This window comes from Carettochelys insculpta, chromosome 9 (genome assembly GCF_033958435.1).
Source record: "Carettochelys insculpta isolate YL-2023 chromosome 9, ASM3395843v1, whole genome shotgun sequence".
In the NCBI taxonomy this organism is placed as follows: domain Eukaryota; kingdom Metazoa; phylum Chordata; order Testudines; family Carettochelyidae; genus Carettochelys; species Carettochelys insculpta.
In genome coordinates, this window is record NC_134145.1 from 10,727,149 (window position 1) to 10,787,112 (window position 59,964).

General features: G+C 44.2%; 3 protein-coding genes across 5 annotated transcripts; 1 reads left to right on the forward strand and 2 right to left on the reverse strand.

Moving 5' to 3' along the window:
• Positions 1 to 17,065: 17,065 nt before the first annotated feature.
• TXNDC12 (thioredoxin domain containing 12) lies at positions 17,066 to 36,165 on the reverse strand. The gene is made up of 7 exons (XM_075002762.1): positions 35,974 to 36,165; positions 33,348 to 33,408; positions 23,058 to 23,110; positions 22,291 to 22,364; positions 20,962 to 21,031; positions 20,789 to 20,872; positions 17,066 to 17,949 (listed from the first exon to the last, which is right to left on the reverse strand). The coding sequence occupies exons 1-7, from the start codon at positions 36,068 to 36,070 to the stop codon at positions 17,870 to 17,872; spliced, it is 519 nt and encodes a 172-aa protein (XP_074858863.1). The 5' UTR covers positions 36,071 to 36,165; the 3' UTR covers positions 17,066 to 17,869.
• KTI12 (KTI12 chromatin associated homolog) lies at positions 29,541 to 31,578 on the reverse strand. Its single transcript, XM_075002572.1, has one exon. The coding sequence runs from the start codon at positions 31,559 to 31,561 to the stop codon at positions 30,839 to 30,841; it is 723 nt and encodes a 240-aa protein (XP_074858673.1). The 5' UTR covers positions 31,562 to 31,578; the 3' UTR covers positions 29,541 to 30,838.
• Positions 36,166 to 37,387: 1,222 nt separating the features above from the next.
• Positions 37,388 to 51,654, forward strand: BTF3L4 (basic transcription factor 3 like 4). 3 transcript variants are annotated; one of them, XM_075002353.1, is made up of 6 exons: positions 37,388 to 37,478; positions 40,004 to 40,067; positions 41,018 to 41,131; positions 43,722 to 43,923; positions 45,579 to 45,638; positions 47,673 to 51,654. In XM_075002353.1, exons 2-6 carry the CDS (start codon positions 40,014 to 40,016, stop codon positions 47,717 to 47,719), a joined length of 477 nt encoding a protein of 158 aa, XP_074858454.1. In that variant the 5' UTR covers positions 37,388 to 37,478; positions 40,004 to 40,013; the 3' UTR covers positions 47,720 to 51,654. The 3 variants fall into 3 exon arrangements, with proteins under 3 accessions (XP_074858454.1, XP_074858455.1, XP_074858456.1); XM_075002354.1 differs by having other exon boundaries at positions 37,429 to 37,478; positions 39,982 to 40,067; XM_075002355.1 differs by lacking the exon at positions 37,388 to 37,478 and adding an exon at positions 39,044 to 39,108.
• The last annotated feature ends 8,310 nt before the right edge of the window (positions 51,655 to 59,964 follow it).

A 59,964-nucleotide genomic window follows, 5' to 3' on the forward strand; every position in this document is an offset into this window, starting at 1 on the left:
GCAGTTACACACCTGTTATACCTGTGCGTGCACGCACCTATGTGCTCGCTCACCCCAGTCACGCCTCTGCCAAACCTGTGTACACACCCACCACAAACACACACCTTTACACCTGAGCACCTACGCACACACCAGTTACATCCTAGCTACACCTGTGAACCTGTGCATCCTGGTTACACTTCCACCCCACACTTCCCATTACACACCCACACACACCAGCTATACCCCTGCTAGATCTTTATGTGCACACATGCCCTAGTTACACAGCACCTGCACTATATCTTTGTGAACACACATACCAAGTTATATCCCAGCTAAACTTGTGCATGAAAACACACCAGTTACCCTCCCTGGTCCTCTGTGCACATACACAAGCCCAGTTAATCCTGAATGCATACGCCTTCACTGGTTACACCCCAGCTATATCTGTGAGCAAACACACACCAGTTACACCCATACTCCCCATAATACCTGTGCACACACAGATTATGTGCTAACTCTCTCATTATACATGATACATACATGCTGGTTACACCTGTACACCACCATTACATTTGTGCACATTGATTACATACTTGCTGTACCAGTGCATACACACACTAGTTATAAACTTCTGTTATGCTGGTGTGCAAACACTCTGATTACACCCATATCCCCATTATACCTCTATGCACACCAGTTACACAAACACAAGCCCAATTATACACCCCATTATATCTGCAAGCACACCACATTACACCCCGTATACCTGTGTGTACCCATACACCCTAATTGTGCTTGTGCAGGCACATGCCTTCTGTACATACATGTGCATCAGTTACACCCATATGCCTCCATTATACTCATACACCCATTGTTTACACATCTGCTCTACTTGTGCATACACACGCAGGCTACACCCATGCACCCCCATTTTATCAGTACACAAACAGTCTTATGCCCATTACACCTGTAACCCAAGGAGCACTGAGACCACTGACAAGGGATGGTGAAGGCTCTGCTCTATAATCCTGGCTGAGAGCCAGCTGCCTTTTAGCTCAAGCGGTAGAGCACGTAGCTTTAGACCCTAAGGCTGCTAGTTAATTCCCTCCTGCCAAGGACCTGAGCCTGTCAGCCTTACACACTCATAATCCTGGAACTTTTCCTTGCAACAAACTCCATTGCCAACTTTGTCCACGTATTTACTTTGCTGATACCATTACTGGACCTGACATGTTAATTACAAGATCAGGGGATCATTCTCTTGTTCCTTGATCAATATTACATATACCATCAAGTGCCAGCAATGCCCTTCTACAATGTATGTTGGACAAACTGGGTAAACACTTTGCCAAAGAATGAATGGACACAGAGAAGACATTCGGAATCTCAATACACATAAGCTTGTCAGTGAGCATTTCAGTGGAGTGGGTCATTCTGTTAAAGACTTGAGAATATGGGTCCTACAACAAAGAGACTTTAAAAATAGATTGCATAGGGAGATTTGTGAACTGGGCTTCATACTCAGATTTGACATATTAACACTTGGTATGAACAAAGATAGCAATTATCTCCTGTATTAGAGGAATACTTCCCTTCCTTTGATGTTTGCAATTATCTCAGGCAAGGTACTTAACTTCCCCACCTCTCACCCTCCTTTGTCAGCTCTATGTATATGATTTGTCAGTTTTTATTGCAAAATTTTTTGGACCTCTGTGCTATATAACTGCGTCCAGACTGGAAATTTTATAGATCTGATGAAGTGGGTCTGTCCCACGAAAGCTCATCACCTAATAAATCATTTTGTTAGTTTTTGTAGTGCTACATGACTGCTGTTTTATTTTGTTAGAATACAGACTAACATGTCTACCTCTCTGTTCCTATTACAACTGTGTGTCTTCCCCTTGTCAGCTGTATCTCTGTGTCCACAGCCACATTCATATTCTGCCCCTGTACATCAAAGTGATCTCTTGCTATGGCAGCTGAGGAAGAGGCGGGTATTGCTTATCCAAGCCAGGGAGAAGAGGAGAACCACGATTCCCTTGGTAACATCCAGACCAAAAGTGATTTTTGCCATCAATAGAGGGCTGTGGAGGTACAAAGAGGAGAGACCATTTACACTGATTCAGCTGAATGACAGATGGACAGTTTCCCCCTTCTCCGGACAGGGATCATTCTGATAGACTGCACAGCAGCTTTGCAAGCCAGTACCTATCTTAGGGTTTGTTTACAAGAAACTTAGACCACCACTCTAAAGTCAGATGTGATGTGAATTTAAACCTCTGTAGGCTTACCAGTACAACACACTGTATGGATTGCCCCATAAAGGCTGCCAATTTGTGCTGCATAATTTCAGTTTTCATTTACAAAATTAAGGACTGGATTGTTGGAGGCAAAGTGAATGTTCAGTTGCAGAGGTGGCCAATGGAGAATTCTGCTTGTGCAGGGGAACCAGCAGCCTGGGGAAGGGGGTTCTGCCACATCCAGCATGAGCCATCCCTCACCCTCCTCTGAAAGAAGTTGTGCTGGAAATATGCCCAAACTGGGGAGTGAAAGAGGGCATGGAAGAGCAGACTCCAGGTAGGATCTAAAGGATCTTACATCAGGGCCGTCCATTTGAGCTCTTGAGGGATTGCCAATGAGGATGATAACTTGCTGCAGGACCAGGTACCTCGGATTAAGGAGACACAACCAGCTCCCTGATGATCCTGTGTCCCCACTACACTTAAATTCTGCTAGCTTCTGCTGGCAATCTGCCTCAGTGACTCTAGCTCCAGGAAATGTTACTCGCTAGTGATAGATTCTGGTTGCAGGATTCTCCTGGAAAGCTACTCTATTCTCTATATATCCTTTTCATGCAAAGCTGGATACTTGTTAGGCCTGGTGGGACATGGTGAGTCTGTGTACTTTAAATATTTACACCTATCTGTATATCTTGAAGAACCAATTGCAGCAGACTGGAAAATTATGGTACTTCCAAATGGCTTGTAGTATGCACAAGGCCAGACTAGATGATCACAGAGCTTCCTTCTGGAATTTAGCTCTACAAATAAAAACTCCACATTAAAATCAGGACCATTTCAAATGTAGCCCATAAAAAGAGTGGAAAACATGGATACAGAGAACAACAAAAAGGATTAAAGGTCAAGAAAACGTGACCTGCAAGGAAAGATTGGGTTTGTTTAGTCCCAAGAAGAGAAAACTCGGAAAGCACATAACAGTTATCCTGTATAGAAAAGTTGTTACAAGGAGGAGGGAGGATTTTTTTTCTGTTAGCTGCTGAGGATTGACAACAAGCAATGAGCTTAAACTACAGCAAGGGCTAATTAGGCTGGACGTTAAGAAAAACATCCTGTTGGGGCTAATTAAGCATGGGAATGAATTGCTTAGGGAGGCTGTGAAATTTCTGTCACTGCAGATTTTTCAGAGTAAATTAGACAATCATCTGTCAGGGATGATCCACAGATAATGCTTAATCCCACCTGGCATGTGGGCGACTGGACTATAAGACCTCTAGAGGTTCCTTCCAGATCTATGATACCTTTCAAAGAAGGTGAATACAATAATACATACATTAATTAAGTGCTTTTTACAAAAAAAAAACCAAAACCTTCCAATTTGACTCATCAAAATGTGCTAAGCAATCTGCAAACACTACGGTCTCTTTATGAGCAAACTACACACTACAAAAGCAGAATTTCCCTTCCTACCATCTCCCTCCTCATCCCTGTTTCCTACCCATTACCACTGTGGATTTTGGTATTTTTATTGTGTTTTGCTTTAACTTAGATTGCAGGGATAGGATCTTTTTATCCACTTGTAAAACTTTTTGTGCTTCTACAGCATTATGTAAATAAAAAGGGCGAATAGCCTTACATGCCTAGCTTTGGACTGGATTGTAGTTCAATAAACTAGATCGTCAGCCTAGGAGGCCATTCCAAACAGACAGCCTTCTAAGCACATCCAGACTCTATCTCTAATTTCAGAGGGAGCACCTTATGACCCAGATTGCTTGTGGCACTGTCTCCTAGTCCAGCTCTGCCATACATCCCATGATATTCCTCTTTATAGTACACAAGCACTGTGCTCTGTACAGCCCAACATCCCAAGGGCATTGTGTGTATTCACAAAGTTGCTGGAATTGCAAAATTCACATTCAAGCACACTAGAGCTTGTTTCTTGTTAGATTTGTGCAAATCAGGGCTTACCTGGGAGGGGTGGCACTTATGGAACAAGAAGTTTATAGAGTCTAGTAGTGGACTCCTAAAATAAACAAATGGAACATGGGAATTTGTCTTGGCTGAGCTTTTACAGTCTTCTATAGGTCCTTGGAGTACCACAGTACTTCCTTCCAGAATCTCTAAACACTGTGCAATCTTATTAATTACTCTTCACAGTACCCCAGTGAGGTGGTTCTGCATTACACACTGCCAAAAAGATAAAGCAGGGAAGCAGCTTCCCCAAGCACACACAGGAAGTGTGCAACAAATCCAGAGGTTGCCTTTTATTTTATGATACAATGTAGGGTCTCTTTCAACACCTGCTCATAAATGCTGGGAGCATGTGTATCAACAAGAAGATACTGAATACTCAGAAGTATTTTTACTGGATTTTATTAAATTGGCTACTTAATTCACTGCATATTTGCAACTGACTTAAGACGTTAGTTTAATCTTTTTATTTTAATCTTTCTTTTCACTAACACCTTTTGCTAAATAGTATATTATAATTATTTTATTTATGTATTGCATTAAAGATAAGTGCTCATATGTTAAGTGCTCTGCTGAGAAGTCCTCAGAAGACAGTCCCTTTCCCCAAAAGGCTCATAGTTAAGGCTTGACAAGAAGAAACAGAACAAATGTGGCAGAGGGTAGAGGTGGGCAGGCAAGGCAACTGTAAAATAACCAGGTTTTGTGCACTAGTTAGTAGTGGCAGCTCATGACCTCAGCAGGCCCTAAGTATACTTGTCCCCAGTGCACATATAGAATATGATGGTCATTTAACCTTATCATTAGACACAATCATAATTATGTCTTAGACATACTCACAAACTAAAATGGCAGGTAGGGTGACCATCCGTCCGGTATTGGGTGGGATGGTCTTGTATTTGGGATGCCAAAAAGGCATCCCTACTTATTTTTAAAAGAGATGAATTGTCCTGTATTTGGGCCCTCCCCTGCTGACCTTTTCCATGCAGCTCCTGGAGGGTGTCATTTCCCTGAGCTTCAGGGAAGAAGGGGAGCGTGGGCAGCTGCTGCATCCCTGCTGCTTATCCGGGGCTCACGGGGAGGGTGCTCCCCCAGGGCTTGGGATGCACTGGCTGCTGCAGCTTCCTAGGGGGAGGGCCAGTGGCTGCTGCTTTCCCAGGCTCCTGGGGAGCACTGGGGGCTGCTGCTTACCTCATTCACAGGGAGCTCCAGCAGCTACGACCTCCTTCCTGGCTCCCTGGGGCTTGGTGGAGCCGGAGAAGCTGCCCCTCCCTCCATATCTCCCTGTCCCGTATTTGGGACAGGGAGATACAGTCACCCTAATGACAGGAGCATTAAGAACTGCAAACTAGATGAAATATAGCTGACACCAAAGTCACACTGGACAATATACAATGAAAATGTACCACTGCTGGGGGAGGTGGAGAGGAATCATTCAGGTGGGTCAAAATGCAGAAGGGCCAGCAAATAGCCCTATTTCAAGGAGGACTTAAGAGCCACATAGGCCTCATGCTGGCCCCCAAACCAGCTGTGGATTTCATCTCATTGAGTACATTACAAATTCATTATCAAAACAAAAAGCAGTCAAGTAGCACTTTAAAGACTAGCAAAATAATTTATTAGGTGAGCTTTCGTGGAACAGACCCACTTCTGAAGACCCACCTAATAAATCATTTTGCTAGTCTTTAAAGTGCTACTTGATTGTTTTTTGTTTTGGTAGTATATAGACTAGCATGGCTACCTCTCTGTTACAAATTCATTGTTTGCCGAGCACCTTTAATATCCTACCGTGACACAATAATAGCACTTTATTACACCTGACTATGTGTTTCTGGACTCACACTGAATTTGTTGTCCTTTGGGATGTACTCAAACTGAAGATAATCTCAGTAAGACAAAGTTAATTTTCAATAGCAAAATTTAAATCCAGGGTTAGGATCTTAAAGCAGGTGATTAGGATCCAGTGTTAAGAGAGTATGATCGGTTTTAGAGGTGATGGCTCATGCAGAAGTGTTGCTGTAGGTGGCTATGAACCACCATTGTAAATTGAATCTGATTTCCATAAAAACAGACAGTAGCACTTTCCCTAAGAGAAAATTCAGGCGTTTATTAATTACACAAAGACAAAGGATCAGATACAACCTATGCATGAGCAGATGTAGCCCACACTGAAATCACAAGTGTCTCTTAATTACAAGTCTCTCTACAAGACCCTGCTGTGATGCCTACAAGAAATTAGCCATCTAAGACGTTTGCTTATTCCATAGTTTTGCACTTCACCATGCTGTGCACTAACCTTTACTGAGTAGCCCTGTGATTATGTTGTTACTCCTGTTTTTCCCTCATCCATCTCCTCACTCTTACATTCTTACAGCTTCCTACCAACTTTTCCAATATTTGTTGAGAATCCCCTAAGAGCTGGGATCTTGTTTTTCGCTTTGCATTGAGCATCTATCACAGCTTTGGTCATTATAAAAATTGATTATAGACTTAGCCCACGGTATTACATTCCTGTATATTGCACATTTGTCTCAGCTACCTTGGCTAGTTCCTGCTGTTTAGTTACTCAGAAGAAAGAATTCCAGTGTTTCTAGCTGACACCAAATTAAGTCTGATCAGCCCCAGAAGCATAGAGCAACTTCTGTTCCAACTTGCCAGATGGGTAGCTGCAGTTGATTTACTGTTTAATTAACATTTGGATCTTCCTCAATGTGGTGGTTGTTTCTTGCAGGATGGCTGATTACCAGCAACATTTCTCTGGATCAATACTGAAGAGTTTGAAATGGTTTCAGTAGTTGTTCCACTCATACAGGAGATGAAACTGGGAACCCCAGAGGATCTCTGAGAAAATGCTAATTCAGTACTGTATTAAGATTTTTTTGAGCTTTCATAAAAAATATAATTACTTTGACAGCAACACCAACACTATAATTAACCAGAGACATGCACAAAGAAACAAACATGACAGACGAGCAATTCTGAGTCTTTAATTTTTGCAAACTGCTATGGTGACTATACAACTAATCACTTATCATGGCACATAATACAACTTTAGGCTCCAATCCTGCAAACAGTTAGATACCTGAATAGTCCCACTGAAATTCAATTGAACTGCTCATATGCAGAAAAGTTACTCATGTCAGAAGCCTTTGTGGGATCAGGTCTTATTCTGCAGATCATTTTTAAAATGTATCCTTCTCTTTATGGAACAAAATACCAAACATCCTCCATTGTTGGATATAAATAGCTGAGTGCCCTGACATAGAGAAGTTGTATGGAGAATTAATAAAATCACTGAGGTATTAGACCAACAAGAGAGAGGTAGGGAGTCATACATTTAAAGAGAAGAGAAATGAAGAAAGTTTAGAGTGTGTTTTACAACACATACTTCTTTTGCCCAAGAAAAATTATTTCATACTCAATACCTTTAGATGAAGCAAGCTGAGATAAATCCACAAGTTTATCTGCTCAATACAGAGTATGACTATGGACTGATAATTACATGTGTCAAAAGATATGTACAATTTTGTTTTAGCCTCATAAAGATGGTTGTTAAATCTAGAAGTAGTGATAAAATAACAGAGACTAAGTATATAGGAAAAAAGCAGAGGGCCCAGAATTCATTTCTGTGGTGCTCAAGATGATGATTCTTGGTACACCATCAGAGGCAATAAGTAGAGAGTCACATAGGGACAGAACTCTGTCCAGGAAGGAAGCAGAGATACCTGCACAGCCATGGGAAGTAGTAGGAGAGATGGACAGCATGATCCCCACTGCCAGAGGGCGAATTGAAGTAAAATAAATTGAACAAGCAGAAAGAATGTAGCGATTAACTTAGTGGCAGCAGAAAGTTCCCGTATTGTGGCCAGAGCAGGCCCGCTGACAGTGGGAAGGCAAAGAGAGTAACTCTGGCAGTGGCAGTGGCCACAGCTCTGGGACCTTTTGAAGTGCTGCAGCAGCACTTCTTTCGCTGGGAGTGAGGGTCCACAGTGCTGCAATCTGGGCAGTGCTGGGGACTGATGGTCCTTGGCACCACCCCTTTTACTCTTGGCCCCACACTTGCCAGGGTCTAGAGCCAGGCCCCCCTCCCACCTTGCCATGGGGCCTTCAGCAGCTGTGGGCACCACTGGGCCAGAATATTAGTCAGAAAGTGGTCAAGAGCCTTCTTGTATGAGAGGTATCAGAGAGGAAGCCGAGCTAGTCTGTATCTTACATTTATGCTAAATATCTATTAGTCTATAAGGTGCTACTGGACTTCTTGTTGTTCTTGTATGAGAGGTGACTGAACAGAAGGTTCCCCAGTGAGACAGCGATGAGGCAAGAAACAGAGGGAAAAGGTCAAGGCAGAGAATCTGAATGAGGGAGATATGAAAGGGGTTAAATAGGCACCAAAGAAAAGTGAGTTGTTGACTATTAATGTAAAGAGAAAGACCAACAAATAGTAGGAGGGAAAGCGGCATATCCAAGCACATTTTTTCCTTGAGTAATTGGACAATAGCTAGAAGGCTCAGGGTGACAAAGGAGAGCAAGCAAACAAAGGAGATATCAGAAGAGATGGAGGAGACCACATTGAACCCCAACTATCTCAGACTGAAGCAAGTTTCTAACAACCCGCCAGGGAAAGGAAAACTGAGTAGATGAAGAAGCCAGTTATGATGTCTTTTTGACCACATTACTTCTGACCTCAGTGCATCCTGAAAAGCAAGGCTTTGGAGTCTATTAGTCGCACATCACATAAGTTGCGACTTCAATGTCAAAATAAAATGAGAGGCTAGAGTTGCTGTGGATGATACTACAACAGCTGTGGGGGAAACTGTAACTAGCCACGTTTTGACAGACTAAAATGTATGATGGATGTTTGTGACGGTGGCAATACAAAGACGAGCATTAAAGTGCATGAGAGCAGAGGTGCAAAAGATTGTGCAATATTTTATATACTTACATTTTAACTCATGGAAACATCTCAGCCAAGCTACACATTTCAGCTAGAATGAATAGGCAGACAGCTCTGCCTGGTGGCAATTGGAAAAGCTGCATGCCACCTTTCTCTGCACAATAGTAACAGAGTGGTAGTGTGTTAGTCTGTAGCCTAACAAAACAAACCAGCCAGCATGTAGCACTTTAAAGACTAACAAAATAATTTATGGTGATGAGATTTTGTGGGGCAGACCCACTTCATTAGATCTGGAGATAGTGCTGTACTGGAAATGTTGCTGAAAGTGAATTCGATGATGGTTTTATAACTCAGAGATCCAAAAAACGTAGAAATAAAAACTGACAAACCAGATACATAGGACAGAAGTCGGGGCAAAGGGTAGGGAGGAGGGGAGAGAATTACCAGCTGTAAGTGTTCTGCCTGAGATCACTACAAATATCCAAGAAGGGGAAGCTGTCTTTGTAATGGAGGGTCTGATGGTGGTAGCAGCAGACCAGGCTGCAGTGGAGGGTTCACGTATGGTGGACCACAGTGGTGGAAACTCTCGTAAATCACCTTATTTTTTCTTTTTCTTTGGGGGGGGTGGGATTTAGGATTTTATGGGTCCCAAATGAGTGAACAATGAGGGGGCTGGTGCATGTCCATTGTTCCAAAAGTCCACTAAATCAGGGTCTGTAAAATCGGGGGGTTAATGTATATGCAATGTTAGGCTTTGGCTACACTAGAGGGTTTTGTCGACAGAACAAAACCTGCTGAGTGGCAACATTCCCAAGTTGTTCTGTCGACAGTAAATTGATGGAACTCGGCAGTTTTGTCTATAGCGTTCTGCTGTTCTCCACAAGGCAAAACACCTCTCTCGACAGTCTGGACATTCTGGGAAGTCTTCTGTCAACAGAAAAGGCCTCCAGGGCCCCCGGCAGGTGCCCTGTGGGATGCCCTGTCCGCAGCAAGCAGCACTCTGTGATCCCTGCCTCTGCCATTCTTAAAGGCACAGGGAGCCCTGGAAACCCTGTGGCACAAAGCTGAGCGTGTGGAAGCCACACTGTCAGAGCCACTCCATTCACCAGGCCTTGCAGAGATGGCAGAGAACCGGGCCCTTAGCAACCCCCCGGCCCTTGAAGGGAGCTAGCTGAGGAGTCAAGGACGCCTCTGAAGGTCTAAAAGGTGGGCCCCATCCTGGACCAGGGCCAAGGTCCAGGCCTTGTTGGACTTGTGGGGCAAGGAAGAAACTCTCCTCGACCTCAAGGCAAAGCAGCACAATGCCCCTGCCCACACCTGTCTGGCCTCTGGCCTGGCGGAATGGAGCCACCCTCCCCACACCATGCAGCAGGTGCAAGCAAAGGTGAAGAAACTATGCCAGGGCTACTCCCAGGCCTGTGATGCCAGCTGGAGATCTGGGGCAGGACCAGCAACCTGCCCCTACTACAGGGAGCTGCATGAGCTCCTGGGGGCAGATAACACTTCCCCTCTACCTGCCCACACAGAAGAGGAGCCCTCCCACCCACAGCTGGAGCCCCAGGAGGAGCAGGAGCAGCAACAGCACGCCAGGACCCAACCCCCACTAGAGCCAGAGGTGGACACCAGGTCCAAGGCAAGTGGCAGCACCCTTGTCGTCACCCTTATTCTGGACCCATCCAGCCAAGCCACCTCCAGTGCATCCCCACAGCTCGGTGAGGGTCCCTCCAGTAAGTATCCTACACATTGCACACCCCAGGATGTGGAAGGAGGGCACAGACAGGGTGTGCTCCAAGTGTTGCCAGGTCAGCTTGGGTGGGACCCTGAGCTGTGGTCCTGGCATGTGCAATCGTGCAAGTTAGCATGTCCCACCTGGACCTAGCAGGCAGCCCCTGGGCACACGTGCCAGCCCGCTGCCAGCCTCATGGGAGGCCAGACAAGCCCCAGGCCCTGGGAGGGAGGGGCTGCCAGGTCTTGCCATGGCTGGAAGCAGGCTAGCCTGACCCCAGACACACCTGCAGACAGCGTTGTGAGCTGCATGTGTGGGGAGGGGCCCAGGAAAGGGTCAGGCTGCTTCTGGCTCAACTACCACCCTGTGGGGACCCCTCCATGGCCAGACACCTGCTCTTGGCCGCTAGCTGCCATCGAGTTTGGCAGGGGGCCCTGGCGTAGGCAGCCTGGTCCCAGAGGTGCTGCAAAGTCACTGTGGATCAGGGCCCACTCTGCAGGCCACACATGCCTATGCTCCCAGGACATCCCCATCCTGTGATCTGGGAGGTGTTGGTTGCTGCTCTTGGTGAAGGACAGGGTCTTAGGGGCTGTGTTGCATGAATGATTCACTGCCCTTCCTCCTTGTCTCCCTTACGCCTGGACCCACACTGAACAAGGGCTGAGACAACCCCACCCTGTCACTGGAACAAGGCAGCTCCGAAGCAGCGCTGGGTGGCCCAGCCCTCCGCACCAAGAGGGTGGGCCCATGGCCGGAGGGGCCACCACAGGGCAAACAAGGACCTCCAGAGAGCCCATACCACCCCCATCTGGAGGGTCACAGGTGTCTTGGAGCTGTGGCTGCAGGATGACCAGGAGTGGTGGTCACCTGTTGGCCCAGCTGTCCACATCTGCCACTCTTGCCCCCACCACTCCCACTGTCGCCTCTCCCCACACAGGGCTTCCTCAAGTTTTGGCAGTGGCAGAGGGCTATGTCCTCCTCCCTGGCTCCCCTGACAATCCAGACACTGCTGCAGCCCCAACACCTCAGTACCTCCCTGTACTCCCTGCCCCCCTGGGGACCCCAAACCAGTGACAGGAGGGGATCCTGTGGCTGACACTGTTCAGGATCCTACTCCCCTGCAGCGTCGCAGCCACCCACCCCTGCATGTACTGAAGCTCCCCCCATCGGAGTCCTGATCCCCCCACACTGTACATAGTTCACCGATTTTGCATTTATTTTCAACATTTTTGTTTAAGTAAAGAAGGTGTTTGAATGCCACCCCTATGTTCCTTTTTACTGGGGAGGGGTCGAAAGGGTAAGGGGGCAAAGGGAGAGGGTAGGGCTGTGGGCCTGAGACCACTGAGGGTGCCCGGGCGAGGGCCTTTGGGGGCCATAGGACAAGCTCTCCCTTAAGACCTCATGAATCCTCAGCCCTTCCCTAAGGGTTTGCAAGACTGGAGCTCTGCCCAGCTGCCCATAGCCATGGCCGGCATCCACCCTCCACCCCAAGAGGAAGGCCTCTCCCTTCCACTCCACAATATTGTGGAGAACACAACACGCAGCCACATCTTGGGGGACTTTGTGCTCCCCCAGATCCAGGTGTGTGAGCAGGCACCTGAAGGTTGCCATTAGGTGACCGAATGCACACGCAGCCTGCATCCAAGCCTGGTTCCGGCAGGCATTAAATAGTTCTTGCCTCAGGTCCAGCTGCCTGGTGTAGGGCTTCATAAGCCATGGTATGAGAGGGTAGGCTGCATGCCCCACAACGTACAGTGGTATGTGCACATCCCCGACTGCCAGCTCACAGCAGGGGATGAAGGTGCCCACCTCCAACCTTCAGCACAGGCCAGGGTTGAGGAACACGCGTGCGTCATGTGCCCAGCCTGACCACCCGACATAAACATCAATGAACTGGCCACAGTGGTTGACCAGGGCCTGCAGCACAAGGGAGAAATACCCCCTGTGGTTGATGTACTTTGCTGGGCTGTGGTCTGGGGCACGAATGGGGAGATGGGTCTCATTGATAGCCCCGAAGCAGCTGGAGAACCCCGGTGTGGCACATCCGACCATGACCATGTCCATGTCTGCCAGACGAAAGACCCTCTGCAGCAGGAATGTGTTGATAGACATCATGACCTGCAGAGGGAGGGGACTCAACACACACATCAGGAACTGAGGGAGGGAGTCCCTGTCCCTCCTCCCATCTCCTCTCCCTGGGCTCTCTGGGAGCTCCTGCCCAGTGAAGTCCCCCCCAAGCAGCAGGGCTTTGCGAGGGTGGGATGGCATGGTCCCTGGGGACAGGGCTTCCCTGCTGCACAACTGACCCCACTCCCCAGGGTCCCCCTTGGGTGGGATACCATCCCCCTCGAGCAGGGCCTGCAGCCGAAGAGTGCCTTACATCCATGAGGAGGACCCCAGTGGTGGACTTCCCCACACCAACCTGGTTCCCCCCACAGTGGTTGCTGTCGGGGTGGTGAGCTTCCACAGGGTAACAGCAATCCACTTCTCCACAGGAATTGCGGGCCACAGCTGGGTGTCCTGTCTCTGGAGGGCAGGGGCAAACCAGACACAGAGCTCCAGGAAGGTGGCCTTCTGCATGCAGAGGTTCTGGTGCCACAGCTGATTGTCCCACTGCCCCATGACCAGTTGGTCTCACCAGTCAGAACTGGTGATGTGCCTCCAGATCCACCTATGCACCTGGTGGGGTGCGGGAGGGGGTGAGCACTGGTGGGCCCAGGCAGCATCAATGGCATACTCCTCAAAGGCGGTGCCAGGCTCACCCTCCCTGAAGAAGAGGAGGATGGCCCTGATGAGGTTCAACAGATGCCAAAGCACTTTAGGGTGGGGCCAGTGCAAACCCAGGGGCTGCTCTAGCACCATGGCTAACGGGCAAGCACTGTCTCTCTCTCTCAGCAAACATTGAAGCCCAACTATAGCAGCTGTGCTGTCCCTCATGGAGGTAGGCAAGCCTCAGCATCAGCAGGCGTCCAGGGTGAGCGTTTGGCCCTTTGAAGGTGCACCTTGTCGGGGCTCCCAGAAGGGACTACTGGCCACCTGACTCTGCCTGCCAGTGTTCCAGGTGCTGATCTGTCCAGAAAGCATCCAGGCAGTGTGGCCGCTCTCTGTTGACAGAGAGAATCACTTTTTCAGTCTGCTTTGCAGTCTGGCTGCAATCTGTCAATAGAGGTTTTGTGAGAACGCATCTTCCAACAGAAAGGTCTGTCGACAGATCACTCTGGTCTCAATGTAGCCTTACAGCAGACATACTGGACCGTAGCTACTGAAGCGACAAGGTGGGTGAGGTTATATCTTTGATTGGACCAACTTTTGGGCTTGGGCTTACACAAAGCCCTTCTTCATTTTTTTTTAAATATTGTTTTATTTACGTATTTATTTACAGAGATCCTACATTTTGGTGTCTTTTTAGGTAAACGGGCTCATTCTAAAGAGTAAACACCTTTTTTTTTTTAAATAAAAATCCATTCTTAAAAAGTAATTTGCATTGCCCACCCCCTCCCCAAAGCCCTTTCTAGTGCACATGGGGTAAGGAAACATTTTAGAGGTCACACCAGAACTTCAGCAATCATTTTTAGACCTTTATGAGAATTTGCATTACTCCTTGGGGCTTCAGTTGGGTTTTATTGCATTAATACCCAAAGAATGCTCTAGACCTAAAACATTGGACATAAATTCATAGATAGAAACCAGATGGTTCCTTTCAGAAAAGAGCACCGACTGTGGAATATATAGAGGTAACTGCAATAGGAAATAGGAAAAGCAAGTGCCGTTGCTCACTGCTGCAGATGAAATCCATGAAATCTACAGGCAGGAGGATAACGTGTGGAGTATGTGCAAGAGAAACTGGGCCTAGACACTCAGATACTGTAATGATGCATGCGGTTTTAATATCTAGGCAAATTAAATGGGGTGGTGTAGAGCTGACAGACTCCACAGACAACAGAACAGAGGGCATTGGGGAAACCATGGAAAGGCAATGTTAGGCTTGGTGCCAGCAATTGAGTCTGCTCCAGCTTACATTCACACTATAGAGAGGGACAGCTGACAAAGGCAGCTCACTCAAGATCTAGCCTCTACCCTGGTTTGTGCCTGACAACTGGTAATACTAGTACCACCCCACGAGAGAGGGGTTTGGGTGTGGCTGGGGGGTCGAGCTAATGGGAATACTCAAGCTATTACACATGGTAACTGTAGGAAACACACGCTCCATGCACATATAAGAGCAGTTTCCCTTCTGCACTAGGTAGGCAGCACACAGGAGCCATCAGCATGTGCAACATATACCAGCTACGCAGAGGGGACTTGCTGTTGATGGGTCTGGGCAATGCTGCTCCAAGTTCTTTCACTAACAGTGCTAAAAATCCTATACACTGTAATATGGACCGTGAGAAGCCAGGCCTTAGCGAAACATACCTCTACAACCAATCCCCTTCACATTCTGTCCTTCTGCCTTTTAAAAAAGCGACAGACCTAGCCATAGATTCTTCATCATCATCATCATCAAGAATGGCTTAGTGCCCGTTTGTGTCTGATGCCTCTCCCATTATTTCCTTCAATCTTTCCCTGTCCAATGCGGAATGGCTTAGTTTCTGTAGACCAGCTCCGCACCACTCTACTATATCATCTACCCATTCTCTGTGGGGTCTGCCTCTCCTATTCAAACCGTCCAATATGCCAAATACCAGGCTCTTGATTTTCGTTCATCGTTCATTCTGCAAATATGCCCAAAAGCTGTAACTCCCATCATATAACCTTCTGCAGTAAGTTCTCTTTTGGATGTATCTTCCTTCATAATTCCTCATTGGTGACCTTCTCCATCCATCCTATTGTCAGGATCTTTCTATAACAACTCCTCTCAAACGCCAGTATTCTTCCTTTGAATATTTTGTCATCATCCATGTCTTCCATCCGTGCAACATACTGTTGAATATACACATTTTCAAGACACTCAGCTTCATTCCTAAGCCAATCACCTTGTTTTTTCAGATCTTATCCATCGCCTTCAAACTTGCTCTTGCTTTCACTAGTCGCTATTTCCTTCTTGCAGTCTAGATCATATGTTATGTTGCTCCCCAGATATGTGAACTTCTCTATTTTCTCTAGTTCAATCCTACCTACATGGATCTTCCTTCCTATTTCCTTATCTCCAAATAGGGTTTTGTTTTATCAATGTTCATAATCAGGCCACACCACTTCCCCTCCTCTTTTAGAACCTGCACCGGTTTCACTAGCTTCTCCTCATCTTCCTCAATGATAACTACACCATCTGCAAACCCCAACTTGTTAATTCTTTTCCCGTGCACAGATATCCCTTCTACCTCTTCCTTGATCTTGTCCATCACTCTCTCTAGATGCGTGATGAAGACACTCAACAATATCAGAACTCTTTGTCTCGTACCTGTACTCATTCTAAACCAACTCCCCAACTCCCCACTACCTCCGCATTGTCACTGATATACTTCAACAACCATATCAGTCTGCTTCCACTCCATATGACTCCAACACCACTTAAGTCACTCTCTGATCTATACTGTCAAATGCCTTCTGAAAGTCGACAAAGCAAGCATAGATATTCTTGTTCTTTCATGGATCTTTCTCTGCTATCAATCTTAGTGCTAACATCTGCTGTACAGTGCTTCTATCTTTCCTGTACCCTGCTTGCTCATCTGCTAGATCTTCTATCTGTGATCTTAGTCTGTCTACCAGTATCGTCATCAGCACCTTGCCAAGATGAATCATTAGGGCAATTGTTTTGTAGTTCTTGCACTCCAATGTACTTACTTTCTCATGTATTGTCACTAGCACAGGTCCATTCCTTGGGTGTCTTCCCTTCTTTCCATGCTGTACTACACAGATTCACTAAAATAATTTCCCAGTCAGTAAACTCTCACAGTGTTTAGGTCAGGAACAATGGTGACTCATTCTACAAGTGTTTCTAAGTGATATTTTTAGGGTACATTAAAAACACTTTGCTCTTCAGTTCCAATAGGTAATTGCTTGGTACTCGTCTATTCCCCACCGATTTTAAATAGTGTAAGAGTGTCTGGGTAATAATTAAGTATTGAGCAAATACGTCTGTTTCAACCACTAAACAGCAGCCACTATTGTGATTTGTCATAAAAAGTGAAAGCCTTTTTTAATCTGTGACATTCTACATCAGGACTATAACAATTTAAACACAGTTAACTCCCCCCCCCCCCGGTTCCTAAAGAGAATGGAAAATTACTCCATTCCCCCCAAATAACCTCACCACACAAATTCTTCTTAAAAAGTTTTCATTTTTTCACCATAGTACAAAAATACAGTACAATGTAATGGCAAGACATTCTCCTGAAACATTCTGCAAAAAGGAGGTGGTCCTCCCCATCATGCTTCAATATAATCTATCTTCTATGCCTAAAACAATTCAAAGATGAAACATACGCTAGACAGGGAGAATTTCAACCTGACTGCAAGTCAAATCACAGAGAGCTCCTACAAGCAAAATATGTGCAAAGTGAATATGCCACATGCTACTCTTAGATAGTAATGAAAATAACTCTACTTGTTTTAGTGTTCATGGGAGAATTACTGGTTTGATATTTTTTGGCTTTTCAGAATAGAGCAATCAGTCATATCTGCTACTCAGGAGGATCCTTACTGAAACCAGAAGGATGACAATGTCACTCAGAGGTGGGGAAGCAAGCACTGAACAGAGACCAAGTGTTGGCTATTTGAAAACCTAAAAATCATTCCTATTAGGAAGAGGGTAAGAGGTTACAAGTGTTTTTTTTTTTGGTTTTGTTTTTTACATTGAAAGAGCTGACATATCCATTCAAGATGAGGTTGTGCATGCCTGTACTTCACCTGAAAATAAGCACGTAAGTGCAAACTAAAGGAGCAGGAGAAGATAACACTGCATTTGATGGAAAAAAAGCAGTGTTTACACTTACAAGTTAATGAGAGCATTATGTCCTTCCAGTGCAGCTACATGTCTTGGTATGTTTAACAGTTTAAAAGAAAAAAAATCATTTATCCTTTCAGAGCTTCAGAAGGATGGAAAAGCAATGTTCAATTTATTTATTATAATTCATCTCCAAGATGTTTTTGTTTGAAAGCATCTCCTGTCAGCTTCTCTTGGGCTTCCTTCATCCCTTGGACAACTGTCAAATGAAATACACAGAATATCAGCTGGGTCATTACTACACATCACATGGACCAAGTAAGAAAGTGATAAAGAAAACTGTTTTTATCAACGGTGCCATTTTATAGAAGAAAAATCTTGGAAGTTGCCTGCAAAAAAAAAATGTTACGGTTATGTCCTTTTTGGTTTCTATATGCTATATCAAGAAGGTCTCTCCCACTTCCATCCTCTTCCCTTTCTCACACCATTTATAAGTCCTCTTCCCTTTCTCATACCATTTATAAGTACATCTACCCTGTTGGCAGACTCTGTGGACAAAGAACTAGTAGAATTATGGCATCAGATAATAGGCAGATGAAACCTAATAAATTGGGAGAGAAGGGAGTTTTTGCTCACAATTTGAATGGTTGAGCCCACTTAGGTATTTGTATTTAAAGTTCAATGTTCCCTTAATGATCTGCATCTTTAACTCCTTAGGAGGGAAGGCAAATTTTGACATCCCCAATATTCCTAACATAAAATATAAAGTTAAAAATATCTTGTAGGATGGCTGAGAGTCAAAGCAGTAAAGCTCAACAGAAACTTATCTTTCTCTTTTATGGGTCTCCTTTAAAAACCGCAGAGTAACATTTTGCTTGCCTCTGTCCCCATCAGATGTCCTAAACCAGAGTTTCTCAACTGTTTTTTAAAAAAAGTACCCCTTTTAAAAAAAAAAAAAATTATAAGTACCCCCAGTACCTACAATTTTCAGACACAAAAATTTTTCTACCATTGCAACACATTTGTTTAAACAACTTAATTGTAGCTGGTTGGTTGGAAGAAATTGCCTACAGGTAATAAACTTGCCATTGTACTTATGATTGTGCAAAAAGAAAAAATAAATTTAGATACACATAAAATAAGTCTAATTTTTTTATTCATAAAAAGGTCGAGAAACATTGCGTTAATGTACCCTCTGGAAGAGCACATACATATACCCCAGTTGAGAACCACTGTCCTCAACCATTCTGCTCTGGCTTATTATTTCAATGGCAGTTTGGTGCATGCTTCCCTTGGGCACCTCAGAAAAACACTTTACCAGAACAACAAGGAGGAATTGAGGTTTCTGAATTCAAAGTATCACCACAATGAGACTATCTGTGCACTACCATGCTCAAAACATACTGTCACTGCCTGTTGGCTCTCTCAACAGCAAGGGTGAGCAGTGAACCTGAAGTCTTCTCTCACAGGCAGGTGGCCTCTGAAGGGCTGAGATAAACAAGTGGGCAGGGTTGAGGAAGCCTGCACTGCTTTAAGTGCTGTTTTGTGGATACCTGCGATTCAGTCGCCAAGACTACCAATACAGTTTGCACACGGCAATGTAAAACACACCAGTACAATGCACGATGAGATAAATGCATTCTGTGAGTGAGACTTATTTTTCCTCAAGATCAGGTACTTGCCTCTGCCACAATAATGAAGTGATGAATTATAGGGCTGCAAAGCCCTTAAGGACATAATTTTTTCCCTTGCTCTTCCTCTCCATTAGCTTTCAAAGATTCCTATTTTTCTCCCAACTGATTATTGTAGGGCCAACTTTACAATCTCCCACCAGATCATGTCCACTGGTAGTAGCAGTTTTGTGAGTCATGGGCCGTGTCTACACTTAGGAAAAACTTCAAAATGGCAATGCTAATGGCCAAAGCGGAGGATATTAATGAGGCACAAATGAATATTCAGTACCTCATTAGCATACTGCCAGCCGCGGCACTTCGAAAGTGCCACATTTCAAAAGTGTCGCATTTTGCTCACAAACATCAAAATCCCCTTATTCCTATCAGCTGTTGAGATGTTTGCAGGGTCCTTTCGAAAAGGACCCCTGTGTAGACGAGCCACACGCAAGCAAAACGTGGCATGTTTGAAGTGCCGCAGCTGGCAGCATGCTAATGAGGTGCTGACTATTCATTTCAGCACCTCATTAGTATTCTCTGATTTGGCCATTAGCATGACCATTTCCAAGTTTTTCCTAAAGTCTAGACGTAGCCATAATGTTGACTGGAACAGCTGGAATCACTATTGTTAACCAGACCTGTTCTTCACATGGTTAGATGACATGGTCCTTAAAAGACTAGCCTATACAAGGGCTCCAAAGCTTACTGATACTGGTGGAGTTGGGCCAGCAAGATACTTCTGTAAAAAAAAAAATCCCTTGCCTAGACAGGGCCCAATAGATTCACAATTAGTCATTTCTTGATTTGAAAACAGAAAATTGTTAATCAACAAGCTTTTATCACACACAACTGGGCTACACTGCTCACAGTTAGTACCTTGTCCTATGGGCTATTTAGATGCTTTTCTGAAGAGACCCAAAACATAAGGTAAATTAATTCTTAAATGAAGTTGTCCGCTTACTGTTGTATGAAAAGGGGAAGTACAAAACTGAAGTGGGACCATTTATAACAGAAGTCAGAGAGGCTGGTGTTTAAGTAATGAGAAATGCTTTTAGTTCACATCATCATTCTCTAATGAAGAAAGCAACAGCAGCAGCCGCACCAACACAGCCAGGCCATTTCCCTGGCCCCCCACTGTGAATGCTCATGTCATTCAAAGCTTGGACTCCTCAGCCACACGCGAGTCCCAACGGATGAGCCTATGCAAGCTCAAGACGTCATTGTCGGATACGACAGACTACCTACTATCCATCCACCCTCACGATACAAAAAAAGCCAATCATTTATTTTATTCCTAACAGCTCCTGGTTGTGCTGTGAATTAGATGTTACCTCCACTCAAAAAACAAGCTCGCACTAGCTGCCATTCCTATGACCTCCCTGCAATGCACTCCTACCCAACTCAAATGTAGAGCTCATTCTCGCGTACCTTGATCAGCGTTGATGTAGAAATACTTGTAGCTTGGGTTTCCTTTCTCATTTATAATCTCTGGATGAACCTTCCCACTGGGATCTATGAAATGAGAAAATGATTAAAACGTCTAATTAATGAGGAACAAAGTCATCTAGTAAGAAGCTATAGCAACTGTGAGCATGCCTTACCCATGAAAAGGATTCTGGGAATATAACCACCATCAGGGCTAAAGGCTTCATCCTTTGGCTCTTCTTCATCCTGTGGGTGCAAGGCAGACGTAAGACAACATTCTACTTTCTAAGCAAGGGAATCTAACAACTTAATCACATATACGTTAAAACTATTTTCTTCCAAGGGTTGTTATGAAATGGTAGTTTTAAAAAACAGCTTGTAAACAGCAGGGCCAACAGTCACTGAGGGTCCCAGGGCAAGGTGGGAGAGGCAGGCCCAGTTTCTCACCCCAGAAGGGGCTGGGCCAAGGGCAGAAGTGGCAAGGTAAGGGCAGTTAGCCCTTAGTGCTGCCTGGACCGCAAAGGGGTTCAGAGCTCAGGCTGCCACAGGCCAAAGTAGCAAGGGTGGCAGCTAGAGCTCTGGACCCCTTTGAAATTACAGGCCCCTATGCAACTGCCCCATTTCTCCCTGTCCCCACCCCCTCCAGCAATGGGCCTGCCTAGAAAGAAAAATAAATCACTTCAAAATCCTCTACTTTTGCCAACAAAGAAAAAAGGTCACCCAATAAGTAACAGTTGTAAAGATAACTATTAATCAAAAACTTTCACCAGTTGACATTAAATGGACTCACTGGTTTGGTGCTGGAATGTTTTACAGGTAGGGTGACCATATCTGCCCATCCCAAACATGGGACAGGGTGACATGGACATGGACGGCTCCTCCTGGCTTCCCCAAGCCTTGGGGAGCAGGGAAGGAGGCAGCAGCCATCAGTGTTCCTCCCAGCTTCCCAGAGCCTCAGGGAGCCAAGAAGCAGGCACCAGCCACCCCTCAGGCTGCAATCTACCCTTAATTTTGCAGGGGCCCCTGCTGGTTCCCAGGACCCTCTGGTGTGGCTGGAGAGCATGTGTGTGTGTACTCTCCAGCCAGCAGCTGTACCTGCACACCAGCAGGGGGCCAAATATGGGGCAATTAGTCCTTTTTTAAAAATATATCGGGGCGCCTGGGGCTGTCCTGCCCAAAACAGGACTGATGGTCACCCTATTTATATGTAATGCGTTTGTACAGAAAAGCAATTTCCTTTCTTATTACTAGGGAATAGTACAGTATACCGATTGTTAAAAATGTAATGTAAGAAAATCAGATGCATAAATAAAACCATAACAATACAGTAAAGGTTTTATTTTTAAACGATCCATTATATTAGTTAATTTTTTGTATCTATTCAATAATGCCAAGAATCTAGTTAGGAAGGGATAGCATCAGATGAAATAAATAATTAAAAGAAATAAGGGGAAAATGCTCAGTTACAAAACAGCAGCATGGGCATGAATTGTAGGCAAGCCTACCTCAAGGTTAACCATAATAAAATTATGGGCAAGCTCGGAGATCTCCTTGGATTCAGCAAACTTTGGCTTTAAAGCTAAGAAGAAAAACAAGGATGGGGAGAAAACTGTGTAAGAAAAAAACACCAACAGCAACATTTAGACATACACCAAAATCATCACTCCACCCCTTCTTCTACACATTAGGTGCTTGTCACTGCATAGTCACTAGCCCAGTTTTGTGTCAAATTAGTCAACCCATAACTTGGGAGTGACAACTAACCCATCCAACTCCTCAGTGAACAACCACATAATGAATACTGGCCAAAAACAGTCACAAAGGTAATTTTTGAATCAATGGTACAGCATGGTACAGAATCTCATTACAAGTCACCTAAACCACCCAATCCATCTTTAGATTTTTAGACCTATGTCATTATGCTTATCCGGTTCCATTATGTTACTTAAGACGACAGAAATCTAACCGTCCACTGAGAAAGACGAATTGGGAATATGCAGGTTGACTCGTATTTCAAATGTTTATAATTTTCCAAGGATTAGACCTTCAGTAGAAATGGAAAGTACCTATAATTTCATGGGATTTTCAATACATATAGCCTGGATATGAGCAATTATAAATGTATTGCAACAAAGATTTCTGTTTGTGCACTACTATGTTGATCTGAACAAAAGTAAAAATAACACATGCTATGTTGGAAAGGTAAATCATAACTGACTTGTTTAAAGAAACTTTCCATTGAGGATTTAAAAGTGCTCTAGAATTCACATACCTTTGCAAGCTCCACACCAGGACTTGTGGATGATAATCATTAGAGGCAAACCACTTTAGAAAAACAAAACAAAACAAAACAAAACTCATATGAACTCTCAAGATACTTAAAAAGACTACATTCCTGAACTAAACTGAAAAATGCACTTTCCAACAACCTAAAATTCTAAAGAAAGGCCCAGCTACTGGGAAAAGTCATAGATATAAGCTGATTTTATTGTGCTCCCAAAGCTTCATTTTCTTGCTAAGGTCTTCCCAAGTTATAAAAATCAGCAAAAAATAATTTAATAAAATGACATTGTAACACTATCTACCTCAACACAGCACCCTGCAACCCCCATATGCACCACTAGAATATAATTATATTTTATACAAACTATGCCTTGTACCAACTGAGAAGTTATGATTGGGCAAATGTTATTATTCTGTTGAATTGTATATTATCATTATACCTGAAGTTCTGCTATCCTGGTGTTAGTGAAATGTGTTGTCATTCTGGGAAACATCTGCAGCTAGCCTTTCATCGGCAGCAAAGGAGCAACACAAGTCAGATTTACATGAGGACCAGCCAGATGTGTTTGATGGCCCATTAAGAAGAATCCCTTTCCTGAGAGAGAGAGGACGTACAGAATGGGGGCTAACACCCATGTCCAAGCAAGGATCTTTCTAAATGAAGGTCAATGCATAGATGACACATGGTCGTACTAGGGAACTGCACTGGCCCCCCCGCACAAGCCCCTACCAAAATTTTAATTGCTAACTGGGGTGCCCCCCATAACCCTCTGTATACCCTCCTCCTCCTCATTGGCACCAGTCGCCCATGAGTCACTTACATAACCAAGAGGTGTTTCTCCTCTCCATTCAACACCTGACAAAAGACCTTGAAATGGGAAGATTGGTCCCAGTTTGAGAAGAGAATTCAGACTGTGTATGTAGAATTGTAGATGTTCCAGAAAGTTTAATGGGGAAGGAAAAACTGCTTGATTCAAATCTTGTTTAGTCTGATGCAGTGTAGAATTTAGCTCATGGTTTTCTTTTGTGATGTAGCCACCTTTGACCTTGACACCCAACACTTATAATCACTTAAAATTCATCTTCTGTAATTAATAAATTTATTTTAATGCTTTGTCCTTACAAGTGAATTTGTCTGAATTGCTTGGAGAATCTGCTCAACTTACAAAGGCTGGGACACACACCTTATCCTTTGCCAAAGTGGCAAATTAATTTGTGAGCTTGCATTATTCAAGAGGAGGTCTTGAGCAGTGTCCAACAGTAAATTTTTGGGATGAAAGGCTTAGGAACTGGGGGGGCAGGGTTGCTGATGTCTCTCTCTATGTATAGTTCATAAGTAGCTTTGAGAGCATCCATACAATTCAGCTAGGTATGGTTCTGCATGCTGTTGGCTCAGTGATCACAGTACCTGAAAGGGGTTTGCTCCTTGTCACTAGCATGACATTGTAAGAGAGAGCCCAGAGAGGAGAGTTAATGGGGCACGGTGGTCCCACAGTACCAGGTTTGTAGACTGGGGGTATGTCACAGCTCTCCAACAATTTTTCCAGTGTTTGAATTCAGTTACCTTCTTTGCATTAAATTCAGTTTGTGTTAGGCAATTAGACAAAGGGAACTTGAATGCACTAGGAATTTTTTCTAATGTTTCCCAGTCTCTGGGAATCATCTGGCAGTGCTGGCAAGAGCACTACAATAAACTGCCATGTGCAAAACAGACCTAATCCATGCTGCATTTTAAATATGACATTCACATTTATAGCTAGATAATAACCGGCATACATATAGGACATTTAACCACCACGTCACATAACTCTACCCTGAGCAAAGCTATCAGACCCAGTGCCAACAGCCAGCTGGAGCCCCGTCTTCCCTAGCACACCATTTCTGCTACCAGTGATAGCAGCAATAGGAAATCTGTGGGTGGGAAGAGGGATTGAATAGCACAGACAGCAAACTTGTGTCAATAGTAAAAAAAAACAAAAAAAACTATGAAGCCATTAAAGAATACTGAAAAAGCCAGTTGATGGTGGAAACCCAGAACACTTTTATTCTCTTGGGCTATGTGTACATGAGAGGGTTTTTCCGGCACAACTGGGCTTTTGTCAGATACAGCCACAGAGTGTCTACATGAAAAATGCTCTCAGAAGCATTCCATAAATCAGGGTGGCCAACCTATTAGAGACAAAGAGCCAGAATAGCTGTGGATAGAGTGTAAAGAGCCACATATTATATATATCTATATTGGGGTGTCCAATACATTCACCGCTTGCCCCATGTGGCAAATATGGGGATGGCCAACCCATGGCTCTTGAAGCCTTTAAATGTGGCTCCTCCGGAGAGCCACACATGGGAAGAAGGCAGGAGAAGTGCGCGGCGGTTTCAGTGAGTCACTGGCATTGAATTAAAATGGGGGTAGACCACAGGGGGCAGGGGAACGGGGGAGCCTGGCTCTATAATTTTTTTATAACATAATGTGGTGAATATGGAAAGACGACAAATCACATGTGGTGATCTTTGAATTCCTACTGGACATTGCTGACCTGTATCTATATATAAAATACAGACAGACAGATAAAAATATATAATACTTGGCTCAATGCCCTCCCCCTAACTCTGACACAGTCACCTTTCTCTCCCCCAGACCCAGGCATCCCCAGCGTCCCTGCACTAAACTAATCCCCACCAGAGCCAGGCACCCACAGCTCCCCCACAACCCAATGCCCATTATGCATGGGACACACCAGAGCCACTTCCAGGCATTCTATCTCCAGGGGCAGGGACACAGGCACAGAGTGGTGGTAAGCAGTCCTGGCACAGGGCTCCAAGGAGGAGCTGCATTGCATTGTTCAAAGAGAGACACGGCTTGGTCACCCTTGCCATAAACCAGTGTTGATTTCCAAGTTTGTTTCTGTGATGCACTGTGGGCATCATCAAAATTACACTGGAGCACACGTGAGGAGGAAGAGTGGAGAGCTCCAGAATGTGGGTTCATAATATAAAGGACATTGAAGGATCACCTATTTTAAACAATCAGGAGACATTTTTCTTGAAATTTTCTACAATCAGAAGTCCAAATACCAATTTGTCAATTACTTCATGTGTACTTATTACTAAACAAGACTCAAGTAGAAAAATCTCTGTCATTTAAAGACTACAAGTGATTGAGAACCCACCCTATCCCTGTACAAGTTGTTCCAACACTTATCACTTAACTATTAAAAACTGGACTGTAGTCTGAATTTGTCTAGCTTCAGCTTCAAACTACTTGCTCTTTTTATGCCTGTTTGCCAAAAAGCCCTCTCATCAGATATCTCTTGTCCCTCCTAGTACTTATAGACCAGTTGTGGGGGCCCTCTAGCCCCCAGCTTACTTTGATCCAGACGACGGCAATGACTGGGGTTCCCCCCCACAGCAGGGCATGCCAGCGCTCCTGCTCCAGCCCCATGGCAAGTCTCCAAACCTCAGAGTGAAAGTGAAGTGGGCATGGTTTTTCTTCTTGCTTCTCCCTTGTGTGTCACCCCAGACTGATTTTCCTGTGGGTCAGTGGCCTCCTTCCAAAACAGGTTCCCCAACCCTGCTGTACAGACTGATCAAGTCACCTCTTAACGTGCTGTTGATTAAGCTAAATAGTTAAGTCTTTCACTGATAAAAGGATTTGATATCTGGAAAACCTACCTAGCAGATTATCTTTCTGAACCCTTTCCAAAATGGGGACACAAGGTTTCAGTAACGTCCTACTAATTCTGTATTCAAAGGTAATACCTGTTCATATATTAACTCCAACCAAACAAGGTCTTCTAAAATCTTGTCCTAGAAAGGTCTGGTGCTTCTTTACAAACATCTCACATTTACAGACATTTGTGGCTTTAATATTAATTTTCAATGTCTTTATTTTCTGCAGTTTGAGAAGTATGAAAATTAGTATGTTAAGACCATGGCATTCAGGAACACATACAGGTTATCAGAAAATGGCAGAATTTCAGCTCGTACTGTACTGAATAATGTGATTTAATTAGGATAGATTATTTTAATGACAATAGAGAGATTTCTGAGAAAATATACAGCCAAATATTTCTCAAGGTTTGTGTATTAGCTAAGCCTTGACTTTCCTTTACCTCAAAAATATTGTATTTAAAGTCAATAAGCCATGCTTTTGAAGTTATTTTGGATATAGAAATATCATGCCTTTCTAGACAGAATCTGAAAGTGTTACCTTAAGGAGGATGCCTGCCTGTTGTAATAACTAAATTTCTAGCTATGTATTTGTCATATGCTCTGCAGAACACAGAAACTCCTACAAATGTCAATTTACACACAAACTGTAGCTGAATAAGAAGACTAAGACATTGCACTGAAAGATGTTTTCTAATTAAGTATGAATCATGAATCTAAAACAGCTGTGATGGAGGAATGTTTACTGGCTAGTAAAAATAAAAGTAAATGTCTCTCTTGTATTGGTGTAAAATTTTTTAGAAAATTATGGGGGGTAGGGGTGGCAAGTCCACTATAAGGTTGAATCAAGTTTATAAAACAAATTATACAGAGAATTTTTTTGACATCTGCCAACAAAACTAGCTAACTATTCAGAAGTTGAATTCATTGCTCATTATTTCAGTCAGGGCCAGGATTTCACCAATGTTGTTCATTTGATGCAGGTATCTCAGTTTAGGATAATACACTTTTCATATCTACAGTGAGTTTCATTTTATTTATAATCACATTCGAGTTTGTGTGCAACCATTACAATGCTTTAACATTTGGAAGTAACACCATTTTTGCACGAACAGCTGACACATGGAGAACACAGAAGGCAATCTGGCACCAGAAAGCACACAACAGCTGCAGGCAAGAAGCCAGGAGGTTAAGGAGAGTGACATGGGACTCTTAATAATTAACTGTAAAAGTAATCCCTAAGCAGTGCTAATGCTTAATTTTTTTATACTAGACTATTCTTTATATGATATTGTTCAACCTTGCAGTGGATGACGGCACTGAATTACCTAAATGTATAGAACAGAAAATAATTGTATGAACACATGCATGCTTCAGTACCAAGATGAGAGAAAAATCTTGCTAAGACAAGAGAATATGAGAGAAGCAGTTTTAACCACAGAAATACATTATCAACATAAAGCATGGGTGGGAAAAATAAGACCCAGCTCACCCCTTCCTACACCTGGCACAGATCTGGCCCATAAAACATTTTTATCTGGGCTGTTGCCTGAGGATCCCACTGGACTGCAAATTCCCTGGCTGCCACAGCCCATGAGCCACTCAAAAAGGCTAGCAACTGGAGCCAGAGCATGTGTCTCTATGCAATGCGGGCTGGCAGCAGGGGAGGGTAAGGAGAGAAAGAGAGGAGGGGGAGGTAAGAAATATCTTCCAGCACCTTGGCAGCCATGTATGTGCTTGGAGAGGGGGCAGGGATAGAGCTCCCCTCCTCCTCCCGAAGGGATATATGCCATGAAGAGACAGAGAGAGAGAGAGAGTGAGTGAGTGACAGACACTGGTCCCAGGAGCCAGCCTCTTTGAGCGGCATGTGGAGCTACAGCAGACAGGGAAACTGCCTGAGGGTCCTACTATGCTGCCTGTGGTAAGCGCCTCCCAGTCAGAGCTTCTACCTGACATCCCACCCCTCCCTACACCCCAACTCCCCGCTCCAGATCACAACCCTTTCCTGCATCGAAACTCTCTCCTAGACCCTGCACCCTCTCCCAGATCAGAGCCTGCAACTCAAACTTTTTCCCCAGAGCTCAGACCTCCTCTGCACCCCAATCTCCTGCCCAGAGCTCCCTCATATATCCAAACTTCATCCCAGACCCCAAACCACCTCCATTAATATTGTAAAAAAGTGCAACCCCTGACCACTTACCGAATTCTTGGGGTGACCTCCCATTGAAAATTATTGCCTACATCAACATCTAAGCTACTTCCACATAGCAGAAATTCCTTACATTTGCAAAAGTCTACGCAGAGCATGTGCACACGTTTTTCAGGGCAAACTAATGTTAGAACCTCAACTATATTAAGGGATGTTGAGAAAACAGAATGTGGTACGTCCACTGATTTCGGTCATGTTGCCCAGCATGATTTTGCTCTTTAATTATTTTAGCAGTAAGGCAACAGATTCATCCAAAAGATAAACTGAAGTTATAACCAGTATTATTTATTCACTTTAATAAGTGAACATAGTCCAGCCAGCCAGCACTTAGTCTAGTATCATGCTCTTCTATCAATGGCAAGAGTTTTTAGACAGATTTTATATTAAAGGGCATATCATGATTAAAAAAAAAAAAGAATTCTCAGTAAATCACATCTCAGAGTTGATTTACTGCTTTTGACCACCCATTTCCCAGCACTTATTCCTTATTTTGATTTAACTGGCAAGAGAGGCAAAACTCTGACCTCTCTCCACTTTATCCTACCATTCCACATGACTTAACTCCATCCAAAGAAATGAATTTTAAGTATGAAGGGAAGATAAAGAGAATCATTTATTCATGTGCAGGGTGAGGGAGGACACTAAAATTAGAGTAAAATACAAGGACATGGTCCAAAGCTGTGGTAGCAAACAGATAGGTCAATAAAGGAGTAGATGGAAAGCTGGAATGCAAATCTACAGCACTCTACTATACCATGCACAAACTGTGTGGCCCATGCTGGTCATCACCCAAATTCATCTAGTGTGCTTTGACCTACTGTTGTTTACAGAGCTCTAGAGAAATTTTAGTGCACAGGAGGTCCATGCAGTTACTGAGACGTACGCTATACCACTGTAAATTTACACACTTGCCATGCAGTAGCCCTCAATATAAGCTCTTAAATGAAGCATGTACGAAGTTCCAAGGGATTTATGCAATCCAGACACCCTAATAACGAAGTACAATCTGAAACACCCTGATTATTCAGTTAACAGCAGATGCCATCATAACTAGCATACTTAGCTCAGGATCTACCAAAGACTTTGAACAAGCCAGGGAAAATTGTTGAAATAGGAAAGTAAATAAAATAGTTCATTCCATCCAAGGCACAGATTTCCAAAAAAGAAAAGAAATGGACATTTCAGTTCATTAAGTATGTTTCCACTGTTTTTCTGAACCCAGGAAGTTATTTTGAAAACACTACCAGTTTTTAAAAAGGCTGTAAGTACCAATTGTAGAGGAAGAGAACCTCCTGTGTATAGTTTGATGTAGCCTTCTTATCCTTGCTTTATTTAGATCAGACACAAAAAGCTCAGATGAAAGATTAATCCTCAAGATGTTGCAGAAGCATGATGGTTAGCAAGATCAGCTTCCTGTTGCCTCCATCTTTGGACACTGGTGATGATACAGTTACTCAAGTTTGGCTCTCCACAGTTGTCCTAAGTGGACTTTTTGGATGTTTGGGGATGCGACGGCTAGCTGCCTATAGCTGCGCTAATTGAGAATTCCTGTTTATATTCTAAAGCTGCTACTGGGGGGGGGGGTCATATTCACTACTCCTTTGAACAGATATGCTCATTCAGATATCACAGACCACAGCCAGTAGTTCTCCATACCCACAATTGCTGGACGCTCTAGCTTAAACGATTGGTAATGTAGGGCCACCTCCTCTCTACTAGCATAGATTACTGGTGTAGGTGCTGGAGAACAGTTACAATAGAGGGCCAACTTCCCATTCCTGCAGATTCTTGTTTTAGGATGCATGGAGGTTCTTGTTGACAGGAGCCATTACCAGCCCTGTTCTGATACTGGATGGAAGAGGTTATGGGGAGGGAGGGGCAGAGAGGAGGGGTCACTGGATGCTGCGGCTCAAGTACTGCAAAAACATGTTAGCAAGCTGGGACAGATTCTCATCACTGGGGTGCATTTTGGTGTAGCTGATGAATTGCCTGCGGAGCCGACTCAGCTCAGCCATACCCACCGGCCGGCTCAGCACCAGCCCCTCGCTGGCCCCAGCCACCTGAATCCGTTCTCCAGCCTGTAGACCACTGCTCTGGGCTGCCAGCACGGCAGCCAGCACTTCCTGAGTGACTCGGTCCAGCTGGTGGAGGAAGCTGGAGGACTGCAGGGGCTGCGAGCGTGTGGACTGGTTGGGCGGAGGCGGCCTGCTCTCGAAGAGGGCGGCGCGGATGTCGGCCAGAGGCAACGGCTCCTGCCCGTGCACGATAAAAAGGGGCCGATCCCAGCGGTTTCGCGAGTCCGGGGTCTCGAAGGGGGCCGCGGGCGGATGCGGGGCACCCCCCACGCAGTGCAGCAGGCAGTGCGGCGTGCCTGCCTGCTTGGTCACGCAATAGAGCTCGTAGCGAAAGCTCTTCAGCTCGTTCCCCGCGTCGACGATCACCACGTCCCGCCGATTCAGCCGTCGCTCCACCTCGGTCCGCAGCGCCGCGCGGCCGCCAGTCTCGTCCACCACCACGTGCACCTGCCGGTCCTCCCCGCGCAACGCCTCCCGCAGCTCCTCGGCCCGCCGGCTCTTCCCGCTGCCTGGCAGCCCGCATAACACAACCAGCGGCATCTTCCGGCCACGACCAATGGCGCCGCCATTATAACCCGGAAGCCCATCACAAGCACATCCGCCGAGGTCAACTCAACAAATGTCACTACAGTCCTAGGACGAGATGGTGTCAGGCTTACACATGGCTCCACCTGTCGCATAGAACTGGAAGGGACCGCCAATGTCCCAAGCCAGGGAGAAAACGGTTGGGGTTGGGGTCGGAGGTCACATTACACCCCACCATGACAACCAGTCACCCGACCCTGCTGGGCACAGCCCCATGCTGTGGAAACCAGCCACCCTGCCAGGCAGTGCCACACCATGAGATGAGAACCAGCCACCCCATCTTCCTGGGCACTGCCCCACACCATGGCAACCACCCAGCCAAGCTTTGCCCCCCATGCCATGGCAACAGTCACCTCCACTCTGCAATCCATTGCCCCCCACCCCATGGCAACCAGCCATCCCACCCTGCGGGGCATTGCCCCCCATACTATGCCTATCAGGCTTTGCCCTCCACACCATGGCCACCAGCCACCCCACCAGGCATTGCCCCATGCCATGGTAACCAGCCATCCCATGGCATTGCCCACCCACAAGACATTGCCGCCAAGGCAACCAGTCACCCCATGGCACAGCCATCGTGCCAACCACTGTCCCATGCCACTGTAACCAGCTACCTCACAGGGCATTGCCATAGGTCACTGCACACAGACACTTTACAGCACTGCCATTCACAGGGCATCACTCTGTGCCACAGTATCCAATCATCTATGGCACTGACAATCTGCTCAGGATCCCCCACACCATGATAACCCACAACCCCACAGCACTATCAACTCACGTGCCACTGTACTTAGCTTCTCTGCAATGTACTGCCTCCCCACACAGCACCAGGCTATGACACACAGCTACCAATACAACTTAGTATTTTGAAAGGCATATTGCATTGATTTCAATACATGTAGTTAAGTGCCACCTTACATTTCTTTAACTGCACCTGCCAATTTAATGGTTAATTTCATTTTCTCACTGGACACTGTCATATTGTGAGTAGGAGAAAAAGAAGGGATCATTTTGAATGCAAAAATCAAATTCAAGCTATACCTTTGATAGTAATGTAAACTGTATTTTAAAAAAAAAAAGAAGTCCTGTGACACCTTATAGACTAACTGATATTTTGGAGCATATTTTGTTTTTACAGACACAGACTACCCCTCTGATACTTGTAATTTGCATATTTTTAAAAATCAGAAAATATTTTATGCTTCCAGATTGATTTCACAGAGTAGTAAAATAATCCTTTCATTTAAATCTATGGCCTCAGTCCTGCAAACATGTATTCCTGCAAGTAGTCCTCTTGAACTCAAAGAAACAATTCATGTATGTGAAGTTAAGCACTTACGTAAGTGTTTGCAAGACTGGGGCCCATGTCTCTTTCTGTATTCTGACAGGATGTCAAAAAGCGCAGTACTTTTCTTGTCAGCTCAAAGAGGCAATAAAACTTCAATCTGGCAGTTGGATCCGTGGGTAGACCTATGTAAATCTCCTCTGTACTCAGTGGAGATCTCAAGCATCTATCCACCTCAAAGATCGACTGCAGGATCAGGACTTATTGTTAACAAATGTTAAATGTTCTCTCTGATCTATCTTTGTCTGCAAATTCTCTTACACCCACTGGGCATTTTTACACATCTTTTTACTACTTTTAGATTTTTACTATCTCTGATTAAATACAGAATCAATGCAGAATCTTTCTTATTTCTTAATGTAAAGACACCCCATGAATTTAAATTGTGTGCCATACCTGGCTGCCGCCTCTTTTTTCCCATCTTCTAGTGTCCTCCAATGAATGTGATCTCCAAAACCTGAAAAAGGGAATGGTTTATAAAAGTAGCGTAATTTAAAATGGCAGATATTTATATATTTTCTGACATTTAAAGATACTATCAACTAGTTATATTTCCCTTCTTTTAGCAAGTGATAGCCTGTCCCAAAAACATAAACATATACTTATCTCTATGCACAAGTAATCCCACTTATATCAATTAAATTCATGTGCATTAAGTTAAGTATATAAATCTCTGGAAGACATATAATGGTATTAGAAAAAACACAAAAGTTCATGCAAATACAAATATTCAAACCACACCAAAATTCCTGACATACAGGTACTGATCAGAAGTCCATTTAATTGCATCACATTGATTTCATCTGTGAACATCTGCTAACTGTTCAGAGACATGACCAAATACAATTCAGAGGTTAAAGTAGATAGAGCAGTACTCCCCATAGCACAAAAACTGGCGGGGGGTCACCAAACAAAAGTATTAGGCATCAGGTTTAAAACAAACAAAAGGAAGTATTTCTTCACAAAGTGTCCAGTTAATCTGTGGAACTCCTTACCATGCAACGTTATAAAGGCTAAGACTACAGCAGGGTTTTAAAAAGAACTACATAAATTCATGAAGAGGTCCATCAATGGCTATTAGCCAGGATGGGCAACTACAGTGTCCCTAGCCTCTGTTTGTCAAAAGCTGGGAATGGGAGATGGGGAGGGATCACTTGATGACTTCTTGTTCTGTTCTCTCCCTCTGGGACACCTGGCATTGGCCACTGTCAGAAGACAGGTTACTGAGCTTCATGAACCTTTGGTCTAACAAAGCATGGCTGTTCTTATATGCTGAATCATTAAACAGTAAAAACTTTTGGGTTGCTACCAACTTTGAGAAAAGGTAAACTGGTAATCTGTAAGTGAAAGGTTCCATAATCTCTTGAAAGTACCACCTCATCTCCTTGTGTTAAACATTTTGACAAATTAGTTTCATTAATGTGCAGCTATAAATTTGTGTAATCCAGGGACAAAGAGCATATGGATTACAGGAATGCCCTGGTCTCGTATTTATATTTTAGCTCGCCAGAGAGTGTCATGTGAGATCTTGAATAAAATCCTGTGTCAGAGTAGTCATAAAAATAAAAGCACAGGTATTGATGTTGTATGAGAAATTATGTAAATACACTGAAATTATGTTAAGGTCTGTGTCTAGGGAATGATCACCAGCAAGGGTGAAAAGTGAGTATTTTTCAGGCAAGAAATATTTATTTTTCTGTTTGTGTGTAAATTAAGTATGGATGGAGGATAGGTACACAAAAATGGATCACTCAATGAAGGTCTATTCCATTCATTCCATCTGAAGCACTTGGCACTGATCATTGTTAGAAGACAGGACACTGGGATAGACAGATTTTTTTTCTTTAAGTTTTGTATGGTTCAAGATGGGCCTCCAATCACCAGTCTGAATCAAATGCTAAAGGACTGCAGCATCTTCAAATAGAGGGAAAATATGAAGAGGTAAATAGTAGGGAGAACTTAAGGTGGACATCAAAAGATTGTTGTTTTATATTTGGGGGGGGACGACAAAGAACAGCATGGCATTCTTCATCTAGGAAGTAAATGGACAGTAAGTTTGCTTCAGGAAAAGGGGATCTCAGCAAGGCTTAGGTGGAATAGTCAGGGACCTGACACACAGGCAAGATTTCCTCATGGTGAGGAGAAGCAACAAATAAAAGCATCCCACTCACAGCAGCACAGAAGTAAGAGTGGCAATTCATACCATGCCATCCTTATTTCTGTGCTGCTATTGGAAATGGCACTGCCTACCCCAGCAGCAGTGCAGAAGTAACAGTACCATGACGCTCCCCTCTACAACTTCTTTTTGCATCATGACCCCTACAATTACAACACAATGGGGAAAAAAATCAATAGCTGAAATCATGGAGTTTACCATTTAAAAAATCTTATGAGTGAAATTTATGAAAATGAACTGAAAATTTGGTAGGGTCCTACTTATGTTGCATAGGTCTAGGATGTCAAACTGGGACAATCTGAAAGGAAAATTTAAAATATACTTGAGATTTCATTGAAATACTCCTTATGCAAAATGTTTCAACACTGAAAAAAAAGGATTTTAAAAAACTGCCTTAAAACTGACTCAGAACAAACAAGTCTTTGTCTAATGAGAATGAGATCTGGCAGATCTGCTACAACTAAAAATTGACAGTTAAAAAAAAGAATAAAACAGCAAAACCCTTTCTTCTCCACTTCCACAAGAAGGCATTTCCTATTGTAGAACTGCTGCATTGCAATTGCTCAGTTTACACTCAGGCACCATATTATGTATGTTTCAGCTTCAGTTCTAACATTAAAGACATTTTATCTCCTTACCCTACCCACTGATGAAACTTAAACAATTATCAAAATTACTACTTGAATGCCTTCTTGCAAATATTAAGCACAATTCCAGGAGGCGGGGAAGTGATCCTCCTGACTTTGCATCCCTAGAATTCTATGATTTTAAGATTAGGGTTTTATGTACTTATTTATAGTAATCATAAAAGTTTAAAAACAATCAAAAAGAAAAGAGAAGCCTAACCCTTTCCAAGCCCTTCTCCAGCCGAGAATGTGATAAGCACGAGGAAAATCAGGCAAAGAGAAAAACTGGAGAGTGCTGCTGCAAACTGAACCTTCATGATGTCAGCTTGGATCCTCGACAGCTCGATTACTTCTCAATGGCCATCAGCAAGCTCAGATCAGTTAGCTTAGGGGGTTTAGATAGCTGTTTTTTTTCCCCCTAACCCAGGAAGTGATGTTAGGCGGATGTAGGTGGGGCTTCAGAGTCCTGGATCAGGTAGGTTAATAATAAAAGGAACAGGAACCCCAAAATCAGAGACTTGGGAAAATTATTTCTGATCTATAGCAACTGCTCTCAATATTTGTTTCCAAACAGACTACCTACCGACAAGAGACATTGCCTGGGAGGGGAATATTTAAATTAATCTTGACTTGAAAGAGGGAGCTCAACCGATTCACACAAGCAAACAAGTTTCACCGCACCAGCCCCTCTTGAGGAGTGGTAATATTACTCAAGTCCCGCCTTTGGCTACAGTTGTAATTGTTACCAGGATGGTTTAATATTTAACTAACTGAGTCTCCACTTACGTCCTGGAGGACTGAGAGAGAGAGTGGGTCCAAATTGATTGGTTGCTCTTCAGTGCCGGTGTCAGCAAGGGATGGCGTGTGCAGTGTACATCCCTATGCTAAGGTGAAACCTGCTTCAGGGTTCGATATAGCCACACCGAGCTGTTTGCAAACACTGAAAATAAAAGCTGATCCTGATTTACGTATATACAAAGTGTAATTTCTGGAATTCCAAGATCTCTGGCATTTAAACCCCCAGGTTTTTACTTCTGCCTTACTGGACTGACAGTTCACCTCCTGACCAGCCAGCCTCTGAAACCTTGAAACTAGCTATTCCAGCATGCTTATTTGGGGCAATTATCGACTGGACTCTTCTTGGGACAGACCACATCGGTTTGCGATCCCGCCTTTTCACGTTCCCCGCGAGCATCCTGGGCGCGGTCCCATCTTGCAAGCACGCCCGAGGCTTTTATTTTTTATTTTTCTTTGGGGGGGGAAGCGAAAAAACCAAAAATGCCCGAGTCTAAGCCCTAAGAGAAGCAACTACTGTGCCGCAGAAATGCTCCTTCCGCCGCCTTATGAGAGAGCAGTCAATAATGGAATGGACAGGACAAAGATACCCCACCAACAAATTCCACCCATCGCCTCCTAGCGAGACTACAACACCCAGAATGCACCTCCACAACCCGGTTGACGTCCTACATGCCTTGCATGCTGGGACTTGTAGTTTTTCTATGCGGCTTGGGTGCGCCAAACCCAAAGAAAAGAGGCGGGAATTACCTTCAACTTTCCATGTTATGCAAATAACCTCGGTGTCCCTTCCAATCAGAGGTGAGTGGGCGGGGCCCGAGGTCCCGTGGTCCGCCGCCTCCTTTCTCTGTGCCCCTCTCTTTCCCTGCTTGGGGCGGCCGCCATCTTGTTCTTACCGCGTGTTGGCCGCAGTGGGTTTGTCGGACTCAGGTGAGAACTTTCTGTCGCCCTCTCCTGCCCCGCGTTCCTCTGTCCCCCGTTCCTCACTGGGCTCACGCACACCCTTCTCTCTGCGCGCGGCGCGCCGGGGCCGGCGGAAGGGGCGGCCCGTGCCGTGAGGGACAGGGGCCTGCCCGCTGCCTGGAGGGAGCTCGGCTTGGTTGCTGGAGTCTTTCCCCTCTCCTCGGGGCTGGCCATGAGGGGCGCTCCCCGGGCACGGACCTTTCCCCTCTTTGGAGCTGGAAGCGGGTGGGGGGTCTCCTCCTCGGCCGCAAACCCCATGGTGCCAGGGCTGGATGTGGACCCACTGCCGGATTGTGGGGAGGGGCTGCTCCTGCTCTAGACCGGCAATTGCGTCCTATCTCTCCAGGGCTGGATGCTGTGTGGGGAGGGGGTAGTGCACCCCTGGGGCTATAATCACTTCCTTCAGGTTGGGTATTGTGCGGGGAGGGGCAGCTGCCGCCCTGTAGCTGTAATCACTTCCCACCTCCCCAGGGCTGCATAGTGTAGGTAGGGGGTCTGCTCCTTTTGAGTTATAATCACTCCTTATGTCCACGGGGCTGCACTTTGTCTTCTCCTCCTTCTCAGGGGCATATGCCCCTTCTCTCCATGTGTCTGGGACAGTTAATACTGTGGGGAATCTCTCCTGTGCCCCACTCCTGCTGAAATGATGTGTAATTTCCTTCTGTAGAAAATGGACATATTTCTCCCACCTCCTTTTATCGGGCTGGATTTTGTGGAGAGCCTCTCTCTCAGGACACATCCATTATTGGAACTCTCTCTTGTTATATTTGGAGGCTGTGGGATCCCTTTTTTTCATAAGAGAACCACCACCTGAGGCTAGCCCCCCTTTTTTTTGGTCAAGTATGAAAGTACTGAGCAGGGAAACATTAATAATTTCCTGGTTCAAGCCAGCTAAATGACTCTTAAATTACTGTAAACGGCTGTGGTTTCACCTGGTTATGGGGGTTTTGGTATTAAAAAAATAATAATCCTCCCATCTTACTCAGTGGACACACTTTTTAACTTGATCGTGGATGAGTTAAATATTGTTACTCTTTATTCTGTGGTGGATATTGTGAGATAGTGCTATTTACATAGTTTAAATACCTAACATTCATTCAGTAATGCAGTGAGATGTTATAAAACTGTTTCATATTAATCATGGGAATGGCAATGAAAGCTTACATTTTAAAGTAGCTTATGGAATGCTTCCTTTTCCAATGTCACCTTGCCTCTTTAAGTGCAGTAGTTTTAGAAGTGACTGTTGTGAAATGCATCCTATTTTGGAAAGTGAATTTGAATTGCTTGTTCAGCTGTCAAACTCTTCACTTTTAGACTTTTTGGCTAGGATCAGGTGCTGAGATTGATGAGATAGTAAACAAAGATTAAAATTAGGGTCATGTGGTCACTCTGACTTTCACTTTCGAGAGGTCTCTCAGGTTGTATTAGAATGCCATTCCTTCTGCTAATACATGCTTGCTTGTGTGTGGTATATCATTTAGGTTGGGATGGGGAACCCTGGCTCACAGTTCGGATCCGGACTTAGGGCTCCACTCCATGGACTCCATCCCACAGCATGTTGAAGGTTTGGAGCCCCAAGCCTTGCAGGCTAGATCAGGCAAGCCATGGTCTGGATCCATAGCACAGGCTCTGCTGGGGACTGAGGGCAGGAAGCAGCTCCGGGCTCCACTGTCACTGGCTGTTCTCTCCCAGTGCAGGGAGAGGAGGCGTGCAGCAGTGTCTTCTGTAGCCTGCCTGGGGCATTCTCCTACTTTGGGCCAGTCATAGCAGTGGAGGGCAGTGCCTGGGAGGGAGAGGGAGCAGAGCCAGGTGCATTTGGGGGTGAGCAGCTAAGTTGCACCTCTATCACCTAGACCCCATGCTCCTCAACTACTCCTGTGCCCTCTCATTCCCAGCCCTTCTGCACCCTGCTCCTCTTCACCCTGACCCCTCTCTTGCAGACCCCACACCCTAAATGCTCCTACATCCTTCTGCCCACGTACACCCACATCTCCAGCCTGCTGCTGCTCCCCCATCTCACCCAGAGCTCCCACCCTCAGCCCGTTCCTGTGCCTCATTCTGACCTAGATCACCCACCCCCAGCCTGCTGCACCCTCCCTCCCACCCAGACCCCCAAATTCCCAGCTTGTTCTTATCCCTCCCTGCTGCCCAAACCCCATACTGCTGGTCCCCGTATAGTCAGGAACCACATCAGTGAGTTTATTTTTTTGCTTCTCGCTTGTGTGGCCCCCAGCTAATTTGTCTGTGGGTCACTGGCCCCCAATCCAGAAAAGGTTCCCCACCACAATTTAGATGATACAGCTTACATGCAATATTGTCTTTAGTTCTTAGCAAAATTTATTTTTGCTTATGATATTATTTTAAAGAGCATTACTATGAACTTAATGTACATTTTAAAATAATAAAGGCAGTCATATAAAGATTGAGCTGACTTGCATAGTAAACATAACATTTAACATCTTGCTAATAGGATTGATATACTTATTCTTCAGACTTAGCAACATGAATCAAGAAAAATTAGCCAAGCTTCAAGCTCAAGTCCGAATAGGAGGAAAGGTAAGAGGAAAACAGCATCAAAATCATAGCGACACCTGCTATGTTTTATTTTCTTTGTATATTTTAGAGGTCTGAAATAGTATGTCTGGTACTATCAGAATCATAGCACAATGGACCTTTGAAAGTATCTTTTAAGTCCAAAACAATTGGTTGCCAAAACATGGATATTTGGTGACTTCATCTTTTAAATGTATCAGCTTTACTCCTATCTGTAGAAGGGTATTTGTAGACGCTTGTTGCATATAACCTTCATGAAATATACATACATTTTTGCCATATTTGTAAGATTTGCTTTAAGTTACTTGATGATTTGTGTTTCTGGCAAAATGACTTTGTGCCTTTCTTAACTATTATAAAATAAGGAAGAGAACTTCTTGTGGGGGGGGAAAAAGAAGGGAAATGTAGATTTTTCCTCTTAAGAACTTTCAGTAAACACTTCAAGTTGTACAGAAGCAACTGTGCATTTCTTAAATGTATACCAAACGGTTCAATATATCTAATGACTTTATGCTTTAAAAAAAAAACCTCCAGAAAACAACGTTGCCAGGTAAAATTAAAATTTGCCAGGCAAAATTAAATTTAAATTTAAAAAAAGAAGCGTGTGTGTGTGTAAACTGAAAAGAACTTTGGGCCATGGGACTTCTCCATACTCCAGAGAGAACGAGACCTGGAACATCATGGCATAGTCTGATTTTTAAAAGTATGGAGTAGTGTATATTTTGGAGGAGAGAATTGTTCAGGTCTGTATCGTTTGCTGTGAACTTCAGAAAACAGAGCCAGGTTGTCAGCCCAGGCTTGATAATTATCAGAACAGTTTTGACAATGTAAGTGCAGTACTCAGCAACTTCTTTTTGGTGAAATTAGTTAGTTGATATTATGGTACATGTGCTTGCAGTGTCAGATCTTCAGAGTTGATGACTAATGTTTCTTGCATTGTCTGACTTTTTCAGGGTACAGCTCGCAGAAAGAAGAAGGTGGTGCACAGGACAGCAACAGCTGATGACAAAAAACTTCAGAGTTCACTCAAAAAGTTGGCAGTAAATAATATTGCTGGCATTGAAGAGGTATAGTGGTATAATGCATTATTTGCCCTGTCTAAACTACTCATTTTAAAGAAACATTGATAGTTGGTTAGTTGCTGAAGTGGTAAGAAAAGTTGGGTCTGATTCTCATCTCAAATGGTGTAATTCCTGACTTCAGTGAAGTTATTCCAGATGTACATAATGAGTGGAAATGATAGCAGAATTTTCATCCAATTACTTTAAGCTGTTAATATCAGAAATTGGCTGGTCACCTGTGATGTGTATGCCTTTGACCAAAAAAACAAAATCTATTCACTTGATTTTTTTTCTTAGTAAAATCTGTCTATTTAATTACAGTTAAATGTTTGTGACTCTTAAAATTACTTGGTGAGTAAAATCAGCTTGCCTGATGCTGTACAAATCGTAAAGGAGAAATGTAACGTGGATTTCTTTCTAGATTGTCAGACTTGACTACTATTCTGTTACATGGAAACAGAAAGAATTGATTAACAATGACATGGACCCAGGACACCGAATATTTGCTCTCGGCCTATAAGTTATGATCACAGTTAGCAGGATCTAGCCCAGCTAGATGGTGATAGAACTTCTTGGATATTTTTAGAATATTTTTAAAACATAATTTTTGCAGAATCGTCTGAGTTATTTTAACATTGACCTTCTAGAGAAAGTTGACCTTCCCACGTGCCATTGTGTGCAAATGAAGAGAATGCTGAGATAATATTTAGAGGGGAGTGACCATAAATTAAATGTTTTCCAGGATTTCCCTTAAGGATAGTAATACATTTTGCTTAATTTTAAATTTTTCATGGTGTCCATGGAAGCCTGTTCTTTCAATAGGTCGTTGCGCCTTCCATAGGAATGCTGTAAATTATAGTTGAACCTCTCTAATCTGGCACTTGTGGTTCCTTAGCCTTTGTTTACAGCCACCAGTCATGGATCTCAGTGTTCTGTGCTGTTTGTTTATCGCTAATTTACCCTTAAATGTCTTCTGATGGCCCAGTAAGCTGTGGAGGTATTGGTAATGTTGCTAGACAATACTAACCTCCCATGATTTGGCAAATTCTCTCATTTGGCACTGATCAGGTCTCAAGGGTGCCAATTTAGAGAGGTTCAACCTATATCCTAATTTTATTTGGCTGTTACTTTGAGCATTATTAGTTTGGCCTGTGTTGTACAAAATATGAAGATAAACAGTCCTCGTTTCCCCTTACTGGGAACACGAACTCTCAATACACAGACAAAGCTCTTCACATACGCACTTCTCTGGGAAACTGAAGGGATGTTATCTGGACACTGTTTGCTTCCATTTTAATGACTCCTCTTGGCCAGACCTAAATTTACTTTTGAGACCACTGTCTGTTCAGGACAGCTTGCAGACTTCAGGTCTCAGTTTTTAAGAGCGCTTATCAGTGAGGTTGCTAAAGAATGGTTAACTGCACACAAGTTGTGTGTTCTTTAAGGGGGCTTTTAAGTAAGAGAGTGATCACCATGTACACTGAGAGCTGAAACAAGTTCCAGGCCTGAGAGACATCATGCAGCTTTATAAGACTTTTGACTAAAAACAAGTTGACTGTGTCTTCACTAGTTCCATACTTCAAAGGGAGGGTGGTAAGTAGGGTGTTGGGAGTTTATTAATGAAGTGCTGCGGTGCATATTCAGCACTTCATTAAGCAAATTCCTCCCCCATGGCAGGTTCGAAGTGCTGGCTCGCAGCTAACCTGGTGGTACTTTGAACTGCTTTGGCAACTTTGAAGTTGCCCTGGGGCGGGGAGTGGGGGAATTTGCTTAATAGAGTGCTGCATATGCACCGCAGCACTTCATTAATAAACTCCCAACACCCTGCTTACCAACCTCCTTTTGAAATAGGGAGCTAGTGTAGACACAGCTGTTGAGTCTAATTGTCAATGATTTTAAATTAATCTGTGTTGTGTGAGAACATTCCATAGGAACTCAAAATATTTAGTATTTGTTTTTAGTCTTAGTCTCTGCCTTTTCCCCGCAGCTTTTCAGTTAAAAACAAATGGAATAGTTGTAATAAAACAAGAAACCCCACAATTTTATAAATATGCTGATATTGATGACTTTGTTTACCAGGACTTTTTTTCTTTCCGTTTTAAAAATAGACATTTCCAAAACACACGTATTTTGCACTCATTCTTTCTGAATTTCATTTAAAACACAACAAAAACCAAAACAAAAAAACCCGCCTTCTCTTTCCTTCTCCATCTAGTTTAAAAGAAAACACAACAAAACCTAGATTAATTTAACTGTGTGATAAGAATAGAACATTGTAATCCATTTGTTGCTCACATGGCGATTTGAATACTTGTTTCATAAACCGTACTTGTTTCAGCTCTCAACTTTTGCATTTCTATTCAGTTTGTATGTCTTTCTGCTATCAACCTGTATTCCATTTCTCTTTTGTTTGACTAATTATCTTCATTTTTTTAATTCCTGTAAAAGAATTGTGGAGACTTCTAAATTCTCTAAGTGTAGGCTTGAATATTTAAAATTGTTAATAGAAGCAATGTTTTGCAGCATTTGCACAGACACTTATTAGAGTACATTGGTGAAATGCGTGAAATATACTAATTGTTCTGTGTTTAAATAGGTGAATATGATAAAAGATGATGGAACAGTTATTCATTTCAACAACCCCAAGGTCCAAGCTTCCCTTTCCGCTAACACTTTTGCAATTACTGGTCATGCAGAGGCTAAACCAATCACAGAAATGCTCCCAGGAATCTTAAGCCAACTTGGTGCTGACAGTTTAACAAGTCTCAGGAAGTTAGCTGAACAGTTCCCAAGACAAGGTGGGTCTCCCAGTTTAAAATGTTATATTGAAAGTTTTAAAGAAATTGTATCACCATTTAGGAAAGGTTTGGGGAGAAGTTTTCAAAAGTGCCTGTGTGACTTTGGGCCTCCTAACAAACTATATTTGCTCTAATATTTGTCTGACTAATCCAAATAAACATACTACTGTCACAGTAAACTTCATGTGCTCCTCTGAGGTATGACTTTCTCATGCAGTCTAGTTTTCGTCTATCTCAATTACACTACATTTCTTAACATCTTAACTAGCACTTGAATATTACTGCATTAGACTTAATGTTTTAGTACTTCATAATAGTAAATCCTTAAATCTCACAGTGCTATAACACTGTGATCATTAAGGTGCCATGTATTTTTTGTCTAGCTAACTGGTAGATGTTGAATTTTGATAAGTTCTAAAACCACTTTCTAGTCTCATAAATATCACCATGATATAAATAGTTCTTCTCTTTATTTAAGATTGTTACTCACTTAACAGTGTTATAGTAGAGGCTGAAATGCTCTCATCCCGCACTCTGTTGTCCAGCAACATGCCTAATCTAGCAAGACCACAGATATTGCTGAACTGGAAAGTGCTTGGTGGAGAGAGCTCCAGCCATTGGGCTTTGGAGGAGCCCTGTTGGGACTGGGGAGCTCCCGTGTAGGGATGCAGGTCAGGGAGCCCCACTAGGGGAAGCCTGGCTGGCATAGGAGAGCGCACCACTGTGGATAGCAGAGCCGTGGTCCGGGATCCCATCTGGGGCAGAGTGTCCTACAGTGGTGGGAGAGTCAGCTGGGGGAACCCTGCAGGAGTGGAGCCCCTCCCTCAGGCACAGCAGGACCAGTTACCACAGGAGCAGGCAGCTGGTTGTCTGGCTGTAACTTGCAGACACAGGGCTAGTTGTTCAGCTGGCACCCAGTGGAAACAGGGCTGGCTGTCCAGCCGTGGTCCAATGGCAGCAAGACGAACTCTCCAGCCAGCGCTAGCTGCCTGGCCAGGGCTGTAAGTCCAGCTCTCCAGCCTGTGGTAGCAGGGTCAGCTGGGGCTAAGGAGCCAGTTGTCCACAAGCAGCAGTCGGGTTGGAGGCTAACTGCCTGGCCAGGGCTGATGACCATGTGGCTGGCTGGGGGCAGCAGCGCCAGTGGCGCTGCTCCAAAATCCAGGGTGCTGGATAATACACCTTCTGTTGTAGTAGTCATATAGGAAAATAAAATTTTTGTTTGTCTAAATTTCAAATGGAGACACAAGCTCATTCTGATACAGAAAAATCCTTGTGACCAGTCCACACTGACTACACTTCTTAAGATGTTACAAAATTTGTGAGTAACATAAAGGAAAACTGGTAAGAAGTCCCACAGTTGTTTTCACATTTGATTAGATTTGACATATCGTATATGTTGAGGGTGCCAGTAATTTTAAGGTCATAATTTTATTTAAGTAGCACTTACAGGGTACTGATAGATTTGTTAAGGAACCCTGACTGGGAATGTTGTAGTTTTCAGAATGTTCTCACCCTGTAGTAGTCATCTCCCAAGAGAAATCAGAAGTTGCCTTTTTCTTGGCTATTATGGCTTTTGTTATGACAGAGACAAATGATGTATAAATGGGACTAGCTGTTGTGTTAAAATGTATACTTAATACAAAACTTTTTTATAGTGTTGGATAGCAAAGCAACAAAATCTGAAGACATTGATGAAGATGATGATGATGTCCCTGGTAGGTTTACTAGCTTGTTGTATTCAATTTTATAGTATTTGTTACCATTTTTTTTATATATTTACAATTGATTTAGATTTGTGTAGCTGTATTTCTCTTGTATTTCGAGAGACACTTTGGTAAAATAGACTGATGGTGAAACTAAGTTAAGGAATGCCTGAGTTGTCACTTTAAGACTAACTTACTGTGTGGCCTTAGGCAAGTCACTGAACCTATCTTTTTTTTTTTTTAACCATCTGTATAAAAGGGGTAAATGCTACTGGAGGATTAAGTATTTGTACAGTGGCTTCATCCATATAAAGTTTGAAATTAATTTACGTAGTAATACTTGGATTTACTTTTTGGACTAGATTGTTTAAATACGTGCTCATTTCTGTAATAAGAGATATTAAACTTATCTACTGTAGGGGCAGACAAGCTACGGCCTGGGTGCCAGATCTGATCCACCGAGCCTTTTAATCCAGCCCACCTCTGCTGCTCCTTGTCACTCTTTGTGCTGCAAGTAGAGGGCTTCACTTGTTCACTCCCTCTTCTCCCATCTCTGCAAAATGGGAGTTGGAAATCAGCCAATGAGAGCTGAGAAATTTTGCTGGGGATGGGGACAGTGCTTCCCAGTTTCACAGATCCTGTTTAGTTTGGCCGGTAGGAGCTGAGAGTTTTTCCTGGAGGTAGGGGCAGTGCACAAAGCCTTCCCCTTTCCCAGTGCAGAGAGTCACATGGACCAGCCAGGGAAGCCTGCCTGAGAGTGCTGCTGGCCAGGAGTTGCTTAGATAAGTATGTCCAGGCCAGAACCTGCCTCTAACATCATATCTGAACTCCGTCCCAGAGTACCTGCTCCTATACCTCTCCCCCAGGCCAGAATCTCTGCTGCACCCATACCTCCTCCTGGGCCCTGCACTCCAGTCACTGTCATTGGGGTGTAGGTCCAGGAGTGGGTATGGGCGCAGCAGAGGATTCACAGCCCTCTCCTTCACCCATACTTCCTGTCAGACTGTACACTCTCTTCTGCATCTCACTCCCCTAACCCAAGGTCCCTTCTGCACCCAAACTCCATCTCAGACCCTGCACCTCCTCCATAAAGAAGTGTGGCCCTTTACCTCTTATCAGAATCTTTAAGTCTCCCCCAGCTCCCTGTCAGAACTTATTGCCCACCCTGATCTACTTCTAGTTCAGAACATTCTCGTAAAGAAAAAGAAATAGAATCTTAAATTGGGAACACGCTGGCATGTGCTGCTGTTCTTAGCCTTGTTCTTTTGAGTAAATTGTTGGAAATTATTAATTTGTATCAACATGCTGTATGACTGTGAAGGTCTGGCAGATTGCTAATGGTTCTACCTGACCTAACGCTTAGATCCTAATTTTAAAAGGTGCCAAATGCTCACCATCCAACTGAGCTCCCCATTAGACTCCGCTAATAGCTCCCCATTAGACTCTGACGAAGGCTCACATCCACCTGTCTGAGCTGACTTGTTTTTTCCTCTTTTGATAAGTACTGTTGATACTGAGCCATTTTCACCTTGCTGAATAGACCTTGTCAGCTCTGGCTCTCCCTCTTACTGGGACCCCACTCTTTAAATACCCCTCTGAAACCACCCCCCAGTCGTGCATCTGATGAAGCGGGTCTTCGCCCATGAAAGCTTATGCTCCAAAATATCTGTTCGTCTATACAGTGCCATAAGACTTCTTGTTGTCATCCAACTGAAGTAATTGAGAGCCCCAAAACAATGAGGTGTCCTGTGGCACCTTACAGCTATGTAAGGCTCTGAAAATCATATCTAGGCATCGTAATGTTGAGGATCCGAAGTTAGTGGGTGATTTAGAAATTTGGATCTTAATCTTCCTGTGCTTCAAGTTCTTCATCTTTTTGCAAGTAATACACCTATTGCAAAGTCCTTTGAAATATCTAGGTGAAATACGTAATCACTAAGTATAATTAAAAACTGTTTGGTATTTTAGGTAAAGATACATATTTTTAAAAATATGAAGACAGCATTGTTGGGAAAATACTTTATTAAATATTTCCATCTCTTTCAGATCTCGTAGAAAACTTTGATGAAGCATCAAAGAATGAAGCTAATTAAATCATTGATAGATCTGGAAGCTGGCATGGACTAGATTTAAGAAATCAGCTATGTGGTTCCAAAGTTTTACAGAAACAGAGAACATCACCTGTTAATAGTTCAGTAATATAAATATTTTGTATTTTAATTATGCTGCTTGTTCAGCATTTTCTGTCAGTTGATTTTTGCATTTTGCACTTACTCCCAGGATCTACTTTTCTGGTCAAAAAATAAGAAAAGTCAGTGCAGTTTGAGGGTGTGTGCATGTGTGTATGTGTGTGGTGTGGGTGTTTTTATTGTGGAGAACAAATTGGAGACCTGTTCTGTTTAACCTTTCCTTTGCCCTCAGAAGTTTTTAAAAAATTATAGTTGTTTTTATTTCCACCAAATAGTCCACAGACCATGGTGAAAAGTGAAGGGTCTTTCTTGTCCACATTTCATTAATTCTAGGCATTCTGCCCTTAAGACTTGGGTTTAATATGCTGTGTTACTGATTGTATTTGCAAATATGTATCTTTTCCGTGTTGAAATTGTTCACATGCTATTTGCTATCAACTTCATGTTGATTGCAAATGATTCCAAAGACAGGATATTTACAGCCTGTTTGGTATGGTAACATTTTTAAAAATCAGATGTGAAAGAGCTTGTTGTTGGGTGTTTTTTTCTTTTTTCTTTTTAAAATTCTTTTCTCACTGTCTCCCTCTATTACTCCTTCTTTTGCCTTAGGCAACTTTGTTAACCTTCATTTCATGTCCCTATTTTTGAACTGTTTGTTCAACCCATTCCACAAAGTCAAAGCAATATGTTCTCTGATTATGGGGGTGTGCTTCCAAGGAATATTACTTGCTAATTTTAACAGATTGGTTCTCTCTACCGTTCACAAGAGCTAGGCTGAGTCAGTTCTTGAACTTCAACGTCCAGTTAGTAACAGTTCAGTGCATCGGTTTTGCACGATAACAGACTGTTGCTTGAAAGACTTTAGCTGTTCCAGTGTCATAACCACAGCTACCAGGAGATGACATGGCACTGCCATTCTCCAAGGACTAGAAATTAGGAGTGTTTTAGGGATGATTTTTAATATGAGAGAGGGGTCATTAATCATATTGCTGTAGCTTCCTGCTGTGCAGTTTGTGCAGTGATTCTAAATCTAAAGGGATGTCCTTGGCCTGTCTGACTTTGCCTGTAACCCACTTCTGAGTATGGTGTCATGGTTACAGTAGCTTATTAAAAACCGTAAACCTTCCATAGGCATACAGAGGACTTTGGAGGTATCACTGGTACACTGCAGTATTTTCTAAACCTTCCTTCAAAATGCCCGATATGTATACCTTTGTTGGAGGCTCTCTGAAGGTGCTTGATGTAACTTGCATTGCAACATAGTTGACATCACTGTTGTGTTAAGGGCAGCTGTGGCTTAGAAAAGCCATTTTTCTCTACATCTATCACCTTAATTATAACTTAATTCTGAGACATATCAGCTTTCTACGTAGGTTCATACACTAGATGACTGTAAAATACAAGGCTATCAGTACATGAGTTCTAGTGACATCAATGTAAACTGCGAAAGCAGAGCTCTTGTGGTTTGTCATCTGGACTCACTTTATTTTATAGACTTGTTCAGTTTTCCTGTTACATTTTATATAATACCTGGATCTTACTACAAAATAAAACAACAGTACAAAAGAGGAAATGTTCCCTCGTGTGTCATTTCCTTCTCCCAGTATCATCTGTTGAGGAATGTGTTGAAGCAGCTGTTGCTTTAAATAGCCTTACATTCATTGTCCTGTTGCATTTGATAGCCCTCATGAAAGCTTATGGAATAGGGGAAGAGATCCTTGAAGACGGAGAAAACCCTTAGAATTCTCCCCTCCCCCTCCCTTTTTCCTCTGGATGAGACTCCATTCTCATGGCTACTCCATCTTTCTACAGATTGTTGCTCTTGGATCATGAAAATCTTATTCTTTCACACACATTTAAGCTGAGAAAACTTCCCCTCCAATGTCTCTTTTGCTCAGTGAGCAAAGAAAGGAGACTTGGAAACAACCATTCAGTTTTGTAGAGCATTTCTAGGTGGCATGAATGAAAACATTTAAAAGTTGTAACTGCGCTGACTACAGGTGTCCGTATTTTTTCACTACCAATCATTTAGTTACGGAAAGTAAATATAATGAAGTGTAAAGCATTGATTTCCCGAATGTCTGGTGTGGTAAAAATTATTTTAAAGACTAACACCAGTAGGATTCTGGGATAAAAATGTTTGGTAAGTTTGTAATCTTACTGATTGATGTGCAAAAGAAAATCTCTTTAGTTTTTGCTATTTCGTCATTATAACCATCATTGCTTACCAGTGTTTGGAAACCATCAAACTATATGGGTTATGTAGACTTATTTCTCTCTTTCACTGTATGGAAAAACTTCTGACCACTTTTGATTTGCTGCTGAAATGCTAGAGCTTAAAGAAATCCATTAAACTGATTTTAATTGAAAATAACCTACTTGTGGAAAATAGCTAATGTTCCTTTATATTTAGTTAGAAAATAACTGGAACAACCTTTGTGTTCATGAAGAGAGGTGTGGAAAATTGCTAAGTGTGTATGGGAGAGCAGGGTTGTGTAGTCTTAAAGTACTTAATTTCAAAATGTATGAATACTACACTAAAGCTGGTAGGTGAGTGCTTTTCTTTACATGTGGGATCCACTATATCCATCAACAACTTTGAGGATTTCTCATTTGGAAGTCATTTCAGTGGTCCCTTCTGAAGGTTAACTGCACGGGGCTCTTTAAGAACCTCTGTTGTTGAATTACGTGGGACATTTCTTGATTAGGCAGAGTACAGCACTTGCTAATCTAGACTGAACAAGTTTAGGTTAGTTCTCTGCTGGGAGCAAGTTACATGGTTGTGGTGCCCAACTCGTGAAAAAAAAGTCCTCATCAGTGTTCTGCTTCTGGAGGAGAGTTTTGTTTCAGTGAACGTAGCTGTAAAGGATCATGACTGGGGAGGAAAAGTTGACCTTGAATTCTGTATTCATGGAATGCTAGAGCAGAAATTTTAGTATTGAGATATATGCTCCTAGATTTAAAATGAAATAAGCTGGAAGTTGTATGAGAGTCTTTTACTGTAGCTAAGTCTGTCCAATAAAGTATGCAATCTTTTGGTCCGCCACAGATGAAAGTGCCCAATTTTTCATTGCTGTGGCTGTTTGGGTGGCAAGCAGCAGTGAAGGTCTAAATCAGTGGTGGGCAACTTGTGGACTGCGGGCCACACACAGCTCATCAGAGTGATCTGCTGGTGGATCGCAAGCCAATTTGTTGATGTTGATATCTGTAGGCATGTCCCGCACCCCATAGCTTCCACTGAACCAGGTTTGCCGTTCTCAGCCATTGAGAGCTACAGGAAGCAGATTGCCCACCCCAGGTCTAAATGGACCTAAAGGCTACAAACTGATCTAACAGTCTGTGGGCAGATGCTCTGTGTTCGGGGATGTTAGAGGAGGCAAATCTTTAATTTCACTCTGCACTTTCCTACAGCATCATTTCCATTTTCCTAGGTTCAGCTTTATCTCCCTGATCTCAGTCAGTCTTTTCTCCGTTTGTTTATTTTTTGACCTGTCCTAACACAAGTGTCTGTCTACAGGTAAGATAGAGATAATTCCTTCACCATACAGATCTTGAAATAAAGCATCAAGTCAATATTACCAGGCTTCAATGAATATACTACTTCTACAAAATACACAACAGAAGTTGGCCTCAAACTTTCTTTAAAAGAATTGCAAGCGTTGTTTGTGCTGAAGGAGCTCTTATTAGAAATGGTAGTTTGGCTCTTCCCACAAGTACTTTCCATTTGTAATGATCATTGTTCATTTTAATTAGCATAAAATACCATTTAGCTTTTCCGATGTTCTTTTTATGTACTGGAACGTTGTCAGTACCCAGCCCAAACAAGGGAAGCTAATGAGCCAACCAGAGGATCAAATTTAGTGATGAATCCTGATCACCTGCCACCTGAGGCATGTTGCACATACGCTAAAAAACCCCAAGCCCCACATGTGCACACAAGATGTAGCATTTTGCCCAATAAGCCATTTCACTGGGTCACAGTTATCACCAATGTAACAGCTGTCATTGTGGTCCAGCATGATGATGATGAACTGTTGTTTTTTTTTAAACAAAACAATACTGTTGACCTTTGGATCCCCACTCTCTTTAAAGAATTATCTGATTGATGTTATGTTATGACATCCCAAATTTGCTACATCTCTAAAATTGAACTTAATCTAGTATCTTTTATTTTAGTTGTAAAAAGCAAAATTTGGCTGACATTAAGGTTTAGATTTTAAAGCTGCAAAACCCAAAGAAGTTGGTTTAAAGTCAAGTATGTGTATACTAGGGTTTAATTGTTCTGTATAGGTAGGCAAAGTGCTCTTTCCCAAGACTTGCCTCCTACCTTGAGATTTACCTTCAGGAAATTTGAGACTAAAAGAGGATTAATATAAAATGAAGAATTTGGAGCGTTTAGTCCTCTTCAAAATAATTGCTGAAGAACTGAATATTAAAATCAGGATGAACATGGAGAAAATTAAAATCATATCAGTTTGACTAAAAAGGCAAGAAATTATTCAAGAATATTAGATGAAGAGGTGAATCAAAGCTTGGTGACTGATTTCAAGCAGCTTTTGCAGGGTTCGGACGTGCAAACATGTTTTCTTATGTTAGCATATAATAATTGTTTGCAAGACTAAAGATTGAAACGACAAAGGATGTTTGGAAACAACACCAAGAATGCAGGAGAGAAATGTAAGCTGATGGTTGTTAGGAGGAGGATCAAAACTAACCCAAGCAAAGGACTGGTAGAGCTAAATACTTGTATAGAGGCATGCAAACCCTGTGCTTCCACCAATTCCAACAGAGTGTATTTTTCTCCATCTATGGATCAGGGCAGGAAACAGTTTTGGAGAGGCTGACTTGCCTGAAGCAAGATACCACATCAGTAACTGAGAGGAGTTGCCAGGCCATGTAAAAAAATTACGTGATCGAATATAAAGCAATATAAAGTCAAAAGCCAAGCTGTAGCAATGAGAAGAGTTGGTGGATGAAATGAAGAAGTGGGAAAAAAATGAATGTACAGATAAGAGTGTTGGTGCAGACAATTCATATAATACAAAATAAGATAGTCTTTAACAAACAGTAGTCACCGAATATAATGAATGAGAACAGAGAGATTCAAGAGAAGATAGAAGTTCTAAACTGGATTCTTGTATCTTAGGATTTCAGGTGCATAAATGTACATGAAAAATTTTAACCTTTGACTTACAATCTAAAAAAGGACTATCAAAGGTTTTTATTCTGCTTTATTTGCTATTGAGTGCTCTGGGAACATCCTGGGAATTGGACAAATAAAATATTGGAATCTTACCTGATTTACTACTGAAAACTTTGAGATACATTACTAGTTTGCTATCCCTGAATTTTTAAGCAATGGAAAGGAGTGCATGCAGTTGGCAACACGTGCTGTGGAGTTTCTTATACTTTCACAACTAGTCTTTGCCATAGTCAGCCTATTTTGTACAGAGTATGAGTGAGAGCTCCTATGACAGGCTAATGAATTGCCTTGATGTTTTCCCATGGTGCATAATACTAATCTTGATCTTGGATTTTTCAACCCTAAGGGTCCAAACAATTCTATCTTTGTATTGTACAAAAGGATTACTGCATCTGGCAGTTTCGTGCTATTTAATGCCATAGATAATTGAGACACTTTTGGTTCCAGATTGGTGAGTAACCCTTCTAGCAATTGTAATAATGTGTGCTTTAGGAGTGAACATTTTAATTGACTTATTTTATATCTTACCAGCAGTGTTCCCACTAATGTTTTCCAATCCAAGGGTGAAATAAATAGTGTGTGCACCTAGGCATGTGTGAATATGCACCACCAATAAAAGCTTACGCTGCCCATTGTGAGTGATTGTGGTCACTCTGCTAATAATCTGGGCAGCATTTGAATCTCTCCAGGGCAGCCACTCAAGCATTCAGTTTACAGGAAACACTGCTAACCAGCTATAGTACTCTATTCTAGTAAATAAAATTATGCATTAGTGAGGTTTCAAAGTCTTGACCAATAAAGAAACAGAAAAACTCCAGTCATGTGTGTGGTAATAGAAGAGATACTGTTTGCTTGTGGTTAGAGCATGAGACTAGGGCATGGGAGATCTGGGTATCGTTTCTAACTTTGCTACTTGCTTTTCGTGTGTTTTGGTCAAGTTACTTAGCTTCTATCTGTTAATTTTTAGAGCTGTAAAATGGGGATAAAGTACATTTTCATAAATTACTTCATAATCATCTGAGACATAAGTGATAGGTATTCCTGCTGTTTTATTAAATATCATTGAAAAAGTAAAGGAATTTTGAAACTTCACAGAGTAATCTGTGATCCTGAAAAAAAGAAAAGTGGCATTTTGTCTGTCAACTAAATAAAGATTATCTTTTGGACAAAGTCTACATGATCACTAATGACTGACATATGGTGGGAAAACTAACTGCATAATACACCTGATTTAAAAGACATAAGGAAGGCATACGTGGCTGTAACTAAACATATTAAACATTTTAAAGGCAATGAAAAAAGTTATGATTTTGTCAAATGATTTTCAATTTTTCAATCTAAAGGTTATTTCTCTGTTTTGTTTCCTTTTGATTCTTTCTTAACTGGACATAATATTCACTAGTTTTCCTGAACGTTTGGTTTATAAATCAAAACAGAGCTTAGACTGGCATTTTATTTAAAAAAAAATCTTTTTTGTATGTCTCGGCTGTGCATCTTGAGAATGACGTGGTCATCCTGAATTCATGACAACAAACTTAATTGCTTAAACTACATGAACTATATATATATGTCACTGAGAAATATGACTTAAGGAGAATTTCACAGCTTTCAGCTTCTTTCGTAGGGTGCAGCAGCAACATTAACTACTCTGAAGACATGCATTGGAAGAAACCAACCTGCCATAAAACATTTTAAGTCCCCCTTCAACAGAGCATATTCCTACACACACAAGCTTATGTATCTGATATTAAAGGAAGAATGCACTATGTAGGATTTGAAAGTATGGCATCAGGCTGCTGTATTAAAATAAGGACAACCCTATCTCCCTGTTCCAAATATGGCAGCTACTGGGAGCCCTGGGGAAGCAGCAGCCGCCACACTCCCTAGCCCTGGGGATGCAGCAGGGATGTGGCAGCTGTCCATGCTTCCCCCACTTCCCTGAGGTTTGGGGAAGTGACTCCCACCAGCAGCTGGGCCTGCCTGTGCAGCTGCTAGCAGAAAAGGTTAGCAGGGGCCAGCCTAACTATGGGACAATTAATCCCTTTAAAAAAATAAGTTGCAATGCCTTTTTGGTGTTCCTAATATGAGACGGATAGTCACCCTAATTAAATAAAAAACAAAAATAGACCTGAGCCAAATCCACTTCCTGTTAGTAACAACAGACTGACTCCATTCCTAGTGTATCACTGATACAGAGATCTATTACACCAGATGTGGATAACTTTAAGACCAATCTTGTAATTGAAGAAGAGTTGTTCTTGGCTCCTTAGGTCATTGGGGAGCTCTGTCACCTTTGAAGGGCTACATACAGGTGAAGCTGACATTTTCTATTAACTGGAACTGGCTGGCTTCAGCAGGCTGGCTCCCTTTTTGCCGTTTGGAGATAGTGCTCTTGTTTTGTCTTGAACAAGTAAACAGACAGATGGCTCTGAGGATCAAAATTATAATAATTTAAACAATACTGCCTAAGTAAATTCAAAGATGCGAAACAGAAGCTCATCATGACAATAACAAGAACCAGAGATAGCAACTGACAGAAATGATTGCTGAAATCAAAAAGGTCTTAAGTATGTGCAACTTTCCTGCTGATTCATGTATTTTCTTCCTTCAAACTCCAGTTTTCAGAGACTGAGGAGCCTTATAGCCTGTCTATCAAGAGTTCAGTAACTAAGCAGAGCAGTTGAAGAGAGTGGTCTTAAACAGGTCCTGCTGATAGCTGTGAGGGAATGTGGGCTACTGGTTAGATTAGAGTACTGGGGATTGGAACGATGGGTTCTATTTCTGACTGTGGCTTTGATTCACTGTGTAAATTTGGGGAAATCTTGTAACTTCTCAGTGCTTGAGCTTTACTATTGATTTACACAGCTGTAGTTCCAGCCTACCTCAACTGGGTGTACTGCAAGGCTCAGTTAATATATACGTAGGGATAAACAATCAGTTTCACACATACAAAATGAGAAGTGACTTTCTAGGAAGGAGTACTGCAGAAAGGAATCCAGGGGTCATAGTGGACCACAAGCTTAGTATGGCTCAACAGTGTGATGCCATTGCAAAAAGAGCAAACCTGATTCTGGGATGTATTAACACGAGTGTTGTGAGCAAGACACAAGAAATAATTCTTCTGCTGTTTGCCAATGATAGGGAATAAGTCTGCACTGACAGGATATAATTATCTTCCTTTTCCATCTCTGAATTATTACAGTTTATCTAATTTCTTTAAAATAATTTCACAATTCAGCTGTTCCTTCCTGTGTTTCGAAATGGGCTAAATTTTTCAGAAATGTTTCAGCTGTTACTCTCCATGTAATGAGAATATTGAAATTCTAGTGGATAGATTTTATTGATAACAGTTTGGCGACGTCTACACGTGCACGCTACATCGAAATAGGCTATTTCGATGAATAACGTCTACACGTCCTCCAGGGCTGGCAACGTCGACATTGGGCAGCACCACATCGAAATAGGCGCTGCGAGGGAACGTCTACACACCAAAGTAGCACACATCGAAATAAGGGTGCCAGGAACAGCTGCAGACAGGGTCACGGTGGACTAGCGCTTCCGGGGCAACAGCTAGCTGCTCCCTTAAAGGGCCCCTCCCAGACACACGCAGCCTGCACAGCACGCGGTCTGCAGAGCCATAGGCACGCACACCTCGGGCGATGCAGTCATGGACCCCCAGCAGCAGCCGGAGGTCCACACAGCCGCCCCTGCAGGAGCAGTGCTCGCCCTGCTCCATGCCATGCAGGAGGCAGCTGAGCACTTCCTTGCCACAGAGGAGGAGCTGCCCGCAGAGGAGGAGGACGCAACCCCCAACCCTGCAGCACCCCGTCCCACACGCCGCCAGCTGTGGAGCTACCCCACGAGCACCGACTGGTGGGAGCAGCTGGTGCTCGGAGAGTGGGACGACGACCGCTGGCTCCAGAACTTTTGCATGAGCCGGCAGACATTTCTAGAGCTATGCCAGTGGCTCACCCCCGCACTGAGACACCAGGACACCTTCATGCGGCGTGCCCTCAGCGTCGAGAAACGGGTCGGCATCGCTGTCTGGAAGCTGGCCACTCCAGACAGCTACCGATCTGTGGGCCAGCAGTTTGGCGTCGGCAAGGCCACCATCGGGGCTGTCCTCATGGAGGTACGAGGACCCACGGGGGGAGGGGGAGGCAGCCCTGGCAGGGGAGGGGGGCCCGGGCAGGGGAGGGCCACACACACCCTGCACACCCCTCATTGGTGCTCTCCCATGTGCTTCCCCTGCAGGTCGTCCGCGCCATCAACGCCCTGCTCCTCCACAGGCTCGTGAGGCTTGGGGACCCAGATGCTGCCATCGTGGTCTTTGCCACACTGGGCTTCCCCAATTGCTTCGGGGCTCTGGATGGGACTCACATCCCCATCCATGCCCCGGAACACAGTGGAGGACGCTACTTAAACAGGAAGGGCTACCACTCAGTGGTCCTCCAGGCCTTGGTGGACAGCTGGGGCCGTTTCCTGGACATTTATGGGGGCTGGCCTGGCAGCACCCACGGCGCCCGGGTATTCCGGAACTCAGGCCTGTGCCGCCAGCTGGAGGCGGGGACCTACATCCCCCAGTGGGAGATCCCTGTGGGGGACACCACCATGCCCCTCTGCGTCATCACAGATGCGGCATACCCCCTCCAGCCCTGGCTCATGCACCCGTATATGGGCCATCTGTCTGCCAGCCAGGACCGCTTCAACCAGCGCCTGAACCATGCGCGCCAGGTGGTGGAGTGCACATTTGGCCGCCTCAAAGGGCGCTGGAGGTGTCTCCTCACCCGCCTTGATGCGGGCCCCACCAACATCCCCCAGATTGTGGGTGCATGCAGCGCCCTCCACAACCTGGTGGAGAGCAAGGGGGAGGCCTTCTTTCAGGACTGGGCTGTGGAGGCCAGCAGGGCCAATGTGCAGCCACACGCTGCCCGCAGTCGCCAGGTGGACCCCGAAGGGACCCAGGTCCGGGAGGCCTGCGGGCCCAGTTCGATGAGGACGCGGGGTGAATGCTGGCAGGCCCCCCACTGCCCCTCCCATCCTCCACAACAGTCCCTGCCCCTACGCCCACACCACAGAGCACCCAAGAGCACACCCCCCCACTTTTCTTGTAAATAAAAGCAGACAGTTGTTCGTCAACTCAAATATCTGTAGAACTCTTATTATTATTATCAACAAGACTAACTATTTACAGGCAAAATGTAACATATATATATATGTATTATAAATAGGGATAAGATGATGAAAGGGGAAGACGAGGAAGGGGAGAATTATTTACATGTGGGGGTAAGGATCAGCTTAGTAACGGGTCAAATATACAAACTATTTACAAACTAACATCAAACTGGGGGGAATATATACAAAGGGGGAGGGGGGGCCCATGTCCTGGGCCCCACACCCCCTAATGTCCAGCACTGGGGGTGGGCGGCCGGGATCCGCACCTCGGCCTCAGCCCTGGCCGGGGCTGGCTGGGGGCCGGGCGGACTGGGAGATACGGCCAGTGGGTGTCAGCTGGCCCCAGGTCCCCCATGGCGGAAGGGCCCTCAGTGGCGGGTGGCGGTGCAACGGCGAACGGCGCAGCGGCTGGAGTAGCAGGTGGAGCAGCAGGTGGAGCAGGCAGGGCGGGTGCAGCGGCAGCCAGTGCGGCATGAGGGGCCAGGTAGTCCGCGATACGGTTGAAGGTCCGCATGTAGGCCCCCCATGCCTCCTGGCGCCAGGCCAGTGCCTGCTCCTGCAGCTTGAGGCGGCGCTCCTCCACCCACAGCCACTGATTGGCGACCTCCAGCTGCCGACGGTGGAGGGCCAGCAGCTGGGGGTCCGTTGCCGTCGGCTGGTGGTGCTGGGTCCGCATCTTCCCCGCTGTGGGGCTGGTGGGTCCTCCGCTGAGGGGCTGGCCTGGAGTGATGGCCCCGGAGGTCTGTCCAGGACCACCGACACCTCGCCGGCGCTCTCCGGTCCTTCCGATGGTGCAGCTGCGGAACACAGGAGAGGGGGAAGAAGAGTGGAGACAGCCGTTAGTGTGGGCCCCGAGCCGTGGCCCTTGTCTCCCCACCTCTCTGCTGCAGGTTCCCCATCCCTGTCCCCGGGAGATGCTGCTATGATGGGGTTCAGGGGTCCCCCTGCACTGCACCCCATCCTCTGGCAGGAGTGACTCTCACTCAGCAGGTACAACAGGAGGTTTATTAGGCAACAGATGCCCAGTTTCTCACAGAAGCGACAGTACAGCAGTCAGAGACGGTCCTTCCAACCCGTCCTGGGGAGAAGACCCCGAGGGGTGCCCCTCTGGGGTGTAGCTTTCCCCCTCCTCAGGCTGGCTGCCTTCTAGCTCTCCCTTCCCCTAGCCTCTAACTGCCGCCCCTGCTTCAAATGCAGCTCGGCTCCTCCCTCCTCTTTGTTCAGGGCAGAGGTGTAACCTGCCAGTTGTAGCCCCAGGATCATCCTTAGCCACTGGGAGCTATTCTGCTTGTTTCTCATATGTAGCCTGAGTCTCGCATTTGCACTCCCCGCACTCCATCACATGCTACTGCTGGGTGTCCCACCCACTCCCCCCGGGGGACCCTAGAGGTTCCGGTCCCCCCAGCCCCGGGGATGGGGCATGGCACTGTCATGCTGGGGGGGTGCAGGGGCTGATGCACTCTTCTGAGGGACATGCCAGTGCTGTCCTTGGGGCCATGGTCATCTGGGCATGTGGAGGGCCCTGGTCATATCTATTACCCCCGTCCTTCAACCCCGGGGGTGTGCACCGGGGGGGTACATACCTGATGGTCCACTCCCACGGTCGGGGGACACCCGGGGGGCAGACGCCCGGCTGGAGCTCCTGGATTGCAGGATGATCTTCAGGCCGGCGTGGCTGGAGGAGGACTCCCCCTCCTCCTCCTCCTCCTCCTACGGTGCCCCAGGGGTGGGCTCCTGGGGGGGCCCCCGGGGTGCGGGGCTTGCCTCTGGG

Coding starts and splice junctions, on each gene's coding strand:
- KTI12 (XM_075002572.1), bottom strand. CDS start 31,561: ATGCCGCTGGTTGTGTTATGCGGGCTGCCAGGCAGCGGGAAGAGCCGG.
- BTF3L4 (XM_075002353.1), top strand. CDS start 40,014: ATGAATCAAGAAAAATTAGCCAAGCTTCAAGCTCAAGTCCGAATAGGA. Junction 41,132..43,721: donor ATATTGCTGGCATTGAAGAG/GTATAGTGGTAT, acceptor GTGTTTAAATAG/GTGAATATGATAAAAGATGA. Junction 43,924..45,578: donor TGAACAGTTCCCAAGACAAG/GTGGGTCTCCCA, acceptor ACTTTTTTATAG/TGTTGGATAGCAAAGCAACA.
- TXNDC12 (XM_075002762.1), bottom strand. CDS start 36,070: ATGAAGGTTCAGTTTGCAGCAGCACTCTCCAGTTTTTCTCTTTGCCTG. Junction 22,365..23,057: donor CTGGTGTGGAGCTTGCAAAG/GTATGTGAATTC, acceptor TTTTCTTCTTAG/CTTTAAAGCCAAAGTTTGCT. Junction 17,950..20,788: donor CTACATCAACGCTGATCAAG/GTACGCGAGAAT, acceptor TTCATTTGACAG/TTGTCCAAGGGATGAAGGAA.